This window comes from Scyliorhinus canicula, chromosome 8 (genome assembly GCF_902713615.1).
Source record: "Scyliorhinus canicula chromosome 8, sScyCan1.1, whole genome shotgun sequence".
NCBI lineage: Eukaryota > Metazoa > Chordata > Chondrichthyes > Carcharhiniformes > Scyliorhinidae > Scyliorhinus > Scyliorhinus canicula.
This window is the reverse complement of record NC_052153.1, coordinates 3,950,739-4,022,676: the sequence shown is the minus strand read 5'-3', so window position 1 is coordinate 4,022,676 and position 71,938 is coordinate 3,950,739. Positions and strand designations below refer to the sequence as shown.

General features: G+C 49.0%; 1 protein-coding gene across 4 annotated transcripts; it reads left to right on the top strand.

Moving 5' to 3' along the window:
- The first annotated feature begins 29,879 nt into the window (after nt 1-29,879).
- Nucleotides 29,880-63,794, top strand: LOC119969966 (izumo sperm-egg fusion protein 4-like). 4 transcript variants are annotated; one of them, XM_038803935.1, is made up of 7 exons: nt 29,880-30,184; nt 30,539-30,619; nt 41,146-41,217; nt 46,860-46,886; nt 50,687-50,761; nt 57,408-57,549; nt 63,498-63,794. In XM_038803935.1, the coding sequence occupies exons 1-7, from the start codon at nt 29,980-29,982 to the stop codon at nt 63,664-63,666; spliced, it is 771 nt and encodes a 256-aa protein (XP_038659863.1). In that variant the 5' UTR covers nt 29,880-29,979; the 3' UTR covers nt 63,667-63,794. The 4 variants fall into 4 exon arrangements, with proteins under 4 accessions (XP_038659863.1, XP_038659862.1, XP_038659866.1 ...); XM_038803934.1 differs by having other exon boundaries at nt 29,880-30,199; XM_038803938.1 differs by lacking the exon at nt 30,539-30,619.
- Nucleotides 63,795-71,938: the final 8,144 nt, after the last annotated feature.

The window sequence follows — 71,938 nt, the reverse complement described above, 5'->3', positions numbered from 1 at the left end:
CATGAGGCGCTGTGGGCCATCAGCAGCAGAATTGTATTCAACCACAATCTGTAACCTCATGGACCGGCATTTCCCCCACTCTACCATTACCACCCAGCCAATGAAGAGTGCAGGAGAGCATGCCAGGAGCAACATCAGGCATACCGAAAAATGAGGTGTCAGCCTGGTGAAGCTACAACACAGGATTACTTCTGTGCCAAACAGCATAAGCAGCAAGTAATAGACAGAGCTCAGCGTTTCCACAACAAACGCCAGATCTAAGGTCTGTAGTCCTGCCACATCCAGCCATGAATGGTGGTGGACAATTAAACAACTCACTGGAGGAGGAGGCTCCACAAATATCCCCATCCTCAATGACAGAGGAGCCCAGCACATCTGTGCAAAAGACAAGGCTGATCATTCACAACAATCTTCAGCCAGAAGTGCCGAGTGGATGATCCATCTCCATCTCCTCCAGAGGTCCCCAGCATCACAGATGTCAGTCTTCAGCCAATACAATTCACTCCGCGTGATATCAAGAAACAGCTGAAGGCACTGAATACTGCAAAGGCTATGGGCCCTGACAATATTCCGGCAATAGTACTGAAGACTTGTGCTCCAGAACTTGCCACACCCCTAGCCAAGCTGTTCCAGTGCAGCTACAACACTGGCATCTACCTGGCAATGTGGGAAATTGCCCAGGTGTGTCCTGTACACAAGAAACAGGACAAATCCAACCCAGCCAATTACCGCCCTATCCGTCTACTCTCCACCATCAGCAAAGTGATGGGAGCAGTCATCAACAATGCTATCAAGCAGCACTTACTCAGCAATAACCTGCTCACTGATGCCCAGTTTGGGTTCCGCCCAGGGTCACTCAGCTACTGACCTCATTCCAGCCTTGGTTCAAACATGGACAAAAGAGCTGAATGCCAGAGGTGGAGGTGAGAGTGACTGCCCTGGACATCAAGGCAGCATTTGACCGAGTATGGCATCAAGGTGCCCGAGCTAAACTGGAGTCAATGGGAATCAGGGGGAAAACTCTCCGTTGGTTGGAGTCATACCCGGCACAAAGGAAGATGGTTGTGGTGGTTGGAGGTCAATCATCTCAGCTCCAGGATATCACTGCAGGAGTTCCTCAGGGTCGTGTCCTAGGCCCAACCATCTTCAGCTGCTTCATCAATGACCCCCCTTCCATCATCAGGTCCGAAATGGGATGTTTGAGGATGACTGCACAATGTTCAGCACCATTCGCAACTCCTCAGATAATGAAGCAGTCCATGTCCAAATGCAGCAAGACCTGGACAATATCCAGGCTCGGGCTGACAAGTGGCAAGTTACATTCATGCCACACAAGTGCCAGGCAATGACCATCACAGACAAGAAAGGATCTAACCATTGCCCCTTGACATTTGATGGCATTACCATCGCTGAATCCCCCACAATCAACATCCTGGGGGTTACCATTGACCAGAAACTGGACTGGACCCAGCCACATTAATACTGTGGCTACCAGGGCAGGTCAGAGGTTGGGAATCCTGTGGAGAGTAACTCACCTCCTGACCCCCCCAAAGCCTGTCCACCATCTACAAGGCACAAGTTAGGAGTTTAATGGAATACTCTCCACTTGCCTGGATGAGCGCAGCTCCAACAACACTCAAGAAGCTCGACACCATCCAGGACAAAGCAGCCCCGCTTGATTGCTTCTCCTTCCACAAACATTCACCCCCTCCAGCACCCACGCAAAGTGGCAGCCGTGTGTACCATCTACAAGATGCACTGCAGGAACTCACCAAGGTTCCTTAGGCACCTTCCAAACCCATGACCACTACCATCTAGAAGGACAAGAGCAGCAGATACCTGGGAACCCCACCACCTGGAGGTTCCCCTCCGTGTCACTCACCATCCTGACTGGGAAATATATCACCGTTCCTTCGCTGTCGCTGGGGCAACACCCTGGAGCTCCCTCCCTAACAGCACAGTGAGCGTACCTACACCTTAGGGACTGCAGCGGTTCAAGAAGACAACTCATCACCAACTTTTGAAGGGCAACTAGGGATGGGCAATAAATGCTTGAGCCAGCGACGCCCACACCCCGTAAATGAATAAAAATAATATAAATGGTGATGAACTTTGAGTTGTAAAATGAGGGCATTTGTAAAAAAACCCCAGAAAATGCTGGAAAGACCCAACAAGTCCTGTGGCGCCTGTGAGAGAGAAAAAGAGTTAACGCCTTGTGTCCGTGTCATACCAACAGAGTATTTCCAGCATCCACAATTTTTTGCCTTCGGGAAATTTGTAAGTTATTTTAATCCGCAATTGTTTTCAACTACGTTTGAAAGGAACTTTTAAGAGTTTGTGTCATTTGTAATTCCCTTGATGTTATAACCCGTACAGGTCTCCGCGGGGATGTGGAACGTCCCTCCCCCATTAGACCGCCTATGTGGGTTGTAACACTTGAACAGTAAGAAACGCTGGTCCATGTGGCCTGGAGATCCTTGACCTGGAAACAGTACCGTTGGGAGAAAGTTAAGATACAGAACAGTTATGTGGGTGGACACAAAGGAGATCTGCATACAATTGTTGGCTGAATGGCCTCTTTCTGTGTTGGAACTTTTCAACGTTTCTCACTGGTTCATTCATCCATGTTAGAGATTTTTTAAAAAGTTCTCTCAATTTGATTTTTCTTTCTCTCTCTTTCTGCCTCTCTATGACCTGATTTGACTCTATTTCACCCAATTTCCTTCTCTGTCGTTCCACTCTTTCTTTCTCAATTCTTCAGTCTCATTGGTGATGTTGGCCTGGCTGCTCACCGAGGTACCACCAGATGTCTCACTATTATTGTACTCTGTCATTATCAGCTCACGCTCCCAGCAAGCTACAGCAGGGGGAAAAAAAATCTAACTAACGGGACGCTGCATGAGATATCACTCTCGGAACAGCCACACAATTGTGTAACCAACGTGCAACTTGTCACACGGAATACAGGAAAGGCATTTGTATCACACCTGCTAAATGGGAGGAGTTTCCCTGCCTGCGCACACTGCTTCATTTTAGCAGTCACGTTATCAATTTATCGAGGTGGTCTTGTGTGGCACAGTGGGTAGCGCCCTGCCTCTGAGCCAGAAGTTCCGGGTTCGAGACCTACCCCAGGACTTAGTGGCCAAGGAAGGTGCGTTCATAACGCGGCCAAACAGGTGGAGTGCGGTCAACCTGCGAATCCTTCACCACACCAGTAGCTGACGGTAAGAGTCTCCATGCTTGATGTGGAGTGGTTGCTGTTCAAGCTACAAGCTGCTGGTGATAGACTGACAAGCTGGGGCAGCATGGTAGCATGGTGGTTAGCATTAAATGCTTCACAGCTCCAGGGTCCCAGGTTCGATTCCCGGCTGGGTCACTGTCTGTGTGGAGTCTGCACGTCCTCCCCCTGTGTGCGTGGGTTTCCTCCGGGTGCTCCGGTTTCCTCCCACAGTCCAAAGATGTGCGGGTTAGGTGGATTGGCCATGCTAAATTGCCCGTAGTGTCCTACAAAAAGTAAGGTTAAGGGGGGGGTTGTTGGGTTACGGGTATAGGGTGGATACGTGGGTTTGAGTAGGGTGATCATTGCTCGGCACAACATTGAGGGCCGAAGGGCCTGTTCTGTGCTGTACTGTTCTATGTTCTATGTTCTAACCTGTTCCAGGAACAATAGCATTGGGAACAGACAAAGGTGTGCCTTAGTGAGCCATTGGATTCAGGAAGAGAATTGGAATGATCAATTTATTCAGTCGACACAATCCTTTTCCGTGAATTGTAGATCAAGACCGTGACAGGGTATCGGACTGGCAACATTACCATGTAATAACCACTGAATATATTAAATAACATAATTCAACAAAATAGCATCCCAGTTCAGTACTGAGGGGGTGCAGCATGTTCAGAGATGCTGTTGTTGGGTGAGAGACCCTGTCTGCTTTCTGAGTTGAACACAGAAGATTCCTTGGGACTAATTCACAAGAAGAGGAAGGGTGTTGTCACCACTGACCACCATCGCTAAAAGGTAGATGATCTGATCATTACTACACTGCTGATTCTGGGAGCTTGCTGTGAACGGATTGGGTGCCCTGTTTCTTGCGCTGCCACAGTGGCTCCACCTCAGAAGTACTTCATTGGCTGTGAAATGCTTTGGAGTTCCTGAGGTGGGGGGAGGCACGGTATGGGGATGGGACTTGCAAGTGGACTTGAGGGTGAGGATTGGGGCTGGTTTAGCACAGTGGGCTAAACAGCTGGCGTGTAGTGCAGAACAATGCCAGCAGCGCGTGTTCAATTCCCGTAGGCACTGGAATGTGGCGACTCGGGGCTTTTCACAGTAACTTCATTTGAAGCCAACTTGTGACAATAAGCGATCTTCATTTTCAGAAGCGAGTGGCTTTGGGGCTGAATTACATTTATCGAATGCAATTTCTTACCTTTGTTGAGATGCACTGCTCAGGACTTTAGCAAAAGAAACTCTGCAGGAATAAATAGAAGTGTTTGGAGTGATTTTACGCGGCGATAACCCAGGTTTGTGAAGTGATAACTCAGCAGTAATGAACTTGTTGTATTTTCCAGTCTGCCGTTGGCTATGAAGGTAACAAGATGTGAGTGATTATTATCATTGTGGCTGCAAAACCTTTCGAGCTACGGAGCCAAACAGCTTCATCCCATTACCGTTGTATCATTGTTGATCTCTGTGGTTTATGATGTTTCCGCACCATATTTTAGATCAGGAAGTACATTGTTTTTGGAAGTATGTCAGTAATTCTATAAATTTGCTGAGGAAACAAATATGATAAATTGAGTTCATTGGGAGATCAATTCTCAACAGATTGGTGCCAACCTAAACTGAGCTCAGAGCGCCATCTGGGGCTCATTGAAGCAACTGCTGATTATCGCGTTGATCTTCATTTGATTTCCTTTTTTTTGGATCATAGAGCACAGAGGAGGCCGACCCAATTAGGCCCCCTCCCCCATCGTATCTCACCACCCCTCCCCCCTTTCCCCTTTTCCCCAAACCTCCAAAATCTCTGTTGTGAATCTAGCAATGACTGAGCCATCCACAGCTCCCTGGGCTGGAGAATTCCAAAGATTCCCATCCCTCCGAGTGACAATATTTCTCCTCATTACAGTCTGAAACTGCCGAACCCTTATCAGGAGACTGTGATCCCAAATTCTGGATTTCCCAGTCAGTGGGGGGGGGAGGCCGTTACTACCACATCTAGGGCAGTACGGTAGCACAAGTGGATAGCATTGTAGCTTCACAGCGCCAGGGTCCCAGGTTCGATTCCCCGCTGGGTCACTGTCTGTGCGGAGTCTGCACGTTCTCCCCATGTCTGCATGGGTTTCCTCCGGGTGCTCCGGTTTCCTCCCACAGTCCATTGACGTGCAAGTTAGGTGAATTGGCCACAATAAATTGCCCTTCGTGTCCAAAAAAAGGTTTGGAGGGGTTATTGGGTCGGGTGGATAGGCTTAAGCGGGCTGGTGCAGACTTGATGGGCCGAGTGGTCTCCTTCTGCACTGTATGTTCTGTGTTTTGTTCTATGTACCCTGCAGCACCTTAAGGATTTTATATGTTTCAATTAAATCACCTCCTATTCTTCGAAACTGCAGGGAATATATTCTTGACCTGCTCCCCATCCCAGTTACCAATTTGCTGAACCCTCATCGTACTCCCTTTAAAGTCAGCACATCTTTCCGTAGGAGACTAAAACTCTGCAATAATATTCCAGGTACAGTCTATACAGCGTATCATTGACGTATCTTTTTTAAAATTCCTACACCCTGTATCAGAAATTAACATAGCAGGCGGAATTCTCTGGTTTCTGGGATTCGCTTTTCCCAATGGCAGTGTACCCTCGCCAGCTGGATTCCTGGCAGAGTGGGGCGACTTCAGAGGGAAATCGCACCGAATCCCCCCCCCCCGAGAAACTTGCGGCCAGGTGACTGGAGAATCCCGCCCAGCACTTGCCTTCCTCGAGGCTTCCTCTATCTGCGTGTTACCTCCCAGGTCCCTCGGAATGCAAACCTTACCCAGAAATCTCATTGTTCAAAAAATATCCGGTTATTCTTCAGACCGGAGTATACAGTTCACACTTCCCTGGATTATACTCCATTTGGGGCAGCACGGTGGCATAGTGGTTAGCACTTCACAGCGCCAGGGTCCCAGGTTCGATTCCCCGCTGGGTCACTGTCTGTGCGGAGTCTGCACGTTCTCCCCGTGTCTGCGTGGGTTTCCTCCGGGTGCTCCGGTTTCCTCCCACAGTCCAAAGACGTGCAGGTTAGGTGGATTGGCCATGATAAATTGCCCTTAGTGACCAAAAAGGTTAGGAGGGGTTATTGGGTTACGGGGATAGGGTGGAAGTGAGAGCTTAAGTGGGTTGAATGGCCTCCTGCTGCACTGTATGTTCTATGATCTTGTCCATTCACCCAACCTGTCCATGATCTCTCTGCAGAATTCTCGTGTCATTCTCACAACACACCTCCCTAACCTTTTTATCATCAGCAAACCTGGATGTGGAACACTGAGTCGTCTCATCAAAATCATTGATATAAATTGTAAACAGCTGATGAGGTTCAGAGCTTCTCTGGTCTCTCCCCATAACTAACTTTTAACTTCTGTACTAAAGAGAATGATGCCAGGCACGATTCCCCATCCTTTGTTACCGTGACAAAGGTAAACTATCCTTCCTCATACTTCTTGCTATGTCTGCAGCCTTTGACACAGTTGGCCACACCGTCCCCCTCCACCACTACCCAGTTGGTTGGGAATGCTCTCGTCTGCTTCCGATCTTATATAAGTTTGCAGGTGATACAACTGTGGTGGGTCGTATCTTAAACAACGATGAATCAGATTACAGGAGGGAGATAAATCACTTGGTTGCATGGTGTACCAAAAACAACCTCTTTCTAAATGTTGGAAAGGCCAAGGAACTGATCATCAACTACAGGAAGCGCAGCACGACACACATTCCAGTCTGCATCAATGGCTCAGCAGTGGAGAAGTAGAATCATCGCAGTCTCGCCCCATGTTTACTAAAGTCCCTCAGCCCTGGTACCATTCAAGTAAATCTCCTCTGTGCTCTCTGGGCCTTGACATCCTTCCCAACGTATGGTGTTCAGGAGTGATGGGGGTTCCTGAGGTGAGACCCCATTGAAACAGGATAGCTAGGACAACACTAGAATAATTCTACATAAGTTAGTGATGAACTATCAATTGAACGCGAGACGAGTTGCTGTACAAAAGTTAGGCTTTAATCAGCTAGATGTTAGCCCTCCGATCGACTACAGTAAATGGACGACCGCCGGGCGTACTGGGTATTTATACCTCGCCCTGGAGGCGGGGTTAACTCAGCCTCTCGACCAATCGGGGAGCCGTCACATGACTGGTCTCAACCAATCGGTCGAGAGGCACATGACCGACCAGGGCCAATGGTAAGCCAGTGTTCTGCACCAATGGCAGGCAGCTATGTTAATCATACCACCACAGTTAGTTTATTAAGGATTGAGACTAATCATACAAAGTATACCCAGTAATCATTATTAACCATTAAACCTGTATTTTGTTGGACATATCAGTAATAAGCATTTAAACTCTTGTTACAAGCAGTGGCCACAGTGTAGGATGGGATTTAAAGTAGCTGACTTGCCCATGTTTTTCAGACAAACAGGATTAGACAGAAATAATGTGGTCAGCGATAACACAGTCAGCTCAGTAAACAGTTCTAATCAGATCTCTCAGTAGCCTGACTTGCTAGCTCAAGACTCAGTCCTTGGAAACGCTCCTGCAAGGATCGACCTTAACTCTTCAACCTGGGTGTAACTCGTGATTTCCCAGGTGCCCAGGGTGGCACAGTGGTTAGCACTGTTGCTTCACAGCGCCAGGGTCCCGTGTTCGATTCCCAGCTTGGGTCACTGTCTGTGCGGAGTCTGCACGTTCTCCCTGTGTCTCCGTGGGTTTCCTCTGGGTGCTCCGGTTTCCTCCTACAAGTCCCGAAAGACGTGCTTGTTAGGTAATTTGAACATTTTGAATTCTCCCTCCGTGTACCCGAACAGGCGCCGGAGCGGGGGCTTTTTAGGGGCTTTTCACAGTCACCTCAGTGTTAATGTAAGCCTACTTGTGACACTAATAAAGACTATTATTATTTATAATTGCTGAGTAATCTCCCAGATCCTGCTTCAACACCTCTATTTATGAAGCCCATTGGATCTGAATATTCCCAGTTCTCCTTTGTTGAGGATTATTCCCTCCAATCTCAGGGATTGAGATTTGGACTTGGTTACATACCATCGCCTTCTCTGGATAAGACACGAGAGGAAAGTATGCGCAATTCCTTTCAAAACTGTGGCGACGTGAACTCGAATTTACTCTGTGTGGGGACTCTCAATCGAAAATTTAGTTGAAGTTGGCAGTTTCTTATCCTTACAGAGCGAGCAACGTTTCTGTATCAGTCTGCATGAATCATCTCCTCCGAGAGCTTTGCTGGTTTGGAATTCTGCGTGTTCTCAACACACTTTTGACTTACCAAAGGGAGACAGTTACAGTTGGGAAGGACAAACCTTCCTTCAGGCAGTCTGTAACTCAGCTCAGGCCTCACTTTATTCTGGCAGGTCCCGGAGAGGGATAGTCCAGGTGTCACTGATAATCTGTACAAAATAACGTGTGGTCGTCTCTTTCGCCAGCACACATGTTTTGGAATGTTGCAACAGTACGAAGGAGTGGACAGTATTGGAAGGGGGTGAGGGAAGAGGAAGACCGTAGAATCATAGAATTTACAGTGCAGAAGGAGGCCATTCAGCCCATCATGTCTGCACTGGCCCTTGGCAAGGGCACCCTAATTAAATCCACACCTCCACCCTATCCCCATAACCCAGTAACCCCATTTAACATTTTGGTTTGGACACTAAGGGCAATTTAACATGGCTAATCCACCTAACCTGCACATCTTTGGACCATGGCACGGGAACACTCGGGAAAGAGGGCTATAGGCTTTGGGTATTTACTGTGTAGCAGCACTGAAGGGTGGCTATTTCCTGGGTCAGGTGCTGGGAGGGTCTTGACATTTAGTGGCGCTGGCGTAGGGAACGGCGAAGGGGGGGGGGAAGCATTATGAAAGTGCGGAGGGTGGGGGGGGGGGTAACATTTTCATAGTGATCCTTTAATCTCACAGTCATAACTTTTGGGGGAAAGATTGGCAGAGATCGCGAAGAGATGGCATAAACCGCCATTCACACATTCCCCTTTACTTTCTGCTCCTCTCCCAGCAGGAGACTGGGGAAACTGCCCAGCAGAAATTCAGCCCCATGGTTAGCAAAGTGTGGAAGCTGTGTGGATCTGGGGGCACTGGGAGGATGATTCCAAAGTCTGGAAGCTTCAGAAAGGGGATGGATTCCCAGTTTTTTTTAAGTGCTGGGACGGGGTTTCTAGCCTTTGGGATCACTGGTTAACAGGAAAAAGAAAGACATATTTTCCAGCAATCCACAAGGTGTCCCTAGCAACTGCACAGCCAGGTGAAGCGATTTTTGAATTGTAGCCACTGTTGTAAAGTAGGAAACTCGGCAGCCAGTTTACGCACAGCAACTTCCCACAGGCAGCCATGTGGTAATGACCCGATAATCCATTTGAGTGGTGTTGATTGAGAGGTAAATATTGATCAGGAGAAACTCCACTGCAGACCTTTGAAACATTGCCATTGTCTGACATGAGAGGGCTGGTAGGATTCAGCTTAACGTATCATTCAGAAGGTGGCACCTCTGACAGTGTCGCACTCCCTGGGTACTCCACTGGGGGCGTCAGCCTAGATATTGTGCCCTGAGCGGGACTTGAACCCTTGGCTTTCTGGCTCAAGAGGAGATAATGCTACCCGCTGAACCGCGGCTGCTCCTGCAGACGGCAGAATCCAGCATGGAAAAGGGCCTGGGCGGGACGAAGATCTGTCAATATTGAGGCGAGCTGGAAGCTGACACAGGCGAGGAGGGTCGCTGGGTGTCAGGGCCCAGGGCCATCTCCATTCCCAACAAGAAGCCAGTTTTAAATATAAGTGCTCAATAACATTGTTGCTGACTAAACAGTTCTAATAACCATCGCAGCTGTAAGAGATTAAAATGTTTAGAATCAGATAACACGGGTGTTTTATTTAGCTTCACAAATTCAGGATTGAAATCTAAGTGAGATAATGAGCCCCTCTCTGCTTAACTGTAGGGTTATCCCAATTCAATCCCTTTGTCTTATAAGAGACGTAAAGCCTCAGAAATGGCACATGGGGAAAAATAACAAGACTTTATAGTTAGATGATTAAATCTCAGTTTGTTTCCCCAAATAGTTGAGACCTCAGCTCCCTCTCTGTCTGACTCTGTCCGTCGCTCTCAGTCTGCCTGCCTCTCACTCTGTGGGCTGGATTCTCCGATTCTGGGGCTATGTCCCCATTCCGCGTGGCGACGGTGGGAACGTAGAGCGCCCTGCTCCAGCTGCCGATACACCCCGGAGAATTGCCGGGTCCGCGGCTGCACATACGCACGCCGGCGGCCTGCAGCGGCTGCACATACGCATGGCGGCGGCCTGCAGCGGCTGCACATACGCATGGCGGCGGGCTGCAGCGGCTGCACATACGCATGGCGGCGGCCTGCAGTGGCTGCACATACGCATGGCGGCGGCCTGCAGTGGCTGCACATACGCATGGCGGCGGCCTGCAGCGGCTGCACATACGCATGGCAGCGGGATGCAGCGGCTGCACATACGCACGCCGGCGGCCTGCAGCGGCTGCACATACGCATGGCGGCGGGATGCAGCGGCTGCACATACGCACGCCGGCGGCCTGCAGCGGCTGCACATACGCATGGCGGCGGCCTGCAGCGGCTGCACATACGCATGGCGGCGGGATGCAGCGGCTGCACATACGCATGGCGGCGGGATGCAGCGGCTGCACATACGCATGGCGGCGGCCTGCAGCGGCTGCACATACGCATGGTGGCGGCCTGCAGCGGCTGCACATACGCATGGCGGCGGGATGCAGCGGCTGCACATACGCATGGTGGCGGCCTGCAGCGGCTGCACATACGCATGGTGGCGGCCTGCAGCGGCTGCACATACGCATGGTGGCGGCCTGCAGCGGCTGCACATACGCATGGCGGCGGCCTGCAGCGGCTGCGCCGTGCTACATGGCGGAGGTCGCTCACAGATCTGGCCCGTGAAACAGTGCCCCCCCTTTGGCCGGCTCGTGCGCCCTGGACCCCACAGTGCCCCCAGCCCCAGATAAAGTCCCCCCTGCCGCGGATCATCCTCTCCACGTCCACTCGATCCAGGCCTGTGAGTATTCTCTAAATTTCAATGAGAGCCCTCCATATCCTTCTAAACTCCATCGAGTACAGACCCAGAATCCTCAACTGCTCCTCAAGTCCTTCGTTCTGGGAATCATTCTTGTGAACCTACTCTGGACCCTTTCCAAGGACCCAGCACTTCCTTAGAAATGGGGCCCAGAACTGCTCACAATGGGGTCTGACCAGTGCTTTATACAGCCTCAGAAGTACATCCCTGGTCTTGTATTCTAGCCCTCTTGACATGAATGCTAACATTGCATTTGCCTTCCTAACTGCCGACTGAACCTGCACCTTAACCTGAAGAGAATTCTTAAAGGACTCCCATTCCCTTTGTGCTTCTGATTTCCTTAGCCTTTTCCCATTTAGAAAATAGTCTATGCCTCCATTCCTCCTTCCAAACTGCATAACCTCACACTTTCCCACATTGTATTTTATCTGCCACTTCTTTGCCCACTCTCCTAGCTTGTTCAAATCCTTCTGCAGCTCCCTTGCTTCCTCAATACTACCTGTGCCTCTACAGATCTTTGTATCATCTGCAAACTTAATAATCATGCCTTCAGTTCCTTCTTCCAGATCATTAATGTATATTGTGAAAAGTTGTGGTCCCAGCACCGACCCCTGAGGCACACCACTAGTCACCGGCTGCCATCCTGAAAAAGACCCCTTTATCCCCACTCTCTGCCTTCTGCCAGTCAGCCAATCCTCCATCCATGCCAGGATCTCACCCTTAACACCATGGGCTCTTATTTAACAGTCTCCTATGCGGCACCTTGTCAAAGGCCTTCTGGAAATCTAAATAAATCATGTCCACTGGTTCTCCTTTGTCTAACTTCCTCGTTACCTCCTCAAAGAATTCTAACAGGTTTGTCAGGCATGACATCACTTGATGAATCAGTGCTGACTCTACTTCTATGTACTCCGCAATCTCATCCTTAATAGACTTAATAGACTCTAAAGTCCCGCCAACGATCAAAGTCAGGCTAACCAGCCTATAATTTCCTGTCTTCTGCCCCCCTCATGTCTTCAACAGGGGTGTTACATTAGCCATTTTCCAGGCCTCTGGGACCCACTATGACTCCAGCGATTCCTGAAAGATTACCACCAATGCCTCCACAATCTCCTCAGCTATCTCCTTTAGAAGCCTGGGGTGTAGCCCATCTGGTCCAGGTGATTTATCCATATTCAGACCTTTCAGTTTCCCCAGAACCTTCTCCTTAGTAATGGTCACCGCACTCACCTCTGCCCCCTGGTTCTCCTGAAGTTCTGGTATCCCACTGGTGTCTTCCATCGTGAAGACTGATGCAAAGTAACTATTCAGTTCCTCTGCAATTTTCTGTTTCCTATTACAACTTCTCCAGCCTCATTTTCCAGTGGTCCAATGTCCATTCTTGCCTCTCTATATCAAAAAAAATCTTGCAATCTCCCTTTATATTACTCGCTGGCTTACACTCATATTTCATCTTCACCCCCCTTATTGCTTTTTTAGTTGTCCTCTGCTTTTTTTAATGGCTTCCCAATTCTCTGGCTTCTCACTAATCCTCGCCACTTTTTACACTTTTTCTTTAGTTTTTATGCTGTCCTTGACTTCCCTCATCAGCCATGGATGCCTCGTCCTCCCCTGAGCATGTTTCCTCCTACTTGGGCTGAATTTCTGTTGTGCCTCCCGAATAACCCCCCAGAACCTTGTGCCACTGTCTTCTCTGCTGGGCTCCTTTTCCAACCAACTCTGGCCAGCTCCTCCCTCATGTCTTTGTAGTTACCCTCATTTAATTGTAATAGTGTTACATCTGATTCCAGCTTCTCCCTCTCAAACTGCAGGGTAAATTCTATCATATTGTGGTCACTGCTCCCCAAGGGTTCCTTCATCTTGAGATCCCTAATCAAGTCTGCCTCATTACTCATCACCAAATCCAGAATTGCCTGTTCCCTAGTCGGCTCTGTCACAAGCTGCTCCAAAAAAAACATCTTTTAGACATTCCACAAATTCTTTTTTTTGGGAGCCACTACCAACCTGATTTTCCCAGTCCATCTGCACATTGAAGTCCCCCATGATTAATGTGATATTGCCTTTCTTATATGCCTTTTCTATCTCCTGATTTATTTCCTGCTACACATCCTGACTCCTGCCAGGGGCCTGTACCTAACTCCCAATGAGGGGTGATACAGATAATGATATCTAAATGAGCCATTATTTCCCTCAAATGTCCCTCCTTCCACTGAACCAGTTTCTCCTTATTTACTCTGTCAAAGCTCTTCATGATTTTGAACACCTCTTTTAAATCTCCCCCTTAACATTCTCTGTTCTAAGGATGGCAATCTCAGTTTTCCTGCACAACTGGAGTCCTTCATCGCTGGTATTTAGATTTATGTTCCATTATTCCTCACAGTCACAACTCATTCCCAAAGAACGTACAACTCAAATATATCAGACTTATTAATGAGACCTTTGTGCAATGTCTCACTTGTAACTTTCATCCCAGATTCCAGTCTACAATTTCATAAATTTGCTCAGAATTCCAGTGACTGGGCAGCACGGTAGCCTAGTGGTTAGCACAGCTGCCTCACGGCGCTGAGGTCCCAGGTTCGATCCCGGCTCTGGGTCACTGTCCGTGTGGAGTTTGCACTTTCTCCCCGTGCCTGCATGGGTTTCGCCCCCACAACCCAAAAAAATGTGCAGAGTAGGTGGATTGGCCCCCTTAATTGGAAAAAATAATTGGGTAATCTAAATTTATTTTTTAAAAAAATAATTCCAGTGACTAAGATAGAATTTGACCCTTAAATCCATGAAACAATTTGCATTCATTTGAATTGGGTTTTGAAAATGCTACTTTTCAATCCAGTAATATAACTCAGTCCCTCGGTTTAACCCGTGACCCTGCTGACTGGAAATTCTTACTGTCCAATTCAAACAGGGAAACGAATCAGTCGCAATAACACAGCAGATTGAAACAAGACTGATATTATTGTTCTTGCCTGAGTTTGCTGATCCAATCAGAGATTCCTTCTTCCCCCCCGCTCCCCCCCCTATGAACACATCCAAATATTTTACATCCTTGATTGAAGATTAATTGTCGATGTTTCTGATTTGACCATACACCATGGATTTGAACGGTATTTTTAAGATGTTGGATGATATCATGATTTATTTCTTCAGAACCACAAAATTATACCGTTTAGCTTCATCATGTCTGTCTTGTCTAATTTGCCTCTTCCACTAGCCTCATCTAAATACTCTTTAAAAGTTGAACGGGTTGTTGCCTCTACCAGCCTTTAGGCAGTGAATCCAGATTCCCACCACCCTCTGGGAGAAAGGTCTTTTCCTCACATCTCCAGCCAGGGGATACATACTTCTTTCATTATAGAATATAGAATTTACAGTGCAGAAGGAGGCCATTCGGCCCATCGAGTCTGCACCGGCCCTTACAAAGAGCACCCTACTGAAGCCCATGTATCTACTCGAACCCTGTAACCCCCACTTAACATTTTCTGGACACTAAGGGCAATTTAGCACGGCCAATCCACCTAACCCGCACATCTTTGGACTGTGGGAGGAAACCGGAGCACCCGGAGGAAACCCACGCAGACACGGGGAGAACGTGCAGACTCCACACAGACAGTGACCCAGCCGGGAATCGAACCTGGGACCCTGCAGCTGTGAAGCAACTGTGCTAACCACTATGCTACCATGCTGTCTCATCTCTAAGAACATTAGAAATAGTTTCTTCCCTGAAGCCCCAACGGAGATGTTTTGTACACACTGTCTTCTCTCCATTATACAGTTCGCACCACACCCCCAGAACCAACTCCTCTCCTTCTCCAACAGCCTGTTTAAACACTCTGCTTCTCTCATTCTCTCTGACCCATGTGGTTTATTTCAACTTATAGATGGCTGTTGACAAGGTCTCACGTAGCAGATTACTATGGAAAATGAAAGCGCATAGGATTACGGGTAATGTCTTGAGATGGATAGAAAGCTGGTGAGCAGATAGGAAGGAAAAATTGGAAGAAATGGGTCTTTTTCTGATTGGCAGGCAGTGATTAGTGGGGTACCCCAGGGATCAGTGCTCGGACCCATGTGGCGACTAGGGGCTTTTCACAGTAACTTCATTTGAAGCCTACTTGTGACAATAAGTGATTTTCATTTTTAAATTTCATTTCAACTGTATACATTATATATTAATGACTTGAACGAGGGTACTAAATGTATTATCTCCAAATTTGCAGATGATACAAAGTTGGGTGGGAGGGTGAGCTGTGAGGAGGATGTAGAGATGCTTCAGCAGGATTTGGACAGGCTGGGTGAGTGGGCACAGGCTTGGCAGATGCAGTAAAATGTGGATAAATGTGAGGTTGTCCCCTTCGGTCGCAAAATAGGAAAGCAGATTATTATTTAAATGGGTGTAAATTGAGAGAGGTGGAAACTCAGCGAGACCTTGGTGTCCTCGTGCATCAGTCGCTGAAAGTAAGTGGGCAGGTACAGCAGGCAGTAAAGAAGGGAAATGGTATGTTAGCCTTCATAGCGAGAGGATTTGAGTATGGGAATAGAGATGTTTTACAGCAATTGTACAGGGCATTGGTGAGGCCACACCTGGAGTATTGTGCGCAGTTTTGGTCTCCTTATCTAAGGAAGGATGTTGTTGCTATGGAGGGAGAGCAGCGAAGGTTTACCAGGCTGATTCCTGGGAGGGTGGGACTGTCATATGAGGAGAGACTAAATCGGTCAGGATTATATTCATTGGAATTTAGAAGAGTGAGAGGGGATCTCATAGAAACTTATAAAATTCTAACAGGATTGGACAGGGTAGATTCAGAAAGAATGTTCCCGATGGTGGGGGAGTCCAGAACTAGGGGTCATAGTTTGAGGATGAGGGTAAACTGTACAGGTTGGCACAGTGGTTAGCACTGTTGCTTCACAGCACCAGGGTCCCAGGTTCGATTCCCGGCTTGGGTCACTGTCTGTGCGGAGTCTGCACGTTCTCCCCGTGTCTGTGTGGGTTTCCTCCGGGTGCTCCGGTTTCCTCCCACAAGCCCTGAAAGACTTAACGTGGTGACTGGGGGATTTTCACAGTAACATCATTGCAGTTGTTAATGTAAACCTATTTTACTAGGATACTAATAAAGATTATTATTATTTTAGGACTGAGGTGAGGAGAAATTTCATCACCCAGAGAGTGGTGAATCTGTGGAATTCACTACCACAGAAAGTAGTTGAGGCCAAAACGTTGTGTAATTTCAAAGAATTAGATATAGCTTTTGGGGCTAAAGGGATTAAGGGATATGGGCGGGGGGGGGGGGGGGGGTGGTAGGCGAGATCAGGGTATTGAACGTGATGATCAGTCATGATCATAAAGAATGGTGGAGCAGGCTCGAAGGGCCGAATGGCCTCCCCTGCTTCTATTTTCTATGTTTCTATGTTTCCTTTTCAAGACTCGCTCGCTCACTCACTCACTCGCTCGCTCACTCACTCACTCACTCAGTCCTCCTCCAGCCCAGGGCTCACATTATCCTGCAGGCAAGGCCCACATATTTTGCCCATCCCTAATTGCCCTGGAACTAAGTGACTTGCCATATCATTGCAAAGGGGCAGTTAAGAGTCAACCCCATTGCTGTGGGTCTGGAGTCACATGTAGGCCAGACCGGGTAAGGATGGCAGATTTCCTTCCCTAAAGGACATGAGTGATGGGCAGCAGATGCTGCTCCTGCCAGTTTCTGACACACACGTCACATGAAATACTTTTAAAAACTGTTCTTTTTGCAAAACAAAATTCAGTTTCAGGTATTGGGGGCTTCCTGAATACGTCAATCCAAACCCAGGATTATAATCCAGCAAACAGGCTGACACTGGGATTTTTTTAATGGCCTTTGCCACCAGTGGGCTGCACTCAGCTCTGTGTCGCTCAATGATCCACATCCGTGCTTCAAACACTGCAGTACATCACTCTCAAACAGTGGCTGGAATTGTCCAGCTGTTGGGAAACCCTGTTCACTGCTGCAGGGCACCCCGCCGTCTGTTTCCCGGCAGGGTGGGGTGACTTTAATGGTAAATCCCAGTGACAAGCGATGGGAGCAGTGAATTCCGCTGACGGGGAACGCCCAGCACCTGGGATTACACAGGGTTTGGGACAGGAGAATCCAGCCCAGTGTCTGTCTGTGAAGTGATCGGGCGGAGAATTCCTTCCGACACCCAAATCGGGGGCGACGTCAGTTTGACGATGGTTTTCGAGTCTCTGCCTTCTCCAAAATGGCACCATTGCGTCGCGCGACACACACCGTTGAAATGGCACCGGCGTGTCATCGGCAGGCTCTCCCGCGTTGCTCTGCCCCCAACACTCCGAGTTCCCGACCGCGGGGTTGACGTGTGGTCTGAGCGGACAGGAACCTGGCGTGCCGGCTGCCGACTGCGTCCAGCGCCACCACATTCGGCCGGGAGCGTGACGCTGGCCGGGGAGGGAGGGGGGTGGCTTCCACGAGGGCTGGGGGGACTGGTGGTCGGTGTCGGGGAGTGGCCAGGGTGTGGCCTCTGAGGCTGTATTTGGCAGGTCAAGTCTGCGCACGGCCGGCGCTATGCTGTACTCCGCGCACACGTGCGACCACGATCCTGGCCATTCTCCAGCCGTTTTTGTTGTGGCTGCCGGGGGCTTCACCAGGCGCCACTGCTAGCCCCTCACCGGTGAGCGTTCGGTGCCGATTTTGTGGTCGCAAAACGCCCGCTATTTCTCCCTTTCAGCCGGCACTTAGTCGCTGAAACAGAAAATCCAGCCCCGAATCTTTTTATTTAAGAGCTGATTTTCCGATTCACTTTTTAACTGAAGTTAAAATAATGCTTGGGGGCAGAACGGTAGCATGGTGGTTAGCATAAATGCTTCACAGCTCCAGGGTCCCAAGTTCGGTTCCCGGCTTGGGTCACTGTCTGTGCGGAGTCTGCACGTCCTCCCCGTGTCTGAGTGAGTTTCCTCCGGGTGCTCCGGTTTCCTCCCACAGTCCAAAGATGTGCGGGTTAGGTGGATTGGCCATGCTAAATTGCCCGTAGTGTCCTAAAAAGTAAGGTTGGGGGGGGGGGGGGAGTTGTTGGGTTACGGGTATAGGGTGGATACGTGGGTTTGAGTAAGGTGATCATTGCTCGGCACAACATCGAGGGCCGAAGGGTCTGTTCTGTGCTGTACTGTTCTATGTTCTATGTTCTACGTAATGCTGTGTGCTGCCTCTTTAAAATGAAATAAAAATAATTGTAAGCCGTGATTTTTGGAAGATTTAGTCACTTTTCCTTTGAACAAAAGGAAGATTCCATTTTCGATCTTCACACCACGATGTTAACCACTGGCACCACTCTCCATTCTTTCCTCTCTCTGTCTGTCTCTCTGAAGTCTTATTGAAATGTCTGATGTATTGATGTGACTAATGAACTAACAATAAGTTACTTCATGATAGACAAGGCAGAAGCAGAAATAAAATCTGTTCCAAACTTTTTTTCAAATGTGCAAAGTAAAGATACTTTGAAAAATGTAAGATTTAAAATAGTTTATTACATTTTCTTCATAATTCAATCCCGCTGTTGGTTCCACATTTAGCTCAAAGATTAATTGGCTATGTTGCAAAGAAGGGAACTTGTTTAATGTACTCTGCACATGATTCTCAAATGAATTTTGGTTTCAGTTATCTTCCTGTTCAGAGTTTTTACTATCAGAGTGTACAAGTTGTGTGAAAGTTTTTAACAGACGACATTCACGAAGACAGCACCTCAAGCAACTACTGCAGCTAATGACTCACAGAAGATGCATTGTCAGAGGGTCAGTACTGAGGGAGTGCAGCACTGTCAGAGGGTCAGTACTGAGGGAATGCTGCACTGTCAGAGGGTCAGTACTGAGGGAGTGCAGCACTGTCAGAGGGTCAGTACTGAGGGAGTGCTGCACTGTCAGAGGGTCAGTACTGAGGGAGTGCTGCATTGTCAGAGGGTCAGTACTGAGGGAGTGCAGCACAGTCAGAGGGTCAGTACTGAGGGAGTGCTGCACTGTCAGAGGGTCAGTACTGAGGGAGTGCTGCACTGTCAGAGGGTCAGTACTGAGGGAGTGCTGCACTGTCAGAGGGTCAGTACTGAGGGAGTGCTGCATTGTCAGAGGGTCAGTACTGAGGGAGTGCTGCACTGTCAGAGGGTCAGTACTGAGGGAGTGCTGCACTGTCAGAGGGTCAGTACTGAGGGAGTGCTGCACTGTCAGAGGGTCAGTACTGAGGGAGTGCTGCACTGTCAGAGGGTCAGTACTGAGGGAGTGCTGCACTGTCAGAGGGTCAGTACTGAGGGAGTGCTGCACTGTCAGAGGGTCAGTACTGAGGGAGTGCTGCGCTGTCGGAGGGTCAGTACTGAGGGAGTGCTGCACTGTCAGAGGGTCAGTACTGAGGGAGTGCCGCACTGTCAGAGGGTCAGTACTGAGGGAGTGCTGTACTGTCAGAGGGTCAGTACTGAGGGAGTGCTGCACTGTCAGAGGATCAGTACTGAGGGAGTGCCGCACTGTCAGAGGGTCAGTACTGAGGGAGTGCTGCACTGTCAGAGGGTCAGTGCTGAGGGAGTGCTGCACTGTCAGAGATGTTGTCACCTTTTGAATAAGATATTAAACCCTCTCTCAGTTGGATGTAAAGATGAAATGAAATTTCAGAGAACACCAGGGAAAGTTTCCGTTGTATCCTGGAGTCAATATTTAATAATTTATCCAATATCACTGGAACAAATAAAGTGGTAATTATCACATTGCTGTTATTGGGATCTTGAACTGCTCGAATTGGCCGCCACGTTTGTTGAATTACAACAGTGCCTAAACTTTGAGCGTACCATTTTCGGTGTAAAGTGCGTTGGAATGTACTGAGGTTGTGAAAGGTGTTACAGAAATGCAAGTGTTTCTTATCTTCACACAGAGAAAAACTCCATTCGATGACTTTAACACAGTTAAGCATTGATGAAGGGCACCTCCAGAACACCCTCGGCAATTGAACATTTCGACATGGAGAACATGGACCTCCATCTGTACTGTGATGTTTTTCATTAGAACCCAAGAATAATTAGTGTCTGTGATTGTGTTACATGGTTCGAACGCTCTTGAGGGGATCTAACCAATTACGTAACACAGGCATGTTCCAATGTCCCAGTTTGAGCGTTCTGTAAACTTTCTATGAAAACCAAATCCGAACCTTTTGCTGTACCTTGTGTTAGTGGTGCCAAGGCTTTATGATTGTTGCTCAGGATGAAATAAAGACATGTTTGAGAATATTATATTACTGCACATCAGCAACAGCACATACTTGAAGAAATAATTCCTAATTCTCAGTCCCCTGGAGAATTAAACACTCCACTAGAAAAATGGTTCATCCGTAGCTAACCAGAGAAATTAAGGATCGTATTAGATTAAAAGAAGAATCTCACAATGTTGCCAAAAGGATTAGAGAGCCTGAGGATTGGGAGGGTTTAAAAACTTGAGTAAGGGTGATCAAAAAATTGATGAAGAGGCAGAAAACAGAATAAATCAGCAAGAAATATAAAATCAGTTTGTTTGAGCTTTTACAAGGGTATGGTGAGGGGAAATGTGGGTTCCTTAGCGGTTCAGACAGGAAGAACTATAATGGGAATAAGTTGTATTAAACCGCTACAAAAAGAGGTGTAATTATTTCTGGTTATCCTTGTTTGAAGAACGTTTGAAAGAAAGGAATCTTACAGGCTTGAAGCGAAGATGCAAAAAAAGATCGTGGCAACTAACAGTTTACAAAACAGAATATTTTGTATCGCTGCTTTTGAAATGCATCGATGAGAAATAATTTTATTTGTTAAACTTTGTCTCAGTGCTTTTCACAAAAAGTAACGCGGTAACGCGGGAAATGTGGCGGCCAATCGGCGCAGAGCAAGATCCCAGACACAACAGTGTGAGAATGGTAATTGAGGGGAAGAATATTGAACTTGGTGCTCACAGTGAAGGCAGCAGCAAGCCAAGGGGATTAGGAGGATGGGAGAACTCTCTTACTCTTCTCCGAGACAGTGCTAAGGGATCTTTTACATCCACCCAAGAGAGCAGGCACGGCTTCAGTCTATCGTTGCATCCAAAAGACATGGTGATATGCCTGTGCACAGCCTTGTATATAATTGCCTATCAAGGCATAGAGTTAGTGATGAAACCTCCTACCAGCTGGTGGCGATAGAGATCTACCATGTGACTTGAGGCACCCGCTAATTGGTAGTAAGGCATACAAGAGGATAGTCACACAGAGTGGCTCCAGGAAAATTCACTGAATTCATTTTGTGGCCATCATCTGTATTATCGTTTGTTAGTTATCTTTCCACGTGTTTGTTAATAAACCATCTTTCTAGTTAAAGAACTAGATTTTCTGCGTACAGAATTACCATGGTCATCACACAGAACACAACAACCCCTGACAATGCAGCACTACCTCAGTAATGCACCGGGAATGACGGCCTGGATTACTGGCTCAAATCTCTTACATCCACAATCCTTTTGATTCAGAAATGAGAATATTACCTGCATGATAGATAGAGAGAGCAATAGACAGATATAGAGAGAGAATAGAGAGAGAGAGAGAGCAATAGACAGATAGAGAGAGCGATGTACAGATTGAGATAATAGAGCGAAAATAGAGAGAGCTAAAATAAAGAGCGATACAACAGAGAGAGAAGATAGAGTGATAAAATAGAGAGAGAAGATAGAGATAGAGAGAAAGATGGAGACAGATAGAGAGAGAGAGACGGAGGGAGATAGATAGAGAGAGATAGAATACAGGAAGAGAGAGGGACAGAGAGATAGATTTACTTACATACATACGTATAATAATACTAGCTTATTGTCACAAGTCGGCTTCAATGAAGTTACTGTGAAAAGCCCCTAGTCACCACATTCTGGTGCCTGTTCGGGAAGGCCGGTACGGGAATTGAACCCGCGCTGCTGGCATTACAAGCCAGCTGTTTAGCCCACTGTGCTAAACCAGCCACTGTTTATACATATATACAAATTCATTAGGTGCAGGAGTAGGTCACTTGGCCCCTCGAGCCTAGTCAGTCATTCAATAAGATCCGGGCTGATCAGTTGACAGAATCAGCTTCATGAAGGTACCACAAGGTATCTATGGATGAAGTTGGGCATTTGTACAATTTTTGTTCATTGACTCTGATATGTCGATAATTCCCTACATTATTACGTCCAACAACTTCTTAAATGATTCCTGGATGGGCACCTCTATTACTCGATCTGGCATCCCACAACATTCCAGGATTATCCTGAAGTTTGTATGGATGAAAAGATTTACCTGCCGGACACTTGCTGTGAGAAAACATGGGGCGTTAAAAACGTGATTTTCTTTGTTCCAATTTTTTAAAAGGTTTTCATCAATTAATTATAGAAAGATTGGAGATTGGGGGAAGTTTTGCATTGATTGGGCAAAGTGGACAAAGAGCCATAAGATCATAAGACATAGGAGCAGAATTAGGCCACTCGGCCCATCGACTCTGCTCCGCCATTCAATCATGGCTGGTATTTTTGTCATCCCCATTCTCCTGCCTTCTCCCAATAACCCCTGATCCCCTTATCAATCGGAACCTATCTATCTCTGTCTCAAAGACACTCAGTGACTTGGCCTCCACAGCCTCCTGCGGCAAAGAGTCTCACAGATTCACCACCCTCTGGCTGAAGAAATTCCTTCTCATCTCTGTTTTAAAGGATCGTCCCTTTAGTCTGAGATTGTGTCCTCTGCTTCTAGTTTCACCTATGAGTGGAAACATCCTCTCCACGTCCACTCTATTCAGGTCTCACAGTATCCTGTACATTTCAATAAGATCCCCCCTCATCCTTCTAAACTCCAACGAGTACAGACCCAGAGTCCTCAACCGTTCCTCATACGACAAGCTCTTCATTCCAGGGATCAACATTGTGAACCTCCTCTGTGCAGTGATATGTATATTTTGAGATATAGAAAGGGTTAATGACTACATCATAGACAACCACTAAATGGCAGCACTAGATTCATGTATAAATATGTGGACTCAAAGGATCTTGGGTCTCTTCGAACCAGGAGTGACTAGACAGCAGAGTGTTAGAGAGATAGAGATCAGCACAGTTAGCGTGTGTAGTTAAATATAGTTAATGCTTTATTCTGAATTACTTTATCACTGGTTATAGTTCTGTAAGAGTGAACAAACTCTACATTATTCAATTCATTATTCAGTAAACCTATTTGCTTTAAGTTGAAGGTGTGTAGTTTCTTTGGAATCTAACCATTGGACCATTCTAAAGCAAAGAGTAACGACATATTACAAACAAGTAATATAACACTCTGGACCCTTTCCAAGGCCCCAGCACATCCTTCCTTAGGTACGGGGCCCAAAACTGCTCACAATGCTCCAAATGGGGTCTGACTGAGGGCTTAAAAAGCCTCAGAAGTACATCCCTGGTCTTGTATTCTAGCCCTCTCGACAGGAATGCTAACATTGCATTTCCCTTCGTAACTGCTGACTGAACCTGCACATTAACCTAAAGAGAATTGTGAACTAGGACTCCCATTCCCTTTGTGCTTCTGATTTCCTAAGCATTTCCCCATTTAGAAAATAGTCTATGCCTCCATTCCTCCTTCCAAAGTGCATAACCTCACACCTTCCCACATTGTATTTCATCTGCCACTTCATTGCCCACTCTCCTAGCTTGTCGAAACCCTTCTGCAGCCCCCCTGCTTCCTCAATACTACCTATCCCTCTACAGATTTTTGTACCATCTGCAAACTTAGCAACAGTGCCTTCAGTTCCTTCTTCCAGATCATTAATGTATATTGTGAAAAGTGGTTCCAGCACAGACCTGAGGTACACCACTAGTCCGGCTGCCATCCTGAAAAAGTCCTCTTTATCCCCACTTTCTGCCCTCTACCAATTAGCCAATCCTCTATCCATGCCAGGATCTTACTCTTAACACCATGGGCTCTTATTTAACAGTCTCCTATGTAGCACCTGGTCAAAAGCCTTCTGGAAAACCAAATAAATGATGTCTACTGGTTCTCCGTTGTCCAACTTCCTTGTTACTTCCTCAAAGATCTCTAACTGATTTGTCAGGCGTGACCTCCCCTTGACAAAGCCGTGCGGACTCAGTCCTATTTTACCATGCACTTCCAAGAGCTCCACGATTTCATCTTTAATAATGGACACTAAAATCTTTAAATGACCGAAGTCAGGGTAACCAGCCTATAATTTCCCCTCTTCTACCTCTCTCCCTTCTTAAACAGTGGTGTTACATTAGCCACTTTCCAGTCTTCTGGGACCCTACCTGCCTTCAGTGATTCCTGAAAGATCACCAATGCCTCCACAATCTCCGCAGCTATCTCTTTAGAACCCTGAGGTGTAGTCCATCCGGTCCAGGTGATTTATCCACTTTCAGACCTTTCAGTTTCCCCAGAACCTCTCCTCAGTGATGGTCACTGCACTCACCTCTGCCCCCTGATTCTCCTGGTGCTCCGGCATCCCATTGGTGTTTTTGTGAAGGCCACGAAGAATCCAGCACGAGTTGAAGGATAGAAAGAAATAACATTTATTTACAATAACATATATATACACAACAGCAGCAGTAACTCCCTTGCTGCTCACTCTGCTCTAGCGGGTTCCAAACTGGCCGGCTTTATTTATGTAGGGACCTGCTAATGATTTCTCCGCCCCCTCATTGGGGAAGCTCATACTCCCACAGGATTGTGGGAGTGCCACTAGTCCCCAGCCAGTGGTAAGCAGGCAGGTTATAACATCCCTCCCCCCCCCCAAAGTCCAAGGAATCCACCGAAGACCCTGGCGAAGGAGGGCGTCGGACTCGTTTTGCCGCAGGCCGGACACCATTTGCACGAGGCGCTGGATCAGGCGGCGTGTAACGAGACGGAGAACGGCGCTTCCTTGATGAACGGCGTAACGGTTGCACATCCACGGCCCATGGGCCCGAGGATTCCCCCTCTGAGGCGTCCTGTGTCTCCATCTCAGAGTCGGAGTCCGCTGCCTCCGTCATCTCGGCGTCTCTATCTCCACGCTGTTCTGCAACGACCTGTGCAGGCTTTGAGGGAGGCACCAGAGGAAGATTGTGAGGAATACTCTCCACTGTGTCTGGTCTCTGCGGCTGTAGAAATGAGCTCCGGGGGCAGGGAATCTTTGGACGGAATTGTCTTCTGGACCGAACGTGTTCTACATGCTTGCGCTGGCGACGACCCTGCGCTTGCACCTGGTAAGAGGTAGGGCCCATTTGGCGAAAGATTATGCCAGGGACCCACTGGGCACCACCAGCAAAATTCCGAACGAACACTGGGTCACCGGGCGTAAACTGCCGAATCGGCCGATGCCGAGAAAAACCCATGTCCCTGCCATTCTTGTGGGTGGCGTACCTTTGCACCAATGTCCGGGAAAACCATGCTAAGGCGGGTGTGAAGTCTCCGGCCCAGTGATGTAGGGGCGCGGCCGGCGGAAGCTTTTGATGCTCCTGGCAAATGGAGCAGTCTTGGGCCACCTTCTCAATGTCGGTATCGAGGCCTGGCCACCAGACATAACTCCGGGCCAACATTTTCATTTTGGTCACACCTGGATGCCCATTGTGCAAGTCTCTCAGTATCAGCTCCTGTCCTTTTTCTGGGACAATCACATGGGTCCCCCACAAAAGGATGCCGTCTTCCACACTAAATTCTGACAGTTTGGTGGAAAATGCCCGCAACTCGCCTGGGAGCTGTCTATGCTGCCCACCATACAGGACTATGTGCCGAACCTTTGACAGGACTGGGTCCACTCACGGATCTGAGATGCCGTGACAGGCAAGGTGTCCATAAAATTTAGGGTTGCAACCACCTCACCGGTCATGGGGGTCGACATGGGGCTGGTCAATAAAGGCAATGGGCTTAGTGCGTCGGCATTCCCTATCTGGGTTCCTGGTTTGTGCTCCAGAGAATACTGGTAGGCAGCGACCAACAAAGCCCAGCGTTGGATCCGTGCGGAAGCAATGGGCGGTATTGGCTTATCCGCTCTGAAAAGTCCCAGCAGAGGCTTATGATCAGTCACGATAGTGAAGTGGCAGCCATACACATACTGGTGGAAGCGTTTCACTGCAAAGACCACCGCCAGGCCCTCATTCTCGATCTGCGGGTACTTTTTTTCCGCTGCAGTCAATGTGCGGGAGGCGATAGCTATTGGCCGCTCGGCCCCGTTCTCCATCTTGTGGGACAGGACGGCCCCAATACCATTAGGGGATGCATCACATGTGATGAGCAAAGGCTTTCCATAATGGGTTCCATAATGGGTTAGTAACCCAGACGACAACAATTGTTTTTTTACCCGCCGGAAAGCGGTTTCTTGCAGCTGACCCCAAACCCAGGTGTGATTCTTCTTTAGCAGAAGGTGCAAAGGGGCCAGTGTAGTTGCCAGATTGGGGAGGAACTTTCCGTAATATTTTACGAGGCCAAGGAAAGAACAAAGATGTGATGTTTCAGTCGGGGCGGGGGCCTGTTGAATCGCGCACACCTTCTCTGCGAATAGGTGCAAACCTTCGCGGTCCACCCGATATCCCAGGTAGACTACTTCCTTCGCCTGAAAGACACATTTTCTGCAACGGAAACGGACTCCAGCCTCCAAAAAAGCATCCAAGAACAATCTCCAATTTTCCAAATGTTCCTGCTCCAACGTCCTGCAATCAAAACGTCATCTAAGTAGACAGTGACACGCGGTAAACCTCTCAAAATGCCCTCCATAACGCGTTGAAAAATAGCGCAGGCAGAGGATACTCCAAAGGGTAACAGTGTATATTCATACAGGCCCCGGTGTGTATTAATCATTACATATGACCGGGAGGCAGGGTCCAGCTCCAACTGCAGGGAGGCGTGACTCATATCTAATTTTGTGAACGAGAGTCCGCCTGCAAGCTTCGCGTAGAGATCCTCTATGCGAGGCATTGGGTATCGGTCGAGTCGGGAAGCCGTATTCACTGTAAGTTTATAGTCGCCGCACAAGCAAACTGTGGCATCTGGCTTCATTACAGGTACAATTGGTGCTGCCCAGTCAGCGAAACGGACGGGCCTGGTGATACCCAAGGACTCCAAACGAGTGAGCTCCCCTTCTACCTTCTCGAGCAAGGTGTAAGGCACCGGGCGAGCCCGGAAACAGCGCGGCGTAGCTCCTGGTTCAACTTGGATACCGGCTACGGCCCCTTTTATTTTCCCCAAACTGGGCTGGAATACATCTGGGTATCATCCTAGCCCCTCAGTCAACCCTCCAGAAACTGTTTGGAGGATGTGCTGCCACTGCAGCCGCAAATGGCGCAACCAGTCCCGACCCAATAGGCTGGGCTCGTGGCCGTGCACCACGGTAAGTGGGAAACACCCATCCTGGCGTCCATAACCAACACGGGTCATTGTAGTTCCTGCAATGTCCAATGGTTCCCCCGTGTAGGTGGCCAACCTGGCCTGTATGTCGGTTAATGTAAGGGTCTGTATACCCTGCTTGATGCAGTCGAATGTCCTCTGGGCGATCACGGAGACCGCTGCGCCAGTGTCCAACTCCATCTCAAGCGGGTGACCATTGACCCGTACTGTCACTTTAATGGGGGCCACACGGGGAGCTGCCACACAATGCAGCTGCAGGCAGCCGGCCTCCGTCTCCACGTCCACGGAAGTAGTCGCCGCAGGTTCATCCAAATGAAAGGCACGTCCCCTGGGCTGGCCCTAGTTTCGGTCGGACCGACGGTGCCTCTGGCGTCCCCAGGACCGGCGTCCGCGACGGGGTCGGCGCCTACAAGTCTGACACGGACATAGCTCCTCATCCATCGGTTCTGGTGAAGGCTCCCTTCAGGGAGGACCGACGGCCACTGGCGTCAATCCGGACGTCACCTTGCCCAAGGTACCGGAGCGGTTCCATTCCCTGTATCTCCTGCACTCCCCGTTCTGCCCTCTCTCGGGACTATACTATTTGAATGGCCTGTTAAAAGTCAATGTTGGCTCGGCTAACAACTTTCTCTGGGTGGCCGCATTGTTAATACCGCAAACCAAACGGTCGCGTAACATTTCTGACAAGGTCTCACCATAGTCACAGTACTCCGCAATCCTGCATAGCCTGGATAGAAAGTCAGCAAGGGATTCTCCTGGGGTCCTCTCAGCGGGATTAAACCGGTAATGCTGGACTATCATGGACGGGATTGGGTTAAAATGTTGCCCCACTAAGTTCACAACTTCATCAAACGTTTTGGTGTCCGGCGCAGCTGGGTACGTAAGGCTCCTAATCGCCCCAAACGTATGCGGGCCACAGGCGGTGAGCAATATGACCACCTGGCGCTCGTTTTCGGTGATGTTGTTTGCCCGGAAATAGTAACGCATCCGTTGTGCGTACTGGTTCCAGCTTTCCAGCGCAGCATCAAAAACATCCAAACGTCCATACAGAGGCATGGTGTAATAGAAAACAACTTCCAACCTGTATCCCAACAAAAATCCAGGGAGGTGGTTTCAGCGGCATAGACAGCTATTCACATCCCATCCTCGTCGCCAGTTTTGTGAGGGCCACGAAGAATCCAGCACAAGTTGAAGGATAGAAAGAAATAACATTTATTTACAATAACATATACGCAGCCGCAGCAGCAGCAGCAGCAGCAGCAGCAGCAGCAGCAGCAGCAGCAGCAGCAGCAGCAGCAGCAGCAGCAGCAGCAGCAGCAGCAGCAGCAGCAACTTCCCTTGCTCCCCATTCTCCTGTAGCCGGTTCCAAACTGGCCAGCTTTATTTATGCAGGGAATCTGCTAATGATTTCTCCGCCCCCCTCATTGGGGAAGCTCATACTCCCAAAGGATTGTGGGATTGCCATTAGTCCCCAGCCAGTAGTAAACAGGCAGGTTATAACAGCTGTCTTCCACCGTGAAGACTGATGCAAAGTAACTATTCAGTTTGACTGCCATTTCTTTGTTTTCTATTATTACTTCTACAGCCATATTTCCCAGTGGTCCAATGTCATTTTTGCTTCTCTTACCTTTTATATATTGAAAAAAACTTTTCCTATCTTCCTTTATATTACTCGCTAGCTTGTACTCATACTTCATCTTCTCCCCCTTATTGCTTTTTTAGTTGACCTCTGCTCGCTTTTAAAGGCTTCCCACTAATCCTCGCCACTTTGTATGCTTTTTCTTTTGCTTTTATGCTGTCCCTGACTTCCCTCATCAGCCATGGATGCCTTGTCCTCCCCTTAGCATGTTTCATCCTCCTTGGGATGAATTTCTGTTGTGCCTCCCCGAATAACCCCCCCAAAAACTCCTGCCATTGCTGTTCTACTCCAGCCAGGCAATAGAAACCCATGTGTCATCCAACCAGTGTTGGAACCCTCATCCCGAAACTGTACTCTACTGCCCAAACTGTCGAAGCAATATGTAGCATTGAGGATTAATTTTCTTTTGCGGTGTAAGTGGAAAAGGATCACCTTGATTGTCCCTGTTATGAAAGGAAGATATGAAGATTATCGTTGGCCATTTGGTCACAAAGGTTGTGATCTCCAAGGATTCCATTGTGACTCAAAAGAATTAGGGGAGATTCTAAGATACATGGGGCACTGGTAGTCACCCCACTCGGTGCCCCTCACAACCCCGGTGGCCCTCATGTCTGTCCTTGGTGTTCTTCACGCCACAGACAGTGACTGCCGGACCGTCCGCAATCATGGTGCAGGAGCTCATGATTGCCTCTTCCTTCCTCTCCCTCCTCACCTCGCCGCAGCCTGCCCACTGCTGCCTTCAGTGTGACAGCAACTTCACCGCCAAGTTCAGTTACTACAGGAGGCACCTGTGGGGCCGCTCAAACTGGGCGGGAGACCTGATTTATTGCCAGAACTTCATTGACTCCTGGGTGAACGAGATCAGGAAAAGTAAGATTGCTATCCGTGAGTATTAGGGCAGACGTCACGGCTCAGATAATAAGATGTTTCAGATTGCATTGAGACAGGACTGAAGGTTACTAAGTTGCACAGAGTTTGCAGTTAATGAGCAGCGAAGGAAAGCTCATGGAGCGGCTTGGCACACTGCGGAGAAACGAGTTTAAATTGAACAAGCTCGGAGTCCTGCCCTTTTGTTCGTGTCGGGAGTCTGGAGATTGTTGCTCATTATTGTATTAAATGACACAATCTTTCCTGACCCACCTCTTTACCCTCCACTTCCTGCAACCGATTTCCAAGATAGTCTGTGCTTTCTTCCATTTATATTTGAGTTTGTATTTCCCGCAGCGCGAGAGGAGCTCTGGTTAATTGCTCAAGATGTTTACAGGCAGATGGATCAACAGTACAAGCTGTCTCACACAGGCATCGGTAAGGAGGAGGAGTGGCTTTGGAATGTCTCTTTAATGGTGGGTGGGTGGGGTGTCAGGGTGAGGGTGGGGGGGGAGGGTGCACTTCACGTAGATCAGAGAGCAGAGGTTGTCCTGTGAGACTGCATTTGTATTTCTACAGCATCTTCCACAACTTCAGGTTCCAAAGCATCCCATAAGATAAGGGATGATCGTGGAGCAGGCTTGAGGGGCCGAATGGCTTACTTCTGCTCCTATTTTGCATGGTTCCATAGATCCATAGAATCTTGACAGTGCAGTGGGAGGCCATTCGGCCCATCGGGTCTGCGCTGATCCTCCAAAAGAGCAATCCACCCCAAGTCCACTCCCCTGCCCTATTCCCGTAACCCCACCTAACCTACACATCCCCGGGCACTAAGGGGCAATTTACCCTGGCCAATCCACCTAACCTGCACATCTTTGGACTGTGGGAGGAAACCGGAGCACCCGGAGGAAACCCAGACACGGGGAGAACGTGCAGACTCCACACAGACAGTGACCCAAGGTTGGAATCGAAGCTGCATCTCTGGAGCTGTGAGGCAGCAGTGCTAACCACTGTGTCATCCTAGGTGGTTGGTCACCTTGGTTGAAAGGATAAATGTTGGGCACAACTCCCCAGATCTTCAAAATAGCACCATAGGATCTTTTAAATTCACCTGAGAGTGAACTCAGGAGTTTAGATTTAATGAGTCATCCGAAAGGTTGCAAATACACCACTCCTTCACTGCACTGCATTGAGAGTCTTCAGCTAGATTTTCCATTGAAGAGTCTTGAGTGCGGCTTGAGCTCATAACATATGAAAGTATTTGTGTGGGAGTGGGAAGATAAATGATGTGTTGGGTAGGCTGCGTCTACGTGGACTGCATTTGATGCAGTGAAGAGAGAGACAGGCTTCCAACACTTGAAGAAATGCAACACGATTTTATTGAACAACTAACTATAATACATGCTTTAACTGTGGGTTGACACTATGCTGACTTGACTGGAGACCTGAGGCTAGCCTGACCAGACTATCTGACTACCACATGGTTCTAGTTGCTGCTCACGAGCTCTGACTGTCTCAGAGGCTGGATCCCGAGAGAGCGGGAAAACTGGCGCCCTCTGGCTTTATAGTGGTCATGTCCTGTCTGGTGATTGGCTGCTGTGTTCTGTGTTCACTGGTGATAGTGTGTGTCAATCACTGCCTGTCTGTGCACCATCATATACATGGATGTATATTATGACAATAAACACGTGTTGGCATAAAGAATTCACCAAAATGATAAAAGGGCTTTGAGAGGGGTTTAAATTACAAGAACTCCTTTGCACTGGACAGGGTGCAGAGGAGATTCACCAGGATGGTGCCTGGGCTTTCCTTGGAGCAGAGAAGGCTGAGGGGGGACCTGATTGAGGTGTATAAAATTATGAGCGAAATAGATAGGTCGGAAGAAGCTTTTCCCCTTGGTGAGCGGTCAATGACCAGGGGGCATGTATTTAAGGCCAAGGAACAGGAGATTTTGAGGGTATTTGAGGAAAAACATTTTCAGCCAGAGGGTGGTTGGAATCTGGCACTCACTGGGCGGGATGCTCCGCCGGCCGGATGCTCCGTGTTGCCGGCGCCCAGGGGTTTCCAGGGGTTTAGGGCAGCAGGGTAGCATGGTGGTTAGCATAAATGCTTCACAGCTCCTGGGTCCCAGGTTCAATTCCCGGCTGGGTCACTGTCTGTGCGGAGTCTGCACGTCCTCCCCGTGTGTGCGTGGGTTTCCTCCGGGTGCTCCGGTTTCCTCCCACAGTCCAAAGATGTGCGGGTTAGGTGGATTGGCCATGCTAAATTGCCCGTAGTGTCCTAAAAAGTAAGGTTAAGGGGGGGTTGTTGGGTTAAGGGTATAGGGTGGATACATGGGTTTGAGTAGGGTGATCATTGCTCGGCACAACATCGAGGGCCGAAGGGCCTGTTCTGTGCTGTACTGTTCTATGTTCTATGTTCCCGACGGCATGGGGCTGCCCCACAAGGGGGAATCCCCATTGACCGGCCGGTGTAACGGAGTATCCCCCCTGGCGTTGTGAGGCAGAGACGTGGCGGGGTGGGGCGGAACATCCCATCCAATGTATGAAAGGGTGGTAGAAAGGATGAGAACCCTCACAACATTGAAGAAAAATTTAAATGATAGCAGACAGGGCTAAGGACCAAGTGCTAGAAAATGGGATTGGAATAGATAGAGGCTTGATGGCTGGGGCAGACATGGTGGGCTGAAGGGCCGATTTCTGTGCTATAAAAGTCTTCGACGCTAAGTGCAGGTTGCATACTTGAGGCTGGCATTTCCTTGAGCGTAGAAGATGAAGTGATGATTTAACTGAGGTGTTCAAAGAAGTATTCGAAAACAGGTCTGGCAGCACCTGTGGACAGAAACAATTTAGAGTCTAATACAAGGTATCTGCCGAGATCTATGGCATCTTACATGGCTCGTCTGCCGCCTGGGAACCTGCCATGGGGGGGTGGAGGGGGTCATCTTCGGCAGGAGTGGAAGGTGCCACTGGCAGAAGGGACCAGAAAATCCCGCCCACAGAGACAGGGAAAGAGGAGAGGGGAGGGGAGGGCAATAGAAAAAGTCTGTGATAGGCTGGAAGACAGGAGATTTGAATGGGAATAGGGATGGTGGTGCAAGACTGAAGGAGATAGTAATGGTTCAGCACACCCATTCACACCTCTTCTAGCCCAACTTTTGTTCCTGTACTGTCTCATTGCCAACTCGCTTAAACTCGTTACATCTCTAACTTTTCAGGTCAATACTCCTGAAGGGGTAACTCTGTTCCTCTCTCCGCAGATTTCTCCTGACCTGCTGAGTATTTCCAGTGTTTTGTATTTTGTTAGGATAATTTCTGTCTGTCCTGTGTTCCTTTTTGATGCCCGTCCCGCTGCCTGTTCTGATTTACATTCTTCGGCTAGCTGCTACAAGATTACTGCACACTTTGGGATTCCTGTTTAAATTGCCGTCTGTGGACACTGGAACCCCCCCTCCTGTTCTGATGGGTTGGTCCAAAGCCATGCCCTTTGGCTTCTGTGGCAGACTGTGATGTTGTTTGATCGGCTTGGAAAGACATGTCCAGAGCAGGTGCCACGGAGTGTACAGCAAGGTGGAGGGAAGCACCATGAGGCGCTCTGCCAACCATCCCTGGTGTGGACCTCAAACCTGTTGACCCACCAAAGCCGCCTCAGTCTCGACTCCAACCACAGAGATTGGCTCAGTTAGAAACCACGGAGCGATGCATGTTGCAGGATCCCTGTTGTGATCCACGGAACGCCGAGGGGAGTCTGGGAAGGCGATGGCAATGCCGGGGGATGAAGCGGCGCTGGCCCCGGACGCCGCCAAACTGTTGGCGACTTGCGTTTACGGAAACATTTACAACCCACAAGCAAGAGGTTTTTTTTGTCAAAGTCATCATTGCAATTGTTTGATGTAAAGACTGTGTACATATTTCTTAGAGGCGATAATGTGAGTGCAGGTATTTTTGTCATCTGTGTTCAACGTCAAATTGCTATTGTAGCCATGCTGGCCACGCAAAATGGACACTGAGCCAAACTAAAATGGAAGGCTGCTGAGAAACAGACAGTTCAGCCAGAACAGCAGTCTGCAAAGAGCAGTTTGCATTCTGCAGCAGCAGAAACCAGTTTGGGCTCAGGTGAAGAGACCTTAGCTAGGTGCAAATGGCAAAACGCTTTGCATGCTAATGAGGCCATCAGACTTGAACACCCACACAATAGATACATTTGGTTCTGAATGGACACATTCCAATCAAGACCCAGACATCGAGGCACCAGAAACCTCCGAACAAAAGGACATAAGAAACGCCCCCTCCATCACGGAGACCCCCTCGCATTGGGGAATTAATCCAGTATCGATAAGAAATTGATCCAATAGGTAGAGCCCGCCCGAGAAGAGGGAAGGACAACGGAACCCCTATAAAAGATAGGGACCTCGTGTTGTCCGGTCTGTTAAACCTGTGCTCCGGCCCCGACTGACACCTGGTATCCTGACTCCAGCCGTTGAGCACCAGCCGCCGAAACCGTAAGTTCAACGCTCGCTACGCGATCCAAGCCCGCTAGACTCCCAAGTGCCAGAACGCTTGCTGAAGGCTGCAGACAAAACCAGGACGAAGGCCTCGTTCTCTGACCTTGCCTGTTCCTGTTAGATAAGTATTCTGTTTGCTTATGTTTAGTTGTAGCTTAGTCTCTTAGTGTGTGTGCATGAGTATTTATTATTAACTGTATAATAAATATTGATCGTTTGAACTTGACTAATCGGTGTATCGTCTTTATTACTTTGAATTTGACCTTGGAATACTTGTGACGTTGCCTATACGGCAGCTGGCGACTCCAGAGCTTAAATAATTACATAGAACAGAGCCTAGCAGTGTTAAGCACACGTCGAACTCGGAGGCGTGTTAATACACTCCAATAAACGCGTTTTACGCCCATAGTAAAACGTGCAACACTATTAATGCCGAGGCCCCTGCCCGTATTGGGGCTGGTTTACACAGGTATGTGTGGGTGTTGTGTGTCTTGTGTACACAGTAATGAAATGTCCATGTCCTGACATTTCATTCCTTTAGGGGGGAGGCATGTTAGAATGTTCTCTGTCTGTCCTGTGATCCCTTTTTTTTAATTTAGGGATTTAAAAAAGAACATACACTTTGTATCATTTACATTATTAGTGCATGAAACCTCTCCTTGGCTAAAACATATCACAACAAAGCTTCCATTATATTAGATATTCCAAAAATGCGTTTATTGTTTACTTATTGACTTGTCATATCTTTAATGCAATACAGTATAGCACAGGAAGTTTCCATATTTTAGAATAAGTTTTTCCCCGTATGTGCTGGTTATGATTTAATAAATTCTGAACCTTTACTTTTGCAAAAAGGAAAAAAAAACACAATTTAAATATGGCTGGTTATAGTAGATTTCCTTAAAATTAAACCTGGGTCAAGATTACTTCTAAAGATGACCAATACATAACAGTATGCTTGTCAATTAAACAAAAAATGAGATTACAGAGTCACACTTCAAAACACAGCTGAACGAGATTTCCTTCAAGGTGAATTCATCTCACCTATGGCATCCAGGGCCGGCCGCTTGCCTACACAGGGAGGATGGAAAGAAAAGTTGCTTTGACAATTAAGTCAACGACTTTTGTGTCTCTTTGCTTCCAGATACATTAACATTGGCAAAGTAAAACCCAAACCTAGATATGACCCATTCCCCCATAGTAACATTATAAATGGCATCAATAGAAATTGACTTGGGGATTCCTCTGATCCCTTTTAATGCCCATCCTGCTGCCTGTTCTGATTTACATTCTTCGGATAACTGCTACAAGGTTACTGCACACTTTGGGATTCCTGTTTAAATTGTCGTCTTTGGACACTGGAACCCCTCCTGTTCTGATGGGCTTGTCCAAAAACATCCCCTTTGGGTTTTGTGGCAGAATCTGTGATGTCGTTTGATAGACTTGGCAAACAGCCAATCGGTATATAAGATTTTCAGCCTTCTCCTATCGGGCCTGTGGTTGGTGAAGCCAGTCAGACACTTTCAGGGAAGAAGGCGGGTCTTCTGGAGGGGGGGCCATCCTTTAGTTCAGTTCTGTCTGGAAAGTTAGTGAGCAAGTGCCCTAAAGTCTCTCTCCGTCCCCCTCTCTCTCTGCTGGGTGATTTTATGAGGCTTGGTCGCCAAATTTGTGAAGACATTAAAGGGGCACAGACAGCCAACAGAATTGGGAAAGAGTTCCTGAGTGTGAAAGTAAAAGTTTTCCCAAAGGTTAGTAACTTTTGAACTGTGAGTGCCAGGGGCTGGGAAGAGCTGAATAATTGAAGCTTAAGGTGGGAGAATTTGTGGTAAAACCACCAGAGCCTTGTGCAGGAATCAGGTAACTAAAAACTACTAACTTTCAGGATTGGAGCTGTATTGTTGTCACAGGGACAAGCTCCATCTGGTGGTAGAAAGGCAGGAATGCACCGACCTGAGCATCCTGTGCACAGCACCATCTTGTGGTCAGCGATCAGAACTGCACTGCTCTGAACATCCGGGACCTAGCGCCATCTGGTGGCCAAAAGGCGGAATGGTACCGACCTGGAATTCTTCGGTGAAATACCATCTGGTGGTCGAAGGACAGAGTTGTGCCCATCTCAACCTCTCGAGTTAATCTATTTCCCAGAGGCTGGAATGGCAGTAGTGAAGACTCATCTCAGATCTACTCCTTCAATCCCTGTTTTTTTTAAATTCCTCACCGACCCTTACCTTGTGTCTGTCTGATGTGTGTCAGGGTAGAGGGTGGGATGGGATTAGATAGTTTGGTAGACAATTATCCTCATATGTTTGTCTTTTCTTCTTTTTATTAATAAATAGTTTGATTAATGTTTTACTTATAAACCTGCGGCGGGTTTCTCTCAGCCCGGGACCGGGCCGGAGAATCCCCGTGACCAGTGGGAATCGTGCCGTGCCATCCCGACGCCAACATGCGATTCTCCACTGAGCAGAGAATCAGGGCCATTGGCACCGGCGTGGTTGGCGCGCCTCCGGTCGCGGATGCTCTACGCGGCCGGCCCGTGGATTCTCGGCCTGGGATGGGCCGAGCGGCCGTTGTGAAAACGCCGAGTCCGGCCGGCGCCGTCCACACCGGAACTTGGTGTGGAAGGGTCGGGAGACGGCCTGTGGGAGGGGAGGGGAGGAGGGGTCCAACCCCGGGGGGGCCTCCAATGTGGCCTGGCCCGCGATCGGGGCCCACTGACTGGCGGGCCGGCCTCTCTGGCTGGGAGACTCCTTTCCTACACGCGGCCCCTGTAGTCCTGCGCCATGTTGCCTGAGTCCCACCCCCCGAAGCTCCGCGTTGAAGGAAGCCACTGCACATGCGCGCATTGGTGCCAGCGCCACTCTGCATGTGTGGATCCCGCGGCACCCAGTTCGCACCAGGATCAGCAGCTGGATTGGAGTTAACCAGAATTAGTCGTGGGGTCGGCCCAATGGCGGCGTTTACAATGGCGTGGACACTCTGCCGCGGGATTAGAGTATTCAAGGGGTAAAGATCTTCGGAAACCACTGTGGGGCTGGAATTGACCACCCACTTGCCCAGGGTGTTGTAACTCTTCAAATTTCCAACATCTGCAATATTTTTGCTTTTGATGGAGTAGATAGAGAGAAAATCCCTCCTCTCTTTGGGGCTGTAGAGGGGACGGGAAGGCAAGAAAAAGAGGGAAGGATATTGAAATTAGAGCCAGAGCATTCAGGCTGATTTCAGAAGGCACTTCCTCACACAAATGGGCAATGTGGGAATCTAGAAACTCGGGGCATGCTTCTCCAATTCTGGGGCTATGTCCACACGCCGGCGTGGGAACGGTACACCAGCCACACGCCGGCATGGGAACGGTACACCAGCCACACGCCGGCATGGGAACGGTACGCCAGCCACACGCCGGCATGGGAACGGTACACCAGCCACACGCCGGCGTGGGAACGGTACACCAGCCACACGCCGGTGTGGGAACGGTACGCCAGCCACACGCCAGCGTGGGAACGGTACGCCAGCCACACGCCGGCATGGGAACGGTACGCCAGCCACACGCCAGCGTGGGAACGGTACGCCAGCCACACGCCAGCGTGGGAACGGTACGCCAGCCACACGCCAGCGTGGGAACGGTACGCCAGCCGCACGCCGGCATGGGAACGGTACGCCAGCCACACGCCAGCGTGGGAACGGTACGCCAGCCGCACGCCGGTGTGGGAACGGTACGCCAGCCACACGCCAGCATGGGAACGGTACACCAGCCACACGCCGGCGTGGGAATGGTACGTCAGCCACACGCCGGCATGGGAACGGTACGCCAGCTACACGCCGGCATGGGAACGGTACGCCAGCCACACGCCGGCATGGGAACGGTACGCCAGCCACACGCCGGCATGGGAACGGTACGCCAGCCACACGCCGGCATGGGAACGGTACGCCAGCCACACGCCGGCATGGGAACGGTACACCAGCCACACGCCGGCGTGGGAACGGTACACCAGCCACACGCCAGCGAGGGAACGGTACACCAGCCACACGCCAGCATGGGAACGGTACGCCAGCCACACGCCGGCATGGGAACGGTACGCCAGCCACACGCCGGCATGGGAACGGTACGCCAGCCACACGCCGGCATGGGAACGGTACACCAGCCACACGCCGGCGTGGGAATGGTACGTCAGCCACACGCCAGCATGGGAACGGTACACCAGCCACACGCCGGCGTGGGAATGGTACGCCAGCCACACGCCAGCATGGGAACGGTACACCAGCCACACGCCGGCGTGGGAATGGTACGTCAGCCACACGCCGGCATGGGAACGGTACGCCAGCTACACGCCGGCATGGGAACGGTACGCCAGCCACACGCCGGCATGGGAACGGTACGCCAGCCACACGCCGGCATGGGAACGGTACACCAGCCACACGCCAGCGTGGGAACGGTACACCAGCCGCACGCCGGCATGGGAACGGTACGCCAGCCACACGCCGGCATGGGAACGGTACGCCAGCCACACGCCGGCGAGGGAACGGTACGCCAGCCACACGCCGGCATGGGAACGGTACACCAGCCACACGCCGGCATGGGAACGGTACGCCAGCCACACGCCGGCATGGGAACGGTACACCAGCCGCACGCCAGCATGGGAACGGCACGCCAGGGAAACTGGCACAAAAAGGCCACCGATTGCCCATTTTGCTGCGGGCGAGCAGGAAGGCAGAGCAGAGCACCCTGCTCTAGCTGCCAATACGAACGTAGAATTGCTGGGTCCGTGACTGCGGATGCGCACGGTGGCGGCTTGCAGTGGCTGAGCCGTGCTTCACAGCGGAGGTGGCTCGCCGACCCAGCCCGCGAAATAGTCCCCCCTTCAGCCGGCTCGCTCGCCCCAGACCAGCCACCCTGCCCGCGGATCCGCCCTCCCCCGACTGTGGCGGCGCTGGACTGAGTCTGCAGCCACCACGCCGAGTTCCCGACGGGTGAGACCATGAGAGACCCACGCTGTGGGGAACTCGGCCGGTCGGGGGCGGAGCATCGGGGGTGGCGGGACTCAGGCAATGGCCTGAGTCTGTCGATAAGGCACGCCGCACTCTCCGACTACGCCCCCTTGGAGGGCGCAGAGCATCGCGAAAGCAGTGCTGCCCCCGATTCCATCGGGAATTTGGATTCTCCGGCCGTTCGCCGAACGCAATTTAGCCGTCGGCAACTGGAGAAACCAGCCCTCTCCCTCCCAATACACATACTGAGGTTGTGTGGCAATTGAGATTGATTAATGGATTTCATTGAGAAAGGGGTTCAAGGGAGAGGGACCAGGGTGGGTGGAATCAAGTAGTTTGCCATACTACATAAAACTTTTATTTCTGACTTTTCTGCTCTGAGAACTCAACTTTGGCAATGCTGCCATGGCAATACTGTACTATAGTCAGATCTGAAATTCCCCTCCTAAAGCTACACACTTGAACAGGGAGAATTTCAATGGACAGAAACAGACCAGGTGGCTCACCTGCTCTATTCTAGCGTTTACACTCCACACAAATCCCCTTCCACTCCCTCTTATCTCTCACCCTATCGGCACCTCCTTCTCTCCCTCATGTCTATGCAGCTTCATCTTAAATGTATCTATAGATCTAATCCTATATTCACCTCAACCACTCAGTATATTGTGAGTTGCACATTCACTTCACTCTGTGGATAATGACTACTACATTCCCTATTGGACCTGTTACTGACTATCTTATACTCGGTGCATTGTTTGAAATTGGATTGGATTTGGATTGGTTTATTGTCACGTGAACCGAGGTACTGTGAAAAGTATTGTTCTGCGTATAGTTCAGACAGATCATTCCATACATGAAAAGAAAATGCAGAAGGCAAACATAAAATACACAATGTAAATACATAGACACAGGCATCGGGTGAAGCATAAGGAGTGTAGTACTGCTCAGTGGAGAAGATGTGTGAAGAGATCAGTTCAGTCCATAAGAGGGTCATTTAGGAGTCTGATAACAGCGGGGAAGAAGCTGTTTTTGAGTCTGTTCGTGCGTGTTCCCAGACTTCTGTATCTCCTGCCCGATGGAAGAAGTTGGAAGAGTGAGTAAGCCGGGTGGGAGGGATCCTTGATTATGCTGCCCGCTTTCCCCAGGCAGCGGGAGGTGTAGACAGAGTCAATGGATGGGAGGCGGGTTTGTGTGATGGACTGGGCGGTGTTCACGACTCTCTGAAGTTTCTGAATTGAAGGGTAGAATTCATTTTTTGCTGCATGGGTAGGAAGCAGCTGTTGATGATTGGTCACTGGTTGAAAGACCCGCCCCAATTTCCTGCCCTTTAGGTGGGATGTTCAATGAGCCAACGCACAGGTACCACTTTCTCACCTAGTGGCGAATGTTACCAACTACCTCTGAATGTATCAACAGATTATTTTAGATATTAATGACCTATCATTGTGTTATTATGTCTGTGGTGACATTGCAGGGTACTTTCCTAAAGCTTTACAAAGGATAAAAAGATCTGAAGAGACAAAGGTAAATGAAGCCATTAAATTCTGTAAGTAAAGCTCTTTCCTATCAGATTTAAACAGTAATTCTGTCTCTGTTTGATTTGTGCCAATTCTTACCAGTACAGGTTAAAAGTTAAAGGTGAATATTGTGAGATTCAACCCTGTCTCAAGGTCAAAGTCAATGCAGCTCATTGGCTGCAAATGTACTTAAATTGTTCAAGCCTAATGAGATCATGTGACTTGGGGGCAATAGATGTGAGAGGTCGATAGACTATGAAATATCCAGATGATTGTGGTCCAGCTCCGTCATCCAATAAGACCATGGCAAATCTGATTGTTGTCTCAAACTCCACTTTCTCGTCTGTTCTCCCATAACGTAATCACAGAATCTTCACGATGTTGGAAGTGGCCATTAGGCCATCGAGTCTTCACTGGCTCTCTGAAGGAACGTTCTGCCTAATCCCACTCCCCTGCCTTATCGCCATAACCTTGCCCATGCTCTCAGTTCAGATAGCAATTCAGCTGCCTTCTGAATACCTCTATCGAACCTGCCTCCACCACTGACTCAGGGGGCGGGATTGTCCGTCGCCGGCAGCGCACCCACGCCCGCGGATTTCCCGCCTCGTTGGCCAGCTGCCGGAACGGAGGACCCCGCTGCCGGAATGGGTGTGTGCCGCACCAGAACACGGGTCTGGCGGGTGGAGAATCTGCCCAGGAAGTTTGTTCCAGACTTCACTCACCTTCTGGTTGAAAACATTTTTCCTCCAATCACTTCTACGCCTTTTGCCAATTATTTCAAACCTGGGCTCTCTAGTTCTTGATGCTCTCTTTAGAGGGAACAGTTTCACTCTTTCCCCTGTCCATACCCCTCAGGATCTTGAATACCTCCATGTCTCCTCTTGGCCTTCTTTTCTCCAAGGGAAACAATCCCAACCTGTACAGCTCTTTACCCTGGAATCAGTCTTGTGAATCTCCCCAATACTCTCTCCAATGCCTTCACGTCCTTCCTCAAGTATGATGCCCAGATCTGGACACAGTCTCCAGAAGAGGCTTAACAAGTGTCAAAGACAAGTTCAACAAGACCTCTTTACTCTTGTACTTAATGCAACCATTAATAAAACCTAAGATAATATCTGCTTTAATAATTGCCCTCAACATGCTCTGCCATCTTCAATGACTTCGGTGGGATCAGAAGACCCTTAACTTCGGCTTGACAACATACTGTCTTACCTGTCTTCATTTGATTTGATTGGATTGGATTATCACCACATGTATCAAAGTACAGTGAAATGTGTTTTTTCTGCGGCCAAGGGAACGTACACAATACATACAGAGTAGACAAAAGAGTAATCAGCAGAGAACATTGACAAATGGACAAAGGGCAGCACGGTAGCATTGTGTATAGCACAATTGCCTCACAGCTCCAGGGTCCCAGGTTCGATTCCCGGCTTGGGTCACTGTCTGTGCGGAGTCTGCACGTTCTCCCCATGTCTGCGTGGGTTTCCTCCGGGTGCTCCGGTTTCCTCCCACAGTCCAAAGATGTGCAGGTTAGGTGGATTGGCCATGATAAATTGCCCATAGTGTCCAAAATTTCCCTAGGTGTTGGGTGGGGTTACTGGGTTATGGGGATAGGGTGGAGGTGTGGGCTTGGATAGGGTGCTCTTTCCAAGAGCCGGTGCAGACTCGATGGGCCGAATGGCCTCCTTCTGCACTTTAAATTCTATGAAAAAATTCTATGAAACAGTGATTGGTTATAGTGTGGAACAAGGGGCCAAACAAAGCAAATACATGAGCAAGAGCAGCATAGGGCATCGTGAACAGTGTTCTTACAGGGAACAGATCAGTTCGAGGGGGAGTCGTTGAGGAGTCTTGTAGCTGTGGGGAAGAAGCTGTTCCTATATCTGGATTTGCGGGTCTTCAGACTTCTGTACCTTCTGCCTGATGGAAGGGTCTGGAAGAAGGCAATGCCTGGGTGGGAGGGGTCTCTGATAATGCTGTCTGCCTTCCCGAGGCAGCGGGAGGTGTAGACAGAATCAGTGTGGGGGTGGCAAGCTTGTGTGATGCGTTGGGCTGAGTTCAGCACACCCTGCAGTTTCTTGCGAAACCATGAGCTGTGGCATCTTCTCCAATGCCTTTTGAAATTCCAAGTGCCTCACAGCCAACAATATTCCCTTTCACAAAACCATGTTGACTCTGCCTGATCCAATTATGATTTTCTAAGTATCATGCCTTAATCTCCATAATAACGGATTCTTGCAATTCCCCAACGACAGATGTTGGGCTAAATGGCCGAGGGTTTCTTGCTTTCTCTCTCTATTCCTTCTTGAATGAAGCTGCAACATGTTCCATTTTCGAATAAAAAATGTGTTCAAACCAGTGGAGGAAGCCATTACTGCCTCCTGGACTCGGAAGTGAGTTCAACAACTTTAGACTGTGAACTTTCTCTCCCACCTTTGCTCCTTTTTTATTGTCTGGCCCAACACAAATCAGTGCCCAACCCGTCCCCACAGGGCCACCCATCACTTGTTCTTTATTTTTGCTTTCACTGAGCGCTACCCTTTGTTCCCCTATCAACACATTCTGCGACCGTACCTTTATGCCACTATCAGCATCTTCTTAACCCTACCATTAACGGCCATTTTGTCTTGTGTCCATGTCATTTTTGTCAATCTCTCCTTAGCTCTGACCTATTCCTGACCTTCTATTCCGTGCACCTCCTCCACCCCCCCTCCCCCTCTCCAACTATATAACCCACCACATCTCTACCCTCTTCAGCTCTGTAGGAGAGTCATCTGGACTCAGAACATTATCTCGTCTTCTCTCTCCACAGACGCTACCAGACCTGCTGAGTTTATCCAGCGCTTTCTGTTTTCATTGATATTATATAAGGGGAAACTTCTCAGGAACCTCGTAATAAGAATCCAGGAATGGGAAGTGGCCACCCAGCCACTCGAATCTGTTCTGCCATTCTGTTAGATCCTGATTGCTCGGCATTCCATCGACCCACCCTGGTTTTATAGTTCTGAATACCCTTACTCAACAAAACATTATCTCACTTGTAACATTTCAATTAACCCCCTGGCTTCAGAAAGGTTTCCGGGGAGCGCATTCCGAATTCCCCCTCCCCTTTGTGCTTCTTGACATCACCCCTCAATGTCCTGGCTTGAATTTTAAGGTTCTGCCCCCCCCCCCCCCTCTGTCCTGGACTCTCCCCACGAGAGGAAATAGTTTCTCGATATCCAACCTATCAAATCTTTTAATCATCTTCAGCATCTCAATTAGACCTCGGGCGTAATCTAACCAAAATAAAACCAAGTGTTGTTCTGGGCGGAATTAGCAGGGTTGTTTTGGCACTTGTGTCGGGAATGGTCCTGCTATCTCCTAGCACTCTGTCATGTTTTGGTGCTCCGCCCCCCCCCCCCCCCCCCCCCCCCCCCCCCCCGGTGCAAAGTTCTTCAGTGCAGAAAGGGGTCGGGACGCCCACCCCCCCCCATCCCGATGCAACCCCCAGACCCGCCCCAATGTGCCAGCTCACCTGTCGGAGGGTCCTCATGGTCCCCCCCGCACCCCACCACATACGGGCGGGGCACCCCTGACTCCGATCTCTGGCAGGGGCACAATGCCAGCTTAGGACATTGGCACTGCCAGCCTGGTGCCCTGGCAGTGCCACCTGGGCACCCTGGCAGTGCTAGGCTGGCAGCCAGGTGGCAGTGCCAGGGTGACAGGCTGCCACCCAAGGTGCCATCCTGCCCAGACGCTGGCCACCCATGGGCCTCTGAGCACCTGGGAGACCCCCCCCCCCAGGTACCATTCCGCCTGGTGCCTGTATGTTCAGTAGTGAATGCTGCCCAGCTGGAGTCTCCTTGGCGAGGCCGGTAGGCGCTATTCAATCTGGCGAAGGCAGAGGTAAGTCAGCTTCTAAGCCGGCTTCACTCTGCGAGACTGCATCCTGCCCATTGTGGGCAGGATCCAGATCGCAACGTCTCATGAGATCTGGTTAGATCTCGGGAGGCGTAACGACTGTCAGGGAGCCTGAGGAAGGCCTCTCCTTGCATCTCCTGAACAGGGGCACAACGTGGCCAGTAGATCACGGCTCCCTTCTTAATCAACATTACTTAAGCGGGGCCTCACGGTAGCATGGTGGTTAGCATCAATGCTTCACAGCTCCAGGGTCCCAGGTTCGATTCCCGGCTGGGTCACTGTCTGTGTGGAGTCTGCACGTCCTCCCTGTGTGTGCGTGGGTTTCCTCCGGGTGCTCCGGTTTCCTCCCACAGTCCAAAGATGTGCGGGTTAGGTGGATTGGCCATGCTAAATTGCCCGTAGTGTAAGGTTAATGGGGGGATTGTTGGGTTACGGGTATACGGGTTACGTGGGTTTAAGTAGGGTGATCATTGCTCGGCACAACATCGAGGGCCGAAGGGCCTGTTCTGTGCTGTACTGTTCTATGTTCTATGTTCTATGTTCTATGTAGTCTACACAACCGGTCCTTGTAATCTCACCCCCTTAGCACTGATGTAATCCTGTTGAATCTCTCCCTCAAATAATAGTAATAACCAGTTTGTGATAGATGTCAAATACACTATCATAGAATTGTACAGCACAGAGACGACCATTTTACCCAATGGACATGTTCTGGCCCTCTCTAAAAACTATCTAACTGACCCCACTCGCCCTCCCTCTCCCCCATGTGATTGCCTCCCTATTTCCCCTCTCTCTCTGCCATTCCAGTCGCTATCTCTATGATTTTTCTGGCTGCGTCCATTTGGACTGTTAGACCAGTGAGGATTCAACCCCTGAACAAGCATCCGGAAATCCAGGTTTCCAATTCTGTACTCATCAATTCCTAAATTATTTGGAGCTGGAGAGCATTTCCCTGGTGTTTAGTTTTGGAGATTTCAGTCATTGACGGGGCAAATGTATCAAATTCGCTTGGAAGTTATTCAAGGTTCTGTTTCCACCACTCTCTCTGGTTGAACATTCCACCTTCTTCCAGATCTCCTTGCAAAAGGGCAGCACGGTAGCATTGTGGTTAGCACAATTGCTTCACAGCTCCAGGGTCCCGGGTTCAATTCCCGGCTTGGGTCACTGTCTGTGCGGTATCTGCACATCCTCCCCGTGTGTGCGTGGGTTTCCTCCGGGTGCTCCGGTTTCCTCCCACAGTCCAAAGATGTGCAGGTTAGGTGGATTGGCCATGTTAAATTGCCCTTAGTGTCCAAAATTGCCCTTAGTGTTGGGTGGGGTTACTGGGTTATGGGGATAGGGTGGAGGTGTTGACCTTGGGTAGGGTGTTCTTTCCAAGAGCCGGTGCAGACTCGATGGGCCGAATGGTCTCCTTCTGCACTGTATCTATGAAATGAAGTCCTGCTAACCTTTCCCTCCATTTCTTTGCTTACACTCCTGGCCCGGACTCCGGTTACTGACCACTTTTCTCTAATTGCCGAACCACAAATACTTCGCATTTTATCCTTAAATCTGGATGCAAAATGAAATGGAATAATACACTCGGGCCATGTATCGATGGAGTGTTTTAATTTAAAAGACATTTAAGATCATAGTTTGGTGCAGATAATGGGTCCTTGTCTCACCTTAAATGAGTTATGTAAAAGGCAAAGCATTGTGTTGTTCCAAGTCATTGGAGTAGAAGTGGAAATTGTTCGAAATATATTAATATTTCCTCTTCCCTTGTCAGCTTTCCTTACCTGTTCTGAACACTGTGGTAAGTACATTTCTGCATGAATTCACTTTGCACAGTCCAGTAGCACAGAAACAAAGCAGGCGTTGGGGTGTCAGGAACACAAGGGGAGGATTTGGGGGGAATTGTCAGACAGCTGATTGTTAGGGTAATGGTGCACGTTGCACAGGGGCTCTGCTATTCTCTGGCTTTATGTTTAATTGGTTGAGTCACGGGAGGGGGGGCCCTTTCGTAACAAAAAACGGGCTGTCGACAGACTGCAACTTAAATGTTGCTGAAAAGAGAGGTGTTACTGAAGCTTTCCGTCTTGCACTCATCTGGACAAATGCGAGAATGCCAAATTTCAAACTATCCCAACAATTTTTATCCAGGAACCAATCAGCATCTTTATCTCCTGGAGTATAAATTGGTGTGTGAGGGTGAAATTTGGATATTCCTGTGTTTGTCCTGATGAAGAAGAAAGCTTCAGCAACTAGGCTATCTCTCTCTTTTCAGCAATGGCTACATTCTGGCCTACCAAACGATTAATCTCCAGCTGACCAGAGGCAGAGCTGAACCTGATTTCCTTGTGGGCCTAGGAGCAGGTGACCAGCACGCTTGCCCAGATAGGGTCACCAAATCTGCTTGGACGTATTCTTGAAGGTTTCATCACCTCCCACCATCCCTCCGCCAGGCTCCAGGCCAATAGGAAGCCAACACTGACGCTTTGTTAGGCAACTGGATGATGTTAGGTTGTCAGTCAGATAGCTTTTTATTTCCCCACCTCCAATGCTTTCATAACTAATGTCTCAAAGTGTTCATGCCCAGACATGGACTCGATGGGCTGAATGGCCTCCTTCTATGCTGTAATGAATCTAAGGATGTTATTCTCCCATTTTGAGACTGTGTGGTGGCGGGTTGCTCCGCCACGGCCTTTCCCTCTGGTCGGAATGTCGGGATCCCGCACCAGATTCTGCGCTTGGAATCTCATTAATTAACCACAGGTGAATTCCCCTCTGAGTCACCTGGTGGGCCGGCGGCTGATTTGTCCACCTGTTCTCAGTCGGCATGTTTGACCGTCCTGTCGCCATATTGAAACACCGGTCCCGGACACTCGTATTGCTCTCTCCAGCCCACCTCTCTTCAGCAGACCACACAGGATGTCAGCGATCCAGAGGCAAAAGGCTAACAGCCTCGAGAAGAAGCTTCTTCCTCAATTCATCTCCCCCCCCCCCCCCCCCCCCCCCCAAGCCCCTCACCTGCCATGCCCGACCTGGACTTTATCCTCTTTAATAAATGATGTGGTATCTCCTCTTTGACCCCCCCCTCCCACCTTGTTTGTGACCTTTCCAATGCAGCCTGATCAACATCCAGCTTCCTTCCTCTCGTACTTCCCTCTGCCTTCCATTGTTCATCTTCTTCATCCATCTCCTTCCCCCTCTGCCTACCAGCTCGAGCTCTGTCCCCCTTCCCCTCTTATTGCACAACCTCCCTTCCCTATTGCCCCCTTGTCTTAGTCAGGCCAAAGCCACAACACCCACCCTCCACCCCCCCTCCTCACCTCGCACGCCACCCTGGGTCTAACGTTGGACTTTTCCTGTGGTGGCTGTATGAGTCCCACAACACTGTCCTGTCCAGAGAGACCCTGGTGTGTGGCACCGGGGGGGGGGGGGGGGGGGGGGGGGGGGGGGGGGACGAGACCCCTGTACACCCCAACCCCAGGTGCAGCACTGCTCCGAGAGGGTGACACGGGAAGATCGATGGGTCCAGCAGCACAGTGTGGTCCATGATGACCAGCTCGGCGTGGAGATGGAGCCAGGAGCCGGGCTGCCCGGGCAGAGAGGTGAACAGGGCATCAGGAGCGGTGCAGCCCTGCGGCAGGAAGGCAGCGTTGCATTCACCTCAAAGTCGACTGAGGACTGCGGACCGCCTTGTGCACACCCCTCTTTAGGAATCCTTTATGAAAATGACAAAAACAATCTGTGCTGTGATGGTCATGAATCCTTTGTCCCTGGAATTCCTTTATTGAAGGTAAATCTTCAATTCTGTTTTAGTTTACAATTTCCTGTGTCCAAATTGGCTGCCACATTACGACAGCGACCACACGGCAACAAAGCCTTTCATGGGCCACAATGGCCAGAATGCAGTTTTATTATTTCTTTCTATCCCTGGGCACTTCGGCCCATCTGGTGGGTTGGTCACCTGTGTCCAAAACTCTGACCTCCGGCACCAAGAGGCCGAGGGTCAAGCGGCCTGACCGATGAGCCTTAAAGCGACCACTCCAGGCCTCTCTGATGAACACCCTCACTCTCGCCTGCCTCTCCCCGCCATCCCTGGGGAATTCCATTGACGTTTTAAAAAATAAAATTCCGTACCTTGGCCTCTTCCCAGCGGGTTTGAGTCTGAGTGGCTCTCCCTCTGCCCCCGCCCCCTCCTCCAGACACCTGAGGAATCAATTGGTGGTGTAAATGACATCATTGGACCATCCGTTTTTGATTTTAGAACTGCAACAGGATCTCTTGCTGATTTCAAATTGGATGAAAATACAATATTATGGAACTCAAATCTAAATTTAATGCATTTCCCACTCATCAATCCTGCCAAGGCTTGGGGTGGGTCATAATGGCGGGCTGGTGAAGATCGAGGCCAATGATCCGATTCCATCTTAACTGGGGGAAGGGCCAATTCTAGTAAAGTGGAAGGAAGGAGATGGATAAACAACTTTTTAATCTATAGAAACAGGCACAGGAGGAAGCCATTCAGTCCCCTCGAGCCTGTTTTCACATTGCAGAAGTGCCATTTTCTCATCCAATGAGATCATGGTCGACCTGTGACCTAACTCTACATTACCCAGCTTGACCCCATAAATAGGCTGGATTCTCCGAACGCCGACACCGAACCCGCGTCTGGCGCCAGGGCGGAGAATCCAGTTTCACGCATGGAATTGGGACCAGCGTCAGTTCCCGATTCTCCGGCTCCTGCGGCAAATCCCCTACCTGCGGCCATCGCTGGAGGCTCGCCCCGCTATTCTGCGCCCCCAACCGGCCAAAGACCCAACGGCGTGGACCACTCATGATCCTGCCGGTCGGGATACTGTCGTGGAAGCTGCGGACTCAGTCCACAGCCGCCATGGTCGGGGGCGGGCCGATTGGAAGGCAGGGTGGTCCTCATACAGGACTGGGCCTTTATTGTGCGGGCGGTCCGGGTTGGGCTCGCGGCCGATCGGGGGCACTATTTGGGTGGTCCAGCTCCGCGGTCTGAGTCCGCCATGGAGCACGACACGGCCGCTGGAAGCCGCCGCCCTGCGCATGCGCGGCCTCTGACCCGGAAGTGCGGGGGCCCGTATCTGCAGCTCAAGATGCTAACTCCACGCTGGGTTCCTGCTAGACCCTGCAGGGCTGTGAATATGGGGCCTTTTCACATAAGTTTTTTTGGCGGGACAGGTTTTTACGACAGAGTCCCAAAAACAGAGAATCCAGCCCATGGAGTTCGCTGTTTTGAGATACGATGTGATAAATTTAAAAACTGTCAGTAAATTGGGTGGGATCACTCAACCTTCTCCCTAAATTGCGAGTTTCCCAGCGAGGGGAAAAGAGATTTATTTGCGCTCAGCTGCTTAGCTGTTTAGCTGTAGCAAAGTCTGCAATACTTGCTGCATTACAGCCCATATTGAAATGAATGAGTGTTCACAGCCTGATGGGCTCACTGTTTAAAGATTCCCTTCGTAATCCAATCCGCAGAAGGGAATATTAAGGAAATTAGTTTGCAATTCTTGTTAAAATTGAATTATTGTGGATTTGAGAGTTGAGGGTATTTTACATAATTATAACTTTCGCCTTTCACAGGAACTCGCATAATTGATTACATAGACTGCGCAAACTGTGAAATCAAACCTGTGGAATGTGGCAAAAGATGTTCAGGTAATTCCCAGTAATGCTTCGATAGGTTTATTCCAACGCACCTTGTTGGTTATTTGCGGAGGGCTAGTGAAACAACTGTTTGAAAACCGAAGTCATGCAATGGTCAATATTGGTCCATGCTGCTGATTAAAACACAAAATACATTCATTTGTAAAGTGGAAGCATGTGGGAGCAAAGAGCAATCATACAGCACAAAGAGAGGCCATTCTTTGAAAGAGCTGACCAATTAAGATCAGATCTCAGTGTTTCTTCCATAACCTTGCAAATTAGTCCTCTTCACATGCACGTCCAATTATCCTTCCAATGTTCCAGTGCCGTCTGAATCCGGCATCCTTTTGCCTTCCAAACCTGAACAAACCCCACATGAAAAGGGGCAGCACGGCAGCACAAGTGGATAGCACTGTGGCTTCACAGGGTCCCAGGTTCGATTCCCCGCTGGGTCACTGTCTGTGCGGAATCTGCACGTTCTCCCCGTGTCTGCGTGGGTTTCCTCCGGGTGCTCCGGTTTCCTTCCACAAGTCCAAAGATGTGCGGGTTAGGTGGATTGGCCATGATAAATTGCCCTTAGTGTCCAAAAAGATTAGGAGGGGTTTTTGGGTTACGGGGATAGGGTGGAAGTGAGGGCTTAAGTGGGTCGGTGCAGACCCGATGGGCTGAATGGCCTGCTTCTCCACCGTATGTTCTATGTTCTTGTTCTGTGTTCTATTACCCAGTTGGAAGTCTGTACACATGTTCAGGGGAGTGGGCCAGCCAGTGGGAGCCCTTTTTCATATCCCGACATATCCCTACATATCATTCCAAGACGCTGAGCAGAATTAAAACTGCAACCCAGCTCTGTAAAGTTAGCCATGGTCAACCACTGGAATATAATGTCAAACATCAGCCAAAGTTAACTTCATTTTTTTATTAAACCAGGACTTTGAACCCTTTCTGACATCTGTCCCGAAGAATTAATCCTAATTAGATAAAGATGCTAAATAACAGATATGTTAATCCATTTATTGACTTGTTTGTGAAGTTGGCCACTGAGAACATGTTACAGTCACTCCTCTCCTACTCAGAGAGTCAGACTGTTGGTTCAAGCCCGGAGGCTGGGCTCACACTCTTAACATCCCTGAACCAGATTGTTTTTTTGTTATCCTGTTGCACTTTGTGGGAATATTATACACCGACCCAATTTTCCAATGCAGTAAAGTTAATAAAAGTCAATGGGTGGGATTCTCCACAGCCCGACAACGAGACTGTGGTCGGCGATCGGGCAGAGAATGGATTCCGATGCCGGTAACGGGGCGGCCGGCGGTTTGACGCCGGTCCGCCATGCTCTGCCCCCTCCAAACCGGTGCCATCGTGCCGCACGCCATTTCAACGCCGTTGGCCCGTTATCGACCGGCCCATCTGCATTGCTTCCCCCCCCCCCCCCCCCACCCGATGGGCCGATCTCCCGACGGCGCGGGTCGTGTGTGGTCCCAGTGGTCGGGAACCCGGCGTGGCAGCTGCGTGCAGTGTCCAGTGACACCACACTCAGCCGGGATCCGTGCCGCTGGCCGGGGGGGTGGGGGGGGGATGGGGGGGGGGGGGCTACAGCGAGAGCTGAGGGGGACAGGTGGGGGGTGGCCAGGGGGTGGGCTGTGGGTTGGCGGGTTAGGCATGTTTTCCGGTGTCAGCCATGTGCATGCGTGGTTCGGGACCCGGCCGTTCTCCAGCCGTTGTCGGCGCAGTCCGCAGGAGTTTCACTCGGCGCTGGTGCTAGCCCCTGACCGGTACCAGAATCAGTGAGCGGTTAGCGCCGTTTGCACCGGCACTGAGCCGCAGTAATACAGAATCGAGCCCAACATTTTCCCCAATGTGTGTGTGAGGGTTTAGCATTGCACTGAGCATTATAACTGCACTGAGGGGGGAAGCAGGGTGTAGATTACTGCTGTATAATATAGATGCTCATTTTCCTTTGTAATTTTTTTTTGAAGATGAATTTATAATAATTTCTGCCCGGTTGTGCTCAGGAATTCAAGTCTGAATCTCATCTGTGCGAACTATTAATGTTCTGCGTGTTACAATCTGCATAGCTTCACTTTATCTTTCATCCCATCAATAATCGCCACAGGTGGTGTATTTAATCCGTGCATATGGGACATTTATCTCTGCATTAATCACAGACTAGAGTTACCACATTTTGCTACAAAGCTGCTAAAATTCTCCTCTGTGGAATACATGCCCCCTACTCTGCTAAAATTAATATTAAAGGGGTCATGCTCCGACCTTGAATCTCAGGTTGGGAACACTGTTCCAGGGATGTATGTCAGAAATCCGCACATACGCTTTGCATGAATGATCAACCGTTTAAATTAATAGTCAGATTGTCAACCACGGCACATGGCTGAATCGCCTACTTTCACTCCCAGTGGGAGCAGCTCTCCAACGGGAGCGAGCGCAAGGTCAGAAGACAGTTGAATTCACCACTGGTGCAGTGTATTCCCTTCCACCAGACTCAGAATGAATATGGCGCCTTTTACAAGGTTAGGACGTCCCAATAGCTTTGCAGACAATGAATTACTTTCGGAAGCGCAGTCACTGTTGTGATGTAGGAGATTTGCTGCCCATTTGTACACAGCAAGCTCCCACACATAGCGATGTGGTCATGACATTTGCTTCCGACATCTGGGGCTGGAATCTCCGCATTGTGATGCCGGCTGGCCGATTCTCCGCTTTGTGACGCCGGCTGGCCGATTCTCCACTTTGTGACGGAGGCTGGCCGATTCTCCGCTTTGTGACGGAGGCTGGCCGATTCCCGATCGGGTGGAGAATCCAGCGTCGGGCAAAATACAGACTCAGTGCCGAGCATCGATTCCATTGCGATATTTCGGGCCCTCGCTGCCGTCGGGATCGAAGTTCACGCCATGCGGGTGGATGCCAGTGGATCATTAAAGACCGATTTGCATCCTATTAACGGGCCAGCCACCATATTCACCGTACCCCGTGATTCTCTGGTCCTTTGGGCCGGGAATCACCTGGCCAAGAGTTGGTGCAGGTCCTGACACGCGTGTACCTGGCGCGGTGGACCTCGTGGTGGCCAAGGGGTAACTCTAAAGTCCGTCCGAGGCCCACCTCGGGGGGCGATTCTCCCCCCCGGCCCCCGCTCGGAAGAATCGCCGCTCGCCGTTTTTCACGGTGTACGGCGATTCTCCGACCCGGATGGGCCGAGCGGCCTGCCGTTCGCGGCCGTTTCACAATGGCGGCAAACACACCAGGTCGCTGCCGTCGTGAAATGGGTGTGAGAAGCCCGTTTGGGGCTTGTAGGTGGCCTAGAAAGGAAAGAGCACCACGACTGTGCTCGGGAGGGGACAGGCCCGCGATCGGTGCCCACCGATCGTCGGGCCGGTGTCCAAATCGGACGCGCTATTTCACCTCCGCCGCCCCGCAAGATCAAGCCGCCACGTCTTGCGGGGCAGCTGAGGGGAAAGACGGCCACCGCGCATGTGCGGGTTTGTGCCGTCAGAGTCATGACGTCAGCCGCGCATGCGCGGGTTGGAACCGGCCAACCTGCGCATGTGCGACTGACGTCATTAGGCGCGCCGGGCGCATAATTCTTGGCCCCGTGGCCGAGATTTACGGAGCGCCGCTCCTAGCCCCGTCGGGAGGGGAGAATGGGGGCAAGGTGCGGCCTCCGAGGCGGTCGTGAAACTCGGCCGAGTTCACGACGGCCCTCCCGATTTTTACCGGGAGCGGAGAATTCCGCCCTAAGGGTGCAGGAGATGGCACTGGCAATGTGTGGCACTAAGGCCAACGCTGGTAGGGTGGTGACGGCAGTGGGAAGCCTGGAGCACGACGTCAGCGCCATTAGTGGTGGCGTCCAAGGTGTGGCTCACTCTGTGCTGACCATGGCTGAGGGCCTCAACATCATGTCCCAGACGGACCTGGACATTGCCAGGGCATTGCATTTCACCCCAAAATACAACACCTCCAAACTTGCAGCGCTCCCTCAGTACTGACCCTCTGACAGTGCAGCGCTCCCTCAGTACTGACCCTCTGGCAGTGCAGCACTCCCTCAGTACTGACCCTCTGACAGTGCAGCACTCCCTCAGTACTGACCCTCTGACAGTGCAGCACTCCCTCAGTACTGACCCTCTGACAGTGCAGCACTCCCTCAGTACTGACCCTCTGACAGTGTGGCACTCCCTCAGTACTGACTCTCTGACAGTGCGGCGCTCCCTCAGTACTGACCCTCTGGCAGTGCAGCACTCCCTCAGTACTGACCCTCTGACAGTGCAGCACTCCCTCAGTACTGACCCTCTGACAGTGCAGCACTCCCTCAGTACTGACCCTCTGACAGTGCAGCACTCCCTCAGTACTGACCCTCTGACAGTGCGGCACTCCCTCAGTACTGACCCTCTGACAGTGCGGCACTCCCTCAGTACTGACCCTCTGACAGTGCGGCACTCCCTCAGTACTGACCCTCTGACAGTGCAGCACTCCCTCAGTACTGACCCTCTGACAGGGCAGCACTCCCTCAGTACTGACCCTCTGACAGTGCAGCACTCCCTCAGTACTGACCCTCTGACAGTGCAGCACTCCCTCAGTACTGACCCTCTGACAGTGCGGCACTCCCTCAGTACTGACCCTCTGACAGTGCAGCACTCCCTCAGTACTGACCCTCTGACAGTGCAGCACTCCCTCAGTACTGACCCTCTGACAGTGCGGCACTCCCTCAGTACTGACCCTCTGACAGTGCGGCACTCCCTCAGTACTGACCCTCTGACAGTGCGGCACTCCCTCAGTGCTGACCCTCTGACAGTGCGGAGCTCCCTCATTACTGACCCTCTAACAGTGCGGCGCTCCCTCAGTACTGACCCTCTGCCAGTGCAGCACTCCCTCAGTGCTGACCCTCTGACAGTGCGGCACTCCCACAGTACTGACCCTCCGACAGTGCAGCACTCCCTCAGTACTGACCCTCTGACTGTGCGGCACTCCCTCAGTACTGACCCTCTGACAGTGCAGCGCTCCCTCAGTACTGACCCTCTGACAGTGCAGCACTCCCTCAGTACTGACCCTCTGACAGTGCAGCACTCCCTCAGTACTGACCCTCTGACAGTGCAGCACTCCCTCAGTACTGACCCTCTGACAGTGCAGCACTCCCTCAGTACTGACCCTCTGACAGTGCAGCACTCCCTCAGTACTGACCCTCTGACAGTGCAGCACTCCCTCAGTACTGACCCTCTGACAGTGCAGCACTCCCTCAGTACTGACCCTCTGACAGTGCAGCGCTCCCTCAGCACTGACCCTCTGACAGTGCAGCACTCCCTCAGTACTGACCCTCTGACAGTGCGGCACTCCCTCAGTACTGACCCTCTGACAGTGCAGCGCTCCCTCAGTACTGACCTTCTGACAGTGCAGCACTCCCTCAGTACTGACCCTCTGACAGTGCGGCACTCCCTCAGTACTGACCCTCTGACAGTGCGGCACTCCCTCAGTACTGACCCTCTGACAGTGCGGCATTCCCTCAGTACTGACCCTCTGACAGTGCGGCGCTCAGTACTGACCCTCTGACAGTGCGGCGCTCAGTACTATCTCAGTGAGTTCAGTATTCGTACTGCAGCACCTTCCAAACCCATGACCACTACCATCTAGAAGGACAAGAGCAGCAGATACCTTGGAACCCCACCACCTGGAGGTTCCCCTCCAAGTCACTCATCATCCTGACTTGGAAATATATCGGCTGTTCCTTCACTGTCGCTGGGTCAAAATCCTGGAACCTCCTCCCTAACAGCACTGTGGGTTGACCTACACCACCTGGTTTACAGCTCACCACCACCTTCTCAAGATCATTTAGGGATGGGCAATAAATGCTGACCTTGCCATTGGCACCCATATCCCATGAAAGAATAAATGGCTCAGTACTTGGTGGGGGTGGGGTTATATTTTATTTTGTTGTTGCAGAGAGAAATGTTATGGAGGTGCCCCCCACTCTGGATTCTTGTAAAACACGGTGAGAGTTTTATTGAGGGTGTTGCTCATGCGATTAAGATGGTGACCTGCCCAAAGCCGGTGCAAAGACTCTGCTGACGTCACTATGTCACTGCGCAGAACCAGCAAGTGTGGATTCCCAGATACATTAGCTGCAGTAGTGGAGGTGCCGTCATTTCGATCAGGTGGCTCAGCTGGGCGTCAAAGATCCAGCCGCCAATTATTGCACGAAGAGGCGTCCTCTCCAGTGACCTGACCAGTAATTGTCCCTCAACTGACATCGAAAAATAAATAATCAATATTGCTGTTTGTGGAACTGGTGTGCCAATTGGCTGCTGCGTTTCTTATGAGAACAGAGACCCCACTTCTGAAAGTATTCAATGGGCTGTGAGCCACTTTGGGAAGACCTAAAGTTGTGAAAGCTACTATATAAATGAAAATTCTTTCCAATCTGATCGGCAGACACATAAATGGGATAAGCAGTCTCGACCATATCATTTGATAACCCCCCCCCAAATTGCCAAATATTCAAGAGGATCGCTCACCTCCTGATGGTTTCCAGTTGAATCTTCCTCTTTATGTTAATAGCTCTTAGAGAACGCTCCAGCGTAAATTGAGCCAGACTTGAAGGCAGTGAAATTCACTCTAATTAAAGCAGCGGAATTAATGAGGATCAATTATCTTTCAGGAATTGGACATCGAGGTTTGCTCAACCCAGTGAACGACACGGAAGAAGCAAAGAGACAACTCACAGCTAAAAGTATAACGTTAATTTTGCTTCCAATTTTTATTGCCATCTTCCTGTTCGTCGCTGCTTTTGGATGTTTCTAGTAAGTATCGGATTGAAGCACTTCATTCACGCCTTCAAGTTCAGTTTTAAATGATCAATTATTTCCTTTTGTTGAGCGAAAACAATGAAAATTAATGAGGTTAGTGAAAATGTCATTGAGAATATTAATAAAGATTCATAGGTTTTTATATCTTAACTGAGAGGGTGCTAACTCGCTGTTTCCTAGTTTGGGTTATTGCTTTAGGCTAATTTCATCCCCAGAGTATTTAAGGGTAACAGCAATCAACCACCATCAAATTTAATATCTTGCCCTTTTCCTTGCTGTTCCATTGCCAGAGATTGGAGTGGCACAGTGAATTCAGCATTTATTATTGCATTTAATATTCAATAACCTTCAAATCTTGTTCACAAATTTGAGGCTTTTCATGAAATAGTAATGCCTACAGACTTTCATTACTATACGGTGCTCACAAAATGTGGCAGGAAAGTCTTCCCTTTAGTTTCTTCGTTAAGATCTGGTTTTGTGTAGATACATGGCGGTGACTTATTGAGTGTTGGTTGAAAAACCATTTATTCACTGATGGAAGGGGGGAAAACACTCGGGGGAATGAAGTCCCGAAGGTTTCCATCGGGAGGAAGGAATATTGCGGCTGATACATGAGCACGAACCCAACTCATCAGCCAGGACGCAGGAGGATTCCTGTTTGACTTCCTGACTCAGGTAAAGCATCTCCTTGCTTGAGGTAAGTGAATCTCCACCTGCAAGGTTCCGGAACACTCGATGGATATAGTGAATCCTGTAAGGAACCTCTTTTAAATCCCTGCCTGTTTCCTTGTGTCCTTTTTAATCCCAGTCTTGCTAGCTGCTTTTTGCTGGCTGTTGTTGCTGCTATTAAACTACAGACTTTTGAACCGCTCTTCTCACCCTGCTGCAAGGCTACTATTTGAGCTGTCCCAGGCATCACCCCTTGATCCAGTGTGACGTGTGGCATAGTCCCGTGATGTTATTTTGATGGACTTGGCTAGCAGCCAATCAACTCTTTTGAAATTCTGGGATTCACCCCATTTTTGGTTCTGATTGGTGGAGACCTTCAGAGGATTCTGGAACAGAAGAAGCAGCTTCATTTTACTTCAGTTCTGTTTAGTTCTCGAGAGTAGCCAGAATCAGGTTTAAAACACTCTCTCGACCCAGCCAGGCTTGTGAAATTTAACCTCAGATCAAAAGGCTGAAAGCAGTCTCCAGTCAGATCTGTGAAATCGTAACCTCTGATTGGAAGGCCAGGGAAGGTACAGTGCTGATAGGCTCCCCTGAGATCTCTGGAGGTCTGGAAGAAAGGGCCTTTTGCTTTCTCTTCACTACAGTTCGTCTTGATCTGCAGAAAGAGCAGACAGGCATTCCAGAGGAAGAGTGGATGGAAAACTCTCTTTTAAACTCTCAGGTAGAGAATTCTAATATTATCTCAGTGAGCCTGACAGTCAATCTGGTGGAGGTCTGTACAAGTGAAAGTGACTCTCTGGAGGAATCCCTACAGTCCGCGAGGTCTAATTGAAGGCAGATTCTAAATGATCCAAACCAACTGATGATTCCAAGTCAACCCACTACAAAGACTACCACCTGAGCAGCAAAGATTCATCTCAGCCCTTTTAATCCCTACCCGCCCACCATGTGTATGCCTTGTGTTTGTATGGATGCAGGGTGGGACGGGGTTTGGGGAATAGTTAGATTAGTAAACCATTGTTCTATTTTTTCCATTGCATGTTTATCTTTTCTCTTGTTATAAATAAATAGTTTTTAAAAATGTTTTACTTACAAATCTGGTGCCTATAAGTCATTGGAGCAGTCGAAGGTCAAAGATCTCAGGAAAACTTACAAATTATTGGTTCATTCACTTACTTTGGGACTCCGGGGCCGGTGGGGCTGGAACTGACTGTGCACTAGCCCAGGGTGTCGTAACAATCCCAACAAGGGATTGGGAAGCTGCAAAGGTGACTCCAGGATCCCTGTCATCCTCCATTTCTGGCCTCCTGAGTGGTCCTGATTTCCATTGCTCCACCATCGGTGGCCATGTTAAATTTAAATTTATTTTTAAGTTCTTTTGTTGTTAATTGGGGTTGGGGGGGGTGGGGGATGTGATACATGCGTCGATACGGTCTGGGGGTGTTACAGTTATTATGGGTTATTTTGTTGCATTTCATTGTTTGTCGTTATGTTTTATATTTTCTGTAAAAAATTCCAATAAAAATTATATTAAAAAAAAAAGAAGGCCTTCCCAAATTTCCTAAATTTCCGGCATGACCGAAACATGTGTGCATGGTGGGCCGGCCAGTTTGTGACTATTTATGTTGCTTTTAGTGAATGTTAAATGAGAGTTGAAAAAGGAATTTCTTCCTCATTTATAAAAATGGCTGACATTCCATGGATGTACACACTGTCTCAATGATCGCAATTTTGTTCAACATAAATCTGGCACAAGAACAATCTCTCTATCTGACACTGAAAAATTCAAGCCAATGGTGGAGTTGTTCAGACTTGGCACTGCTATTTCACATATTGAAATGTTTCCCCGTGGCTTCAGCAGCAGAGTCTACCGGTGAAATCCTGTTTGTTTTCTTAATAGTTCAGAGAAATTTGGTTTATTCAAACCAGACCCATTTAGATTGGCCTATTTCCCCATCCCTGCCTCTTTCCCATCTCTCCTCCAACACAACCTTTTTGTTAGTCATCAGGCTCTTGATTCAAGGTGATGATATGAAAATTACGCGTCAATGGTAACTTGCCGCAGCGAGTTGCTGTGATCTGAAAGGTCGGGCGGAAAGAGATTCAACAGTAACTTTCCAAAAGGAATTGGAGAAATACTCAAAAGAGGGGAATATGAAATGGCAGGGCAATGGGGAGAACAGCTGGGGGCATCATTGGATTGCTTCTTCACACAGGCGCAAGGGCTCAATGGGCCATTGAAGAAATTGAAAGACATGCCAGAGAACTTTTAAATGGGGGCATGGCTGGACCGAGATGGAACAGTGAGGCCGGCTTTTAATAATAGTAATCTTTATTGTCACAAGTACATTTACACTATAATGACGTTACTGTGAAAAGCCCCTGGTCGCCACATTCTAGCGCCAGTTCGGGTACGCTGAGGGAGAATTCAGAATGTCCAATTCATCTAACGGCACGTCTTTCGGGACTTGGAAACCGGAGCACCCGGAGGAAGCCCACGTAGACACGGGGAGAACGTGCAGACTCCGCACAGACAGTGACCCAAGCCGGGGATCGAAGCTGGGACCCCGGCGCTGTGAAGCAACAGTGCTAACCACTGTGCTACTGCGGGAAGGAGACCTTGTTGTGGGGCTGCACTTGCCTCAGGCCTCACGGAATGTGATCGAATACTATTGCCCTTAACAATGGATAATATATCGGCAGCTTCTCGTCTCTCAGGAACAAATACATAAACAGAAAGATAAAAACCTCCCAGAACACCATATCCAAACACCTTAAATAATCTCATGTTAGAACATACAGCATAACAGCGCAGTACAGGCCCTTCGGCCCTCGATGTTGCGCCGACCTGTGAAACCCCTCTAAAGCCCATCTACACTATTCCCTTATCGTCCTTATGTCTATCCAATGACCATTTGAATGCGTTTAGTGTTGGCGAGTCCACTACTGTTGCAGGCAGGGCATTCCACGCCCTTACTACTCTCTGAGTAAAGAACATACCTCTGACATCTGTCCTATATCTATCTCCCCTCAATTTAAAGCTATGTCCCCTCGTGCTAGACATCACCATCCGAGGAAAAAGGCTCTCACTTTCCACCCTATCTAATCCTCTGATCATCTTGTATGCCTCAATTAAGTCACCTCTTAACCTTCTTCTCTCTAACGAAAACAGCCTCAAGATTACGTATCTCCCCCCCCCCCCCCCCCCCCCCCAATAGTATGACAGAATGAATAATATGATGATATAATGAATAAATCAATGAATAGACAATGATGAATTCTCAGAGCCTCTCCTTTATCTACAAGGCACAAATCAGGAATGTGATCGCTTGCTCTCCAGTATCTTGGATGAGTGCAGTGTTCACCAATCAGCAGTATCCCAGGCTCCTCCAATGCCACCTCTCAGTTTGTCCTGTTCCACCACCAGGGCATACCCAGCAGAGGTGTGGGCACGATGGTATACAGTCAGGGGGCAGTGGCCCTATGAGTCCTCAGGCTCCATGAAGTCTCATGGCACCAGGTCAAATATGGGCAAGGACACCCCCTGCTGACTACTATCTACCGCTCTCCCCCGTTGATGAACCAGCACTCCACCAATTGGAAGAATAACTGAGGGTGGCTAGGGTGCAGACTGTACCCTGGGTGGGGACTTCAATGTCCATCACCATGAGTGGCTCGGTAGTACGATTGGTGACCAGACTGCTGAAAGACATCGCTGCTGCACTGGGTCTACGGCACGTGGTGAGGGAACCAACAAGAGGAAAAACATACCTACCTGGTTGACACTAATCTATCTCTTTCAGATGCCTCTGCCTATGTTAGCTTTTATCGGCGTGACCACCAGACAATTCTTATGGGGGCGAAGCCCAACCTTCACACAATCCATCATGTTGTGTGGCACTAAATAGGATAGGTTCAGAACAGATCTAGCAACTCAAAACTGGGCACCCAATGCTTTCAACCACAATATGGAACCCTGTAGTTCGGCAGATCCTTCAGTCCACCATTACCATCAAGCCAGGGGAACAGCCTTAGTTCAACGAAGAGGGCAGGATGGTAAGCCATGTGTAGCACGAAGGCTATCTGAAAATGAAATGCCAATCTGGTGACGTTACAACAGAGGACTACTTGCATCCCAAGCAGTGTAAGCAGCAGGTGATAAACGTAGCTCACTTGTGGACTGGATCCAGGCTCTGCATGTCCAGTTGGGAATTGTGGTGGACAAATCAACAATTCACTGGAGGAGGAGGCTCCATAAATATCCTATCCTCAATGTTCGGGGAGTCCAGCACATCTGTGCAAAACACAAGACTGAAGCATTTGCAAGCATCTTCAGCTAGAAGTGCCAAATGGAGATCCATCTCAGCCTCCTCCTGGGGTTCCCAGCAGCAGCAATGCTGTGTGATATCACAGAATGGCTGAAAGCACTTGGTATGGCAAAGGTATGGGACCTGACAACAGCTTGGCAGAAGTATTGAAGGTTTGTGCTGCAGACTAAGCCTCACCTCCAGCCAAGCAGATCCAGTATAGCCACAACATGGGCATCTATCTAGCAATGTGGACAATTGCCAAGTATGTCCTGGCACAGTGGTTAGCACTGTTTCCTCACAGCTCCAGGGTCCCAGGTTCAATTCCGGCTTCGGGTGATTGTCTGTGCGGAGTCTGCACGTTCTCCCCGTGTCTGCGTGGATTTCCTCCGGGTGCTCCGGTTTCCTCCCACAGTCCAAAGATGTGCAGGTTAGGTGGATTGGTCGTGCTAAATTGCCCCTTAGTGTCCAAAAGGTTAGGTAGTGTTACTAGTTACGGGGATAGGAAGGAGGCTTGGGTAGGGTGCTCTTTTCAAGGGCTGGTGCAGACTCGATGGGCCGAATGGCCTCCTTCTGCACTGTAAATTCCATGATTCTATGATTATTCATTGTTGCTGGGTCAAAATCCTGGATCACCCTCCCTAACAGCTCTGTGGGTGGACCTACACTACACAGACTGCAATGGTTCAAGAAGGCAGCTCACCACCACCTTCTCAAGGGCAATTAGGAATGGGCAATAAATACTGACCTAGCCACACACATTCTATGAACAAATCGAAAGATAATAAAGTTATGACACCATTAATAATGTTGTAATATATTGAGAGATATGTATTGAAATTTGACATCAAACAAGATTATTTCAAGTCTTTTTAAATTTCCAGCTGTAAACCTTTAACTCTTTCCATCTCTGTGTGCATCTGTATATATGATGGATATATAACTCTTTGTGCTTCTGTACAGCTATTGTATGAAAAGAAGAAAGAAGAAATCGTCCGAGGGGAAAAGGAAAATGTCAAAGTCGCGGGAACAAGACTTGACCGGGAATGGAAATCACAAATCCCGGCATTCGAAGAGACGGAAGCATAGGAAAAACAAATTCAAGCAGGAGATAACTGGTTCGACTGAATGAAGTAACTTGGACAATTCGTTAAACACATCCTAAAAATATATTAAACTGAATATAGAACAATTAGATCATCAACTATGTAGAGAGTTTCAAACCCTTTATTAAAATATACTAAAATATCTTTAACTGGATGCATTCTCTTATGCGTGCTTTCGTTAAACAATTATGCAGCAAGAAATTTTAATAACATTCTCTGTACTGGCAAGATCGAGGAAAAGTTTGATTTCTTCTTCAGTCCTGACAGTAACATCCAGATGTTGACTTTACAATGAATAATGATGCAGTGCATCATTGTTTGAGTAACTGTGATGTCCCTTCCTGAGTTGGTCGATTACTGGCTGAAGTCAACCCAAACTAGAAAAAACGTTAAAGTGGGGCTAACACTAATTCAAGCAAAGGCTCGGTTTCAGTGCGCTGACCTCACTTGAGCTACCGTGAAAATGTCACAACTAGACAGCTGATTAAAGCCAGTGGTAGAAGAGGGATAGGAATGCGACCAACGAGTGAGAATTGCCCAGTTTAAGAACATAGGAACATCGGTGGAGAGAAAAATAATCTTCTGGTTCATCAAGCCTGTCCCACACAGTTTGACATAGAATCATGGAATTTACAGTGCAGAAGGAGGCCATTCGGCCCATCGAGTCTGCACCGGCCCTTACAGAGAGCAACCCACTCTAGCTCACGTATCTACCCACAATATAATCATCCAGATTCAGCATTGGGAATAACAGTAGGTCTATCAGCACTCGGAGACGTATTTACCCATTAGCTAACCAGAAGAGACAGTAAATAAAGTTAGGGCTAGTGTATTTAGGAATAAGTGAGCATTAACGCTGTCAGCATTGATAATTACTTCTAAACAACATCTCTGACCCAGAAAAAAATAATTGTGCAAGTGTGGTGTTTCATTCCTTCAGGAGACCATGCTGCTTGAAATGTTTTTAAAAATAGGTATTTGCATTCGAAAATCAGCCCCTTTTTATGAAAAAGCTAAAAAGCTGATAAAGGTTAAGAATGTAAATACTTTGGGTGGGTTCGATACCAGTCCTGGGTCACTGTCGGTGTGGAGTTTGCACATTCTCCCCGTGTCTGCGTGGATTTCACCTCCGCAACCCAAAGATGTGCAGGATAGGTGGATTTGGCCATGCTAAATTGCCCCTTCATTGGAAAAAATGAATTGGATATTCTAAATTTAAAAAATAGAATGTAAATACTTTGGAGGTTGTTCAGAGGACGTTTACTGGTTTGATAACTGGAATAAGCAGCTCGGCTTGTGAAGAAATGTTGAACACGCGCCCTGTTTCCACAGGAGTTTACAAGGGTGAGGCGTGACTAGATTGAAGTATATAAGATCCTGAATAGTCTTGACAAGATTGGTGAGTCCGGAATGTGGGGGCACTGATTTTAAAATGGGTGGTCGCCCTTAAAGGGGAGAGGTGAGGAGAAATTATTTTCTCTCAGAGTGTTTTGCGACTGTGGAGCTCTCTGCCTCAGACGGCAGTGGAAGCGGGGTCACTGGATATTCTTAAGACCGCGGTAGGCATAGTCTTGTTAGGTAAGGGAATCAAAGGTTATCGGGAGTGGGTGGGAATGTGGAAATTAAAACGCAAAGAGATCAGCCATGATCTTATTGAATGAATGGCAGAGCAGGCTCGAGGGGCCGAATGGCCTAATTCAACTCTCATTTCATAAGTTTGTCTGTCCGTATGTTAACTACAGGTCAATGCCAGGGCAGCACGGTAGCACAGTGGTTAGCACTGTTGTTTCACAGCTCCAGGGGCCCAGGTTGGATTCCCGGCTTGGGTCGCTGTGCGGAGTCTGCACGTCCTCCCTGTGCCTGCGTGGGTTTCCTCCTGGCGCTCCGGTTTCCTCCCACAAGTCGCAAAAGACGTGCTTGTTAGGTGAATTGGACATTCTCAATTCTCCCTCCGTGTACCCGAACAGGCACCGGAGTGTGGCCACTCGGGGATTTTCACAGTAACTGCAATGCAGTGTTAATGTAAACCTACTTATGACAATGAAGATTATTATATATTATTATTCTAATGTTGCCGATGGAACAATCTCTGCCGATGAAGTTGTATTGATGTGGACTGCACAGAGCTGGGTGCGTTACATTCAAACAAAGCAAAGTGGCAATGTAAGGAACAATAACTGTAGTTTAATGTCTTTAGAAACTTCAACAGACCTTACACAGTCCTCTGGGAAACTTTGCACCTCATTTATTAAAATTGCTGCACCATTTTAAATGAATACTGTGCAATTTAAACAATTTAACCCAAATCTGTTTTTGGCAGGCGAGAGATGAACGTGTCAGCCTGCAGTATAACTGAGAGCCCAGGTCAGGGTTGGTCCTCAGCAGGAACTGGTTTTATCCTGGCCTTGCTCTTGTGGAACTCTGCCTCAGTTGTTAAGGGAATTATTATTATACCTCACTCTTATAAAATATTGAGCGACATTAAGCCAGAATTTCTCGGTACAAAAAGCACAAAAATGAATTACTGGCTGACACACAAAGCGAACAGACTTGCAACCAAATTGATTTATGAAATAGCAATTTAAAATCACGGTCTTTACAAATAAAAAATTATAATATAGCTTTCAGCCACAGTTTTATAGTGACTAAAGCTTGCTGGCATTTTGAATTGAATCTGGATTGGGGAAGATTATGTCTGAAATGGCAGTAACCACTATTTGTCTCGTTGGAATAATTACTGTATTTAATTAGGATTTGACGCCGTACTACTTTCTGTGTTAGTATGTCTGTTTTCATATGCCACCATGTGTTTGTGTATGTGTGCTTCTGTGCATGTGAGAGCGTGTACGAGTGTCTGTGTGATTGTGTATGAGACTGTATGAGTGTAGGTACCTGTGTGCTTTGTGTGTGTGAGTATCAGAGTGCACACATGAATGTCTGGCACTGTCAGTGTGTGAAAGTTGGTGAAAGTTGGATCAGATTGTGTGAGAGTGTGTGTGTGTGTGTGAATCTGTGTGTCTGCATCTGTTTGTGTGAGTCTGTATGTGTGTGAGTATGTGTGAGTTTGTGTTTGTGTGTGTGCATATGAGTCTGTGTGTGTGGGTCTGTGTGTGTCTGTTCGTGTGCGTGTGTCAGTATGCATGTGTGCGTGCACGTATGTGTGTTTTGGTGTGAGATTGCATGTGCGTATGTGAGTGTCTGTGCGTGTGAGTATGTGTGTTGTGTCTGCTTGTGTGTGTGTATTTATGTTTGTGTGAGTCTGTATGTGTGTGTGCTTGTGTGTGAGTCTGTGTGTGTGACAGTCTGTGCATGTGAGTCTGTTTGTATGAGCCTGTGTGTGTCTGTTTGTGTCTGTGTGTGTGTCTGTTTGTGTGAGTCTGTGTGTCTGTTCTTGTGCGTGTGTCAGTATGCATGTATGTGAGTCTGCCTGTGTGTATATGTATGTGTGTTTGTGTGAGTCTGTTTGTATGTGCCTGTCTGCATGTGTGTGTGTATTTATGTTTGTGTGTGTCGTTTTGTATGTGTGTGTTTGTGTGAGTCTGTTTATATCTGAGTCTGTGTGTGTGTGTGGGAGTGTGTGTGTCTGTTTGTGTGTGAGTCTGTGTGCGTGGGTCTGTGTGTATGTGAGTCTGTTTGTGTGTGAGTCTGTGTGCGTGTGTGGTGGTCTGTGTGTCAGTAGTATCTAAGTCCTGGGCCCCCTTTTCTAGCAGTCTTTGGCGCACATAGTTAGACCTAAGGCCCGCTACGAAAACGTCCCGCACAGCAAGCTCCCTATGTTCAGCTGCAGTAACGGCTTGATAATTACAGTCATTGGAAAGATTGTTCCGTTCCCGTACAAACTCGGCTAGTGTTTCTGTAGGCCGCTGACGGCGAGTCATAAACACGTGGCGTGCATAAACCTCGTTAATGGGCCTAACGTACATTTTGTCCAATATTGCCAGCGCTGCGGTGTAAGAACCGGCCGGATTTAGCTGTGTGGATATTCTGTGGCTTACCCTCGCGTGCAGTAGGCTGAGTTTTTGTTCCTCCGTTGTTCCAGCGGTGCTGGCTTCTGCCAGGTCGGCCTTAAAACATCTCAGCCAGTGGGAAAAAATTTCTTTAGCCTCTGCATCCTCTGGGTCGAGTTCTAGGCGTCCGGGCTTGAGGGCTGCTTCCATGATTTACTTTGACTGCTTCGTAAGTATATTAAATTGTTGGAACCAACAATTCTACGGACATGTGCTTGTAGGATTAGAGTAGCGGTTTTAATATACTTACAACAGAGCCAGCCTATTAGCCATTGAACGTTCGGTGACACTGGCCGGCTGACCCTGTGGCACTGATCTTTATACAGCAGCTCCCGGGGGAGGAGTCCTGGGCGGAGCCACGAGAGAAGCCCAGTACAACTCTCGAGTATTCCAAGAGCTACTCCCCCTGGTGGTCAGGTAGTGCAACTGCACTTACAATATAGACACATATATATACAGATTATAATACCGTGTGAATCACATTCACCACAGTGTGTGAGTCTGTTTGCGCATGTGTGAGTCTGTGTGAGTTTGTGTGTGTGTGTCTATTTTTGAGTCTGTTTGTGCGTGTGTGTGAGTCTGTGTGTGTGTGTTTGGGTCTGTGTGTGTGTGTGGGTCTGTATGTGGGTCTGTGTGTGTGAGTCTGTGTGTGTGTTTGGGTCTGTGTGTGTGTGTGTATCTGTTTGTGCATGTGTGCATGTCAGTAAGCACGTGTATGAGTGTGTTTGTGTGTGTGTGTGTCTGTTTTTGAGTCTCTGTGTGTCAGTGTGCGTGTGTGTGTGTGTGCATGTGTGTGTCAGTATGCATGCGTGTGAGTGTATATTTTTAGGGGTCCAGCACAGATGATGAAAGTGGACTAACAGTATGGCATTAAGCGTGCTGTCAGATCACACGATTTATTGGGAGTCATTAGTTTCAGTGAAAGCAGATGCAGCTCGAGTGTTTTATATTATTTAACGTGACATCTTGCATAAAGCTGCCCAGAAATGAAGATGAAGAAAGACACGCAGCCTCGAAGGAGAAAGAAAGAAAAAGAACTTGCTTTCCTGCCCTGATATTGGTGTGTTTGACACCTCATTATTTTTCATAAGGTCACTATGCTGTATATATTTCCCATATTTATTACTGAGGTCTCAACAAGCGATGAGCTAATACCACAGAGAATCAAACTGAGGTACTTTTATGAATTTCCTTTTCCAAAATTGCATGGCCCGTATCCACCTGGTGATCATCACAAGAACCAATTACATCTGCGAATTAACCCTGTTCAGTGACATCAAAATACCTTCACATGTATCGGCCCAAAACGAATGAGGCTGGATTGCTGTCTCTCCAATATCTGGCTTATCAGCAGGAATAGAAGGGGGACAATATCTAAATTGCAATGTAATACTTGTCCCAACTTCGCTCAATCTTGGAGGAGTGAATATGTGCCTGTTTGCGCATGTGTGAGTCTGTGTGAGTTTGTGTGTGTGTGTATTTTTGAGTCTGTTTGTGCGTGTGTGTGAGTCTGTGTGTGTGTGTGGGTCTGTATGTGGGTCTGTGTGTGTGAGTCTGTGTGTGTGTATCTGTTTGTGCATGTCAGTAAGCATGTGTATGAGTGTGTTTGTGTATGTATGTGTGTGTCTGTTTTTGAGTCTCTGTGTGTCAGTGTGCGTGTGTGTGTGTGTGTGCATGTGTGTGTCAGTATGCATGCGTGTGAGTGTATATTTTTAGGGGTCCAGCACAGATGATGAAAGTGGACTAACAGTATGGCATTAAGCCTGCCTGTTTACAGCGGAATCCCATGGGATTTCTAAGCCATAGATCCTCCCTGGTTACACCGTGCAGTATGCGGTCAGACCAGCTCAGGTGGATTGGTGGAGTCACTCCGGTAGAGACTGGACCGAGGAGATTGATAGGTTTACAGGCAAGCATTTAAAGCACTTCCAGTGCCTCCTTGACTGAATGTTGTATGAACACCAGGTTAAAGTCCAACAGGTTTGTTTCGAATCACTAGCTTTCGGAGCACTGCTCCTGCCTCAGGATTTTAGCCTGGTGTTGGAAGACTTCTTACTGTGCCCACCCCAGTCCAACGCCGGCATCCTTGACCACTGTCAGACCCTCCGTCACAGACCCCTAACCACACCACCTCTCCGAGGAATCTGTGTTGAAAAAACCCTACCCCACTAATGTGTGTAACTCAGACAGAAGGGGAAAGTCGGAAGCCCTGGTGAAATCTCTTGTTTTATGACTGGGGAGACGATCTTCCCACTGTCAGAAAGAACAACAAATCAGAGCTAATTGGTACTGAATAATCAACAGTGTCTAACGACGAAGCAGAGGATGTAGATTGGAGCATCTTCTGATGAGAAAGGACCCATAGCTGTGGGAACCACTGAACCAAACAATGCAGCCACACATTACCAAGACATCCCCTCTCCCCCTCCTCTGTTAAACATCCCCGTAACCTCCCCACCCCCTCACCCCGATAGAGTTAACTGTTTGAATATTGAGGTTACCAACTCCAAACCAAAATGATCACTGCTATAAAAATGATCGCTGGGATTGAGTTGAGCAGTAAATTGCGCAGCACGGAAGCACAGTGGTTAGCACGGTTGCTTCACAGTGCCAGGGTCCCAGGTTCGATTCCCCGCTGGGTCACTGTCTGTGCGGAATCTGCACATTCTCCCCGTGTGTGCGTGGGTTTCCTCCGGGTGCTCCGGTTTCCTCCCACAGTCCACAGATGTGCAGGTTAGGAAGATTGGCCATGATAAATTGTCCTTAGTGTCCAAAAAGGTGAGGGGGGGGGGTTTACTGGGATAGGGTGGAGGGCTGGGCTTAAGTGGGGGGCACTTTCCAAGGGCCAGTGCAGACTCAATGGGCCGAATGGCTTCCTTCTGCACTGTAAATTCTATAATAAATGAAACCGTTGGATTTAAACGGCCTGCTTCTGCTGGGACCAGAGATTTAGGGCTGGATTCTCCCACACTGCCCTAAAGGGCGGCATTCTCTGCCCGCGTTAACCCGACAACCGGAGAATCCCGCCCAAGGTCAATGGATTTTTCCGTTGTCGCTGTCTCGCCCGTGGCGTTCCTGTGGTGGGCGGGGCAGGAGAATCCAGCCCTTAAAATCCACGTTAGAATGTTTACGATTATGCAATGTCTCAATTTTAAATCAAGTGAAGCTCTGCGGACCCTGATCTAACTTGCCGCGCGTCTCATTCACCCGTCATTCGTGCGCGGTGCTCACTGTCCGACATTGTCTCCCTCCCTAGCAACACCTCCCTCTTAAAATCCTCATCCTTGTTTTCAAATCCCTCCATGTCCTTCCCCTTCTCGACCTCTGCAATCTCCTTCAACGCCATAACCCTCCTTGAGATCTCGGTGCTCCCCCAATCTGGCCTCCCCTGATCATCCTTAATTTTAATCGCTTCCCCCCCCTCGTTGGCAGTCATGCCTGGGCCCTAAGGCTCGGTAATTCCCTCCCTAAATCTCTCCGCCTCTCTCTCTCTCTCCTCCTTAAGCTTTCCGGCCAAGCTTCATGTTGTCTGTCCCAATGTCTTTGTGTCTGATAATCACTCCAGTGGAAGACTTTGGGATGTCAGAGACCCTGACTAAATGCAAGAGGTTGACCTGCAAGTTAGGTGCCTGTTCCAGATGGTTTGTAGCTTTAGGCCTGTTGGGGGATTGAAGTGCCTGTTCACTTCAGCTGGGAGGGAGGAACTTGTCACCCATGCTTGGAGAGGATTCTGAACTCACTTTCATAGCTGTTCAACATTTCAATGACATCAGCAAACTGCTGAAAAAAGGTGAGAACCCTCTTGGCTCCGATACTGAGCACAGCCTGATGTAGCTAAGAGAAGGTGAAAGAGACAATTGCAGGTGAGGGTCTCCCACTGGGATTGGTTTTAACACGGCCAAGAGGGGTATTGATACCCTAATGAACAGGTTAAAGTTAAAGCTGGAGTACAGGGTGTATAGACTAGACTTGCATTCCCTTGAGTATAGAAGATTAAGGGGTGGTTTAATTGATGGTTTCAAGAGGTTTCATGGATTTGTTCAGGAATAAAGAGAGAAATCTTTCCCTTGGTCCTGTGGCAGTGGTGGAGGGTGGGGTGGGTGGAGGGAGTGGCTGTGGGGCAGGGGGTAGGGGCCAGAACAAGGGGACAGAACGTTTAAATTAGAGCCTTTAAGGGAGTGATGTCAGGAACAAAGGAAAGTGAAAATCCGGAATTCTCCCCTCCAAAAAAAATCTGCTGAGGTTGGGGGTCAGTTGAGGTGGGGGGGAGTGGGGGTGGGGAGTGGGGATG

Coding starts and splice junctions, on each gene's coding strand:
- LOC119969966 (XM_038803934.1), top strand. CDS start 29,980: ATGGTGCAGGAGCTCATGATTGCCTCTTCCTTCCTCTCCCTCCTCACC. Junction 30,200..30,538: donor GAAAAGTAAGATTGCTATCC/GTGAGTATTAGG, acceptor TATTTCCCGCAG/CGCGAGAGGAGCTCTGGTTA. Junction 57,550..63,497: donor GCTGCTTTTGGATGTTTCTA/GTAAGTATCGGA, acceptor GCTTCTGTACAG/CTATTGTATGAAAAGAAGAA.